This window comes from Cyanistes caeruleus, chromosome 4 (assembly GCF_971803275.1).
Source record: "Cyanistes caeruleus chromosome 4, bCyaCae1.hap1.1, whole genome shotgun sequence".
Lineage (NCBI taxonomy): Eukaryota > Metazoa > Chordata > Aves > Passeriformes > Paridae > Cyanistes > Cyanistes caeruleus.
The window spans coordinates 73322737-73394578 of NC_141704.1; positions in this window are offsets into that span (position 1 = coordinate 73322737).

Genomic DNA, 71842 nt, shown 5'->3' on the forward strand with positions numbered 1-71842 from the left:
CTGTGGAAACTTGTGGAGGTTTTGTGTGATTTTTGTGGGATTTTGTGGGATATTGAGGCGATTTAGGGATCTTGAGGGATTTTTCATGTATTTTGTGGGAATTTGTGGAGATTTGGTGGGATATTTTTCTAGAATTTGGTTGTGTTTTGAGAAGATTTAGGGAATTTTGTGGGATTTTTCCTGGAATTTTGTTGGATACTGGGGAGATTTTGTGGGATGTTTGTGGAACTTTGAGGGACTTTTCTGGAATTTGGTGAGATTCTGTAGAGAACTGACGAATTATCAGGGATTTTTCATGTATTCTGTGGGATTTTGTGGAGATTTGGTGGGATATTTTTCTAGAATTTGGTCGTGTTTTGAGAAGATTTAGGGAATTTTGTGGGATTTTTCCTGGAATTTTGTTTGATACTAGGGAGATTTTGTGGGATGTTTGTGGAACTTTGAGGGACTTTTCTGGAATTTGGTGAGATTCTGTACAGAACTGACGAATTATCAGGGATTTTTCATGTATTCTGTGGGATTTTGTGGAGATTTGGTGGGATATTTTTCTAGAATTTGGTCGTGTTTTGAGAAGATTTAGGGAATTTTGTGTGATTTTTCTGGGATTTTGTTGGGTATTGAGGACATTTTGTGGGATGTTTCTGGAATTTGGTGGGGCTTTTCAAGAATTTTGTGGTATTTTGAAAAGATTTTGGGAATTTTGTGGTGTTTTTTCTTGAATTTTGTGGGAAACTGTGCTGATTTTATGGGGCGTTTCTGGAATTTGGTCGTGTTTTGAGAAGATTTAGGGATTTTTGTGAGATTTTTGTGGGATGTTCTGGGAATTGGTAGAGATTTTGTGGGACATTCCTGTGAATTGGTAGGGTTTTGAAATGATTTAGGGAGTTTTGTGGGACTTCTCTGGAATTTTGTGTGTTTTTTCTGGAATTGTGTGGGATTCTGAGGAGACTTGAAGAATTTTGAGGAATTTGTTTTAGATTTTGTGGGAATTTGTGTAGATTCTGTGGGATTTTACTGGAATTTGGTGGGCCTTTTCAAGGACTTTGTGTGGTTTTGAGGAGACTTGAAGAATTTTGAGGATTTTTTTTTATATTTTGTGGAAACTTGTGGAGGTTTTGTGTGATTTTTGTGTGATTTTGTGGGATATTGAGGCGATTTAGGGATCTTGAGGGATTTTCATGTATTTTGTGGGATTTTGTGGAGATTTGGTGGGATATTTTTCTAGAATTTTGTCGTGTTTTGAGAAGATTTAGGGAATTTTGTGGGATTTTTCCTGGAATTTTGTTGGATACTGGGGAGATTTTGTGGGATGTTTGTGGAACTTTGAGGGACTTTTCTGGAATTTGGTGAGATTCTGTAGAGAACTGAAGAATTATCAGGGATTTTTCATGTATTCTGTGGGAATTTGTGGAGATTTGGTGGGATTTTTGTGGATTTTGGCCATGTTTTGAGAAGATTTAGGGAATTTTGTGGGATTTTTCCTGGAATTTTGTTGGATACTGGGGAGATTTTGTGGGATGTTTGTGGAACTTTGAGGGACTTTTCTGGAATTTGGTGAGATTCTGTAGAGAACTGAAGAATTATCAGGGATTTTTCATGTATTCTGTGGGAATTTGTTGAGATTTGGTGGGATTTTTCTGGAATTTGGTAGAGTTTTGAGAAGATTCAGGGAATTATGTGAGATTTTTCTGGAATTTGGTGGGTCTTTTCAAGGACTTTGTGTGGTTTTGAGGAGACTTGAAGAATTTTGAGGAATTTTTCTTAGATTTTGTACAAACCTGTGGAGGTTTTGTGTGATTTTTGTGGGATTTTGTGGGATATTGAGGCGATTTAGGGATCTTGAGGGATTTTTCATGTATTTTGTGGGATTTTGTGGAGATTTGGTGGGATATTTTTCTAGAATTCGGTCGTGTTTTGAGAAGATTTAGGGAATTTTGTGGGATTTTTCCCGGAATTTTGTTGGATACTGGGGAGATTTTGTGGGATGTTTGTGGAACTTTGAGGGACTTTTCTGGAATTTGGTGAGATTCTGTAGAGAACTGAAGAATTATCAGGGATTTTTCATGTATTCTGTGGGAATTTGTGGAGATTTGGTGGGATTTTTGTGGATTTTGGCCATGTTTTGAGAAGATTTAGGTAATTTTGTGGGATTTTTCCTGGAATTTTGTTGGATACTGGGGAGATTTTGTGGGATGTTTGTGGAACTTTGAGGGACTTTTCTGGAATTTGGTGAGATTCTGTAGAGAACTGAAGAATTATCAGGGATTTTTCATGTATTCTGTGGGAATTTGTGGAGATTTGGTGGGATTTTTCTGGAATTTGGTAGAGTTTTGAGAAGATTCAGGGAATTCTGTAAGATTTTTCTGGAATTTGGTGGGTCTTTTCAAGGACTTTGTGTGGTTTTGAGGAGACTTGAAGAATTTTGAGGAATTTTTCTTAGATTCTGTGGAAACTTGTGGAGGTTTTGTGTGATTTTTGTGGGATTTTGTGGGATATTGAGGCGATTTAGGGATCTTGAGGGATTTTTCATGTATTTTGTGGGATTTTGTGGAGATTTGGTGGGATATTTTTCTAGAATTTGGTCGTGTTTTGAGAAGATTTCGGGAATTTTGTGGGATTTTTCCTGGAATTTTGTTGGATACTGGGGAGATTTTGTGGGATGTTTGTGGAACTTTGAGGGACTTTTCTGGAATTTGGTGAGATTCTGTAGAGAACTGAAGAATTATCAGGGATTTTTCATGTATTCTGTGGGAATTTGTGGAGATTTGGTGGGATTTTTCTGGAATTTGGTAGAGTTTTGAGAAGATTCAGGGAATTCTGTAAGATTTTTCTGGAATTTGGTGGGTCTTTTCAAGGACTTTGTGTGGTTTTGAGGAGACTTGAAGAATTTTGAGGAATTTTTCTTAGATTCTGTGGAAACTTGTGGAGGTTTTGTGTGATTTTTGTGTGATTTTGTGGGATATTGAGGCGATTTAGGGATCTTGAGGGATTTTTCATGTATTTTGTGGGAATTTGTGGAGATTTGGTGGGATATTTTTCTAGAATTTGGTTGTGTTTTGAGAAGATTTAGGGAATTTTGTGGGATTTTTCCTGGAATTTTGTTGGATACTGGGGAGATTTTGTGGGATGTTTGTGGAACTTTGAGGGACTTTTCTGGAATTTGGTGAGATTCTGTAGAGAACTGACGAATTATCAGGGATTTTTCATGTATTCTGTGGGATTTTGTGGAGATTTGGTGGGATATTTTTCTAGAATTTGGTCGTGTTTTGAGAAGATTTAGGGAATTTTGTGGGATTTTTCCTGGAATTTTGTTGGATACTGGGGAGATTTTGTGGGATGTTTGTGGAACTTTGAGGGACTTTTCTGGAATTTGGTGAGATTCTGTACAGAACTGACGAATTATCAGGGATTTTTCATGTATTCTGTGGGATTTTGTGGAGATTTGGTGGGATATTTTTCTAGAATTTGGTCGTGTTTTGAGAAGATTTAGGGAATTTTGTGGGATTTTTCCTGGAATTTTGTTGGATACTGGGGAGATTTTGTGGGATGTTTGTGGAACTTTGAGGGACTTTTCTGGAATTTGGTGAGATTCTGTAGAGAACTGAAGAATTATCAGGGATTTTTCATGTATTCTGTGGGAATTTGTGGAGATTTGGTGGGATTTTTCTGGAATTTGGTAGAGTTTTGAGAAGATTCAGGGAATTCTGTAAGATTTTTCTGGAATTTGGTGGGTCTTTTCAAGGACTTTGTGTGGTTTTGAGGAGACTTGAAGAATTTTGAGGAATTTTTCTTAGATTCTGTGGAAACTTGTGGAGGTTTTGTGTGATTTTTGTGTGATTTTGTGGGATATTGAGGCGATTTAGGGATCTTGAGGGATTTTTCATGTATTTTGTGGGAATTTGTGGAGATTTGGTGGGATATTTTTCTAGAATTTGGTTGTGTTTTGAGAAGATTTAGGGAATTTTGTGGGATTTTTCCTGGAATTTTGTTGGATACTGGGGAGATTTTGTGGGATGTTTGTGGAACTTTGAGGGACTTTTCTGGAATTTGGTGAGATTCTGTACAGAACTGACGAATTATCAGGGATTTTTCATGTATTCTGTGGGATTTTGTGGAGATTTGGTGGGATATTTTTCTAGAATTTGGTCGTGTTTTGAGAAGATTTAGGGAATTTTGTGGGATTTTTCCTGGAATTTTGTTGGATACTGGGGAGATTTTGTGGGATGTTTGTGGAACTTTGAGGGACTTTTCTGGAATTTGGTGAGATTCTGTAGAGAACTGACGAATTATCAGGGATTTTTCATGTATTCTGTGGGAATTTGTGGAGATTTGGTGGGATTTTTGTGGATTTTGGCCATGTTTTGAGAAGATTTAGGGAATTTTGTGGGATTTTTCCTGGAATTTTGTTGGATACTGGGGAGATTTTGTGGGATGTTTGTGGAACTTTGAGGGACTTTTCTGGAATTTGGTGAGATTCTGTAGAGAACTGACGAATTATCAGGGATTTTTCATGTATTCTGTGGGAATTTGTTGAGATTTGGTGGGATTTTTCTGGAATTTGGTAGAGTTTTGAGAAGATTCAGGGAATTATGTGAGATTTTTCTGGAATTTGGTGGGCCTTTTCAAGGACTTTGTGTGGTTTTGAGGAGACTTGAAGAATTTTGAGGAATTTTTCTTAGATTCTGTGGAAACTTGTGGAGGTTTTGTGTGATTTTTGTGGGATTTTGTGGGATATTGAGGCGATTTAGGGATCTTGAGGGATTTTTCATGTATTTTGTGGGATTTTGTGGAGATTTGGTGGGATATTTTTCTAGAATTCGGTCGTGTTTTGAGAAGATTTAGGGAATTTTGTGGGATTTTTCCCGGAATTTTGTTGGATACTGGGGAGATTTTGTGGGATGTTTGTGGAACTTTGAGGGACTTTTCTGGAATTTGGTGAGATTCTGTAGAGAACTGAAGAATTATCAGGGATTTTTCATGTATTCTGTGGGAATTTGTGGAGATTTGGTGGGATTTTTGTGGATTTTGGCCATGTTTTGAGAAGATTTAGGTAATTTTGTGGGATTTTTCCTGGAATTTTGTTGGATACTGGGGAGATTTTGTGGGATGTTTGTGGAACTTTGAGGGACTTTTCTGGAATTTGGTGAGATTCTGTAGAGAACTGAAGAATTATCAGGGATTTTTCATGTATTCTGTGGGAATTTGTGGAGATTTGGTGGGATTTTTCTGGAATTTGGTAGAGTTTTGAGAAGATTCAGGGAATTCTGTAAGATTTTTCTGGAATTTGGTGGGTCTTTTCAAGGACTTTGTGTGGTTTTGAGGAGACTTGAAGAATTTTGAGGAATTTTTCTTAGATTCTGTGGAAACTTGTGGAGGTTTTGTGTGATTTTTGTGGGATTTTGTGGGATATTGAGGCGATTTAGGGATCTTGAGGGATTTTTCATGTATTTTGTGGGATTTTGTGGAGATTTGGTGGGATATTTTTCTAGAATTTGGTCGTGTTTTGAGAAGATTTCGGGAATTTTGTGGGATTTTTCCTGGAATTTTGTTGGATACTGGGGAGATTTTGTGGGATGTTTGTGGAACTTTGAGGGACTTTTCTGGAATTTGGTGAGATTCTGTAGAGAACTGAAGAATTATCAGGGATTTTTCATGTATTCTGTGGGAATTTGTGGAGATTTGGTGGGATTTTTCTGGAATTTGGTAGAGTTTTGAGAAGATTCAGGGAATTCTGTAAGATTTTTCTGGAATTTGGTGGGTCTTTTCAAGGACTTTTTGTGGTTTTGAGGAGACTTGAAGAATTTTGAGGAATTTTTCTTAGATTCTGTGGAAACTTGTGGAGGTTTTGTGTGATTTTTGTGTGATTTTGTGGGATATTGAGGCGATTTAGGGATCTTGAGGGATTTTTCATGTATTTTGTGGGAATTTGTGGAGATTTGGTGGGATATTTTTCTAGAATTTGGTTGTGTTTTGAGAAGATTTAGGGAATTTTGTGGGATTTTTCCTGGAATTTTGTTGGATACTGGGGAGATTTTGTGGGATGTTTGTGGAACTTTGAGGGACTTTTCTGGAATTTGGTGAGATTCTGTAGAGAACTGACGAATTATCAGGGATTTTTCATGTATTCTGTGGGATTTTGTGGAGATTTGGTGGGATATTTTTCTAGAATTTGGTCGTGTTTTGAGAAGATTTAGGGAATTTTGTGGGATTTTTCCTGGAATTTTGTTGGATACTGGGGAGATTTTGTGGGATGTTTGTGGAACTTTGAGGGACTTTTCTGGAATTTGGTGAGATTCTGTACAGAACTGACGAATTATCAGGGATTTTTCATGTATTCTGTGGGATTTTGTGGAGATTTGGTGGGATATTTTTCTAGAATTTGGTCGTGTTTTGAGAAGATTTAGGGAATTTTGTGGGATTTTTCCTGGAATTTTGTTGGATACTGGGGAGATTTTGTGGGATGTTTGTGGAACTTTGAGGGACTTTTCTGGAATTTGGTGAGATTCTGTAGAGAACTGAAGAATTATCAGGGATTTTTCATGTATTCTGTGGGAATTTGTGGAGATTTGGTGGGATTTTTCTGGAATTTGGTAGAGTTTTGAGAAGATTCAGGGAATTCTGTAAGATTTTTCTGGAATTTGGTGGGTCTTTTCAAGGACTTTGTGTGGTTTTGAGGAGACTTGAAGAATTTTGAGGAATTTTTCTTAGATTCTGTGGAAACTTGTGGAGGTTTTGTGTGATTTTTGTGTGATTTTGTGGGATATTGAGGCGATTTAGGGATCTTGAGGTATTTTTCATGTATTTTGTGGGAATTTGTGGAGATTTGGTGGGATATTTTTCTAGAATTTGGTTGTGTTTTGAGAAGATTTAGGGAATTTTGTGGGATTTTTCCTGGAATTTTGTTGGATACTGGGGAGATTTTGTGGGATGTTTGTGGAACTTTGAGGGACTTTTCTGGAATTTGGTGAGATTCTGTACAGAACTGACGAATTATCAGGGATTTTTCATGTATTCTGTGGGATTTTGTGGAGATTTGGTGGGATATTTTTCTAGAATTTGGTCGTGTTTTGAGAAGATTTAGGGAATTTTGTGGGATTTTTCCTGGAATTTTGTTGGATACTGGGGAGATTTTGTGGGATGTTTGTGGAACTTTGAGGGACTTTTCTGGAATTTGGTGAGATTCTGTAGAGAACTGAAGAATTATCAGGGATTTTTCATGTATTCTGTGGGAATTTGTGGAGATTTGGTGGGATTTTTGTGGATTTTGGCCATGTTTTGAGAAGATTTAGGGAATTTTGTGGGATTTTTCCTGGAATTTTGTTGGATACTGGGGAGATTTTGTGGGATGTTTGTGGAACTTTGAGGGACTTTTCTGGAATTTGGTGAGATTCTGTAGAGAACTGAAGAATTATCAGGGATTTTTCATGTATTCTGTGGGAATTTGTGGAGATTTGGTGGGATTTTTCTGGAATTTGGTAGAGTTTTGAGAAGATTCAGGGAATTCTGTAAGATTTTTCTGGAATTTGGTGGGTCTTTTCAAGGACTTTGTGTGGTTTTGAGGAGACTTGAAGAATTTTGAGGAATTTTTCTTAGATTCTGTGGAAACTTGTGGAGGTTTTGTGTGATTTTTGTGGGATTTTGTGGGATATTGAGGCGATTTAGGGATCTTGAGGGATTTTTCATGTATTTTGTGGGATTTTGTGGAGATTTGGTGGGATATTTTTCTAGAATTTGGTCGTGTTTTGAGAAGATTTCGGGAATTTTGTGGGATTTTTCCTGGAATTTTGTTGGATACTGGGGAGATTTTGTGGGATGTTTGTGGAACTTTGAGGGACTTTTCTGGAATTTGGTGAGATTCTGTAGAGAACTGAAGAATTATCAGGGATTTTTCATGTATTCTGTGGGAATTTGTGGAGATTTGGTGGGATTTTTCTGGAATTTGGTAGAGTTTTGAGAAGATTCAGGGAATTCTGTAAGATTTTTCTGGAATTTGGTGGGTCTTTTCAAGGACTTTTTGTGGTTTTGAGGAGACTTGAAGAATTTTGAGGAATTTTTCTTAGATTCTGTGGAAACTTGTGGAGGTTTTGTGTGATTTTTGTGTGATTTTGTGGGATATTGAGGCGATTTAGGGATCTTGAGGGATTTTTCATGTATTTTGTGGGAATTTGTGGAGATTTGGTGGGATATTTTTCTAGAATTTGGTTGTGTTTTGAGAAGATTTAGGGAATTTTGTGGGATTTTTCCTGGAATTTTGTTGGATACTGGGGAGATTTTGTGGGATGTTTGTGGAACTTTGAGGGACTTTTCTGGAATTTGGTGAGATTCTGTACAGACCTGACGAATTATCAGGGATTTTTCATGTATTCTGTGGGATTTTGTGGAGATTTGATGGGATATTTTTCTAGAATTTGGTCGTGTTTTGAGAAGATTTAGGGAATTTTGTGGGATTTTTCCTGGAATTTTGTTGGATACTGGGGAGATTTTGTGGGATGTTTGTGGAACTTTGAGGGACTTTTCTGGAATTTGGTGAGATTCTGTACAGAACTGACGAATTATCAGGGATTTTTCATGTATTCTGTGGGATTTTGTGGAGATTTGGTGGGATATTTTTCTAGAATTTGGTCGTGTTTTGAGAAGATTTAGGGAATTTTGTGGGATTTTTCCTGGAATTTTGTTGGATACTGGGGAGATTTTGTGGGATGTTTGTGGAACTTTGAGGGACTTTTCTGGAATTTGGTGAGATTCTGTAGAGAACTGAAGAATTATCAGGGATTTTTCATGTATTCTGTGGGAATTTGTGGAGATTTGGTGGGATTTTTCTGGAATTTGGTAGAGTTTTGAGAAGATTCAGGGAATTCTGTAAGATTTTTCTGGAATTTGGTGGGTCTTTTCAAGGACTTTGTGTGGTTTTGAGGAGACTTGAAGAATTTTGAGGAATTTTTCTTAGATTCTGTGGAAACTTGTGGAGGTTTTGTGTGATTTTTGTGTGATTTTGTGGGATATTGAGGCGATTTAGGGATCTTGAGGGATTTTTCATGTATTTTGTGGGAATTTGTGGAGATTTGGTGGGATATTTTTCTAGAATTTGGTTGTGTTTTGAGAAGATTTAGGGAATTTTGTGGGATTTTTCCTGGAATTTTGTTGGATACTGGGGAGATTTTGTGGGATGTTTGTGGAACTTTGAGGGACTTTTCTGGAATTTGGTGAGATTCTGTACAGAACTGACGAATTATCAGGGATTTTTCATGTATTCTGTGGGATTTTGTGGAGATTTGGTGGGATATTTTTCTAGAATTTGGTCGTGTTTTGAGAAGATTTAGGGAATTTTGTGGGATTTTTCCTGGAATTTTGTTGGATACTGGGGAGATTTTGTGGGATGTTTGTGGAACTTTGAGGGACTTTTCTGGAATTTGGTGAGATTCTGTAGAGAACTGACGAATTATCAGGGATTTTTCATGTATTCTGTGGGAATTTGTGGAGATTTGGTGGGATTTTTGTGGATTTTGGCCATGTTTTGAGAAGATTTAGGGAATTTTGTGGGATTTTTCCTGGAATTTTGTTGGATACTGGGGAGATTTTGTGGGATGTTTGTGGAACTTTGAGGGACTTTTCTGGAATTTGGTGAGATTCTGTAGAGAACTGACGAATTATCAGGGATTTTTCATGTATTCTGTGGGAATTTGTTGAGATTTGGTGGGATTTTTCTGGAATTTGGTAGAGTTTTGAGAAGATTCAGGGAATTATGTGAGATTTTTCTGGAATTTGGTGGGTCTTTTCAAGGACTTTGTGTGGTTTTGAGGAGACTTGAAGAATTTTGAGGAATTTTTCTTAGATTCTGTGGAAACTTGTGGAGGTTTTGTGTGATTTTTGTGGGATTTTGTGGGATATTGAGGCGATTTAGGGATCTTGAGGGATTTTTCATGTATTTTGTGGGATTTTGTGGAGATTTGGTGGGATATTTTTCTAGAATTCGGTCGTGTTTTGAGAAGATTTAGGGAATTTTGTGGGATTTTTCCCGGAATTTTGTTGGATACTGGGGAGATTTTGTGGGATGTTTGTGGAACTTTGAGGGACTTTTCTGGAATTTGGTGAGATTCTGTAGAGAACTGAAGAATTATCAGGGATTTTTCATGTATTCTGTGGGAATTTGTGGAGATTTGGTGGGATTTTTGTGGATTTTGGCCATGTTTTGAGAAGATTTAGGTAATTTTGTGGGATTTTTCCTGGAATTTTGTTGGATACTGGGGAGATTTTGTGGGATGTTTGTGGAACTTTGAGGGACTTTTCTGGAATTTGGTGAGATTCTGTAGAGAACTGAAGAATTATCAGGGATTTTTCATGTATTCTGTGGGAATTTGTGGAGATTTGGTGGGATTTTTCTGGAATTTGGTAGAGTTTTGAGAAGATTCAGGGAATTCTGTAAGATTTTTCTGGAATTTGGTGGGTCTTTTCAAGGACTTTGTGTGGTTTTGAGGAGACTTGAAGAATTTTGAGGAATTTTTCTTAGATTCTGTGGAAACTTGTGGAGGTTTTGTGTGATTTTTGTGGGATTTTGTGGGATATTGAGGCGATTTAGGGATCTTGAGGGATTTTTCATGTATTTTGTGGGATTTTGTGGAGATTTGGTGGGATATTTTTCTAGAATTTGGTCGTGTTTTGAGAAGATTTCGGGAATTTTGTGGGATTTTTCCTGGAATTTTGTTGGATACTGGGGAGATTTTGTGGGATGTTTGTGGAACTTTGAGGGACTTTTCTGGAATTTGGTGAGATTCTGTAGAGAACTGAAGAATTATCAGGGATTTTTCATGTATTCTGTGGGAATTTGTGGAGATTTGGTGGGATTTTTCTGGAATTTGGTAGAGTTTTGAGAAGATTCAGGGAATTCTGTAAGATTTTTCTGGAATTTGGTGGGTCTTTTCAAGGACTTTGTGTGGTTTTGAGGAGACTTGAAGAATTTTGAGGAATTTTTCTTAGATTCTGTGGAAACTTGTGGAGGTTTTGTGTGATTTTTGTGTGATTTTGTGGGATATTGAGGCGATTTAGGGATCTTGAGGGATTTTTCATGTATTTTGTGGGAATTTGTGGAGATTTGGTGGGATATTTTTCTAGAATTTGGTTGTGTTTTGAGAAGATTTAGGGAATTTTGTGGGATTTTTCCTGGAATTTTGTTGGATACTGGGGAGATTTTGTGGGATGTTTGTGGAACTTTGAGGGACTTTTCTGGAATTTGGTGAGATTCTGTAGAGAACTGAAGAATTATCAGGGATTTTTCATGTATTCTGAGGGATTTTGTGGAGATTTGGTGGGATATTTTTCTAGAATTTGGTCGTGTTTTGAGAAGATTTAGGGAATTTTGTGGGATTTTTCCTGGAATTTTGTTGGATACTGGGGAGATTTTGTGGGATGTTTGTGGAACTTTGAGGGACTTTTCTGGAATTTGGTGAGATTCTGTACAGAACTGACGAATTATCAGGGATTTTTCATGTATTCTGTGGGATTTTGTGGAGATTTGGTGGGATATTTTTCTAGAATTTGGTCGTGTTTTGAGAAGATTTAGGGAATTTTGTGGGATTTTTCCTGGAATTTTGTTGGATACTGGGGAGATTTTGTGGGATGTTTGTGGAACTTTGAGGGACTTTTCTGGAATTTGGTGAGATTCTGTAGAGAACTGAAGAATTATCAGGGATTTTTCATGTATTCTGTGGGAATTTGTGGAGATTTGGTGGGATTTTTCTGGAATTTGGTAGAGTTTTGAGAAGATTCAGGGAATTCTGTAAGATTTTTCTGGAATTTGGTGGGTCTTTTCAAGGACTTTGTGTGGTTTTGAGGAGACTTGAAGAATTTTGAGGAATTTTTCTTAGATTCTGTGGAAACTTGTGGAGGTTTTGTGTGATTTTTGTGTGATTTTGTGGGATATTGAGGCGATTTAGGGATCTTGAGGTATTTTTCATGTATTTTGTGGGAATTTGTGGAGATTTGGTGGGATATTTTTCTAGAATTTGGTTGTGTTTTGAGAAGATTTAGGGAATTTTGTGGGATTTTTCCTGGAATTTTGTTGGATACTGGGGAGATTTTGTGGGATGTTTGTGGAACTTTGAGGGACTTTTCTGGAATTTGGTGAGATTCTGTACAGAACTGACGAATTATCAGGGATTTTTCATGTATTCTGTGGGATTTTGTGGAGATTTGGTGGGATATTTTTCTAGAATTTGGTCGTGTTTTGAGAAGATTTAGGGAATTTTGTGGGATTTTTCCTGGAATTTTGTTGGATACTGGGGAGATTTTGTGGGATGTTTGTGGAACTTTGAGGGACTTTTCTGGAATTTGGTGAGATTCTGTAGAGAACTGAAGAATTATCAGGGATTTTTCATGTATTCTGTGGGAATTTGTGGAGATTTGGTGGGATTTTTGTGGATTTTGGCCATGTTTTGAGAAGATTTAGGGAATTTTGTGGGATTTTTCCTGGAATTTTGTTGGATACTGGGGAGATTTTGTGGGATGTTTGTGGAACTTTGAGGGACTTTTCTGGAATTTGGTGAGATTCTGTAGAGAACTGAAGAATTATCAGGGATTTTTCATGTATTCTGTGGGAATTTGTGGAGATTTGGTGGGATTTTTCTGGAATTTGGTAGAGTTTTGAGAAGATTCAGGGAATTCTGTAAGATTTTTCTGGAATTTGGTGGGTCTTTTCAAGGACTTTGTGTGGTTTTGAGGAGACTTGAAGAATTTTGAGGAATTTTTCTTAGATTCTGTGGAAACTTGTGGAGGTTTTGTGTGATTTTTGTGGGATTTTGTGGGATATTGAGGCGATTTAGGGATCTTGAGGGATTTTTCATGTATTTTGTGGGATTTTGTGGAGATTTGGTGGGATATTTTTCTAGAATTTGGTCGTGTTTTGAGAAGATTTAGGGAATTTTGTGGGATTTTTCCTGGAATTTTGTTGGATACTGGGGAGATTTTGTGGGATGTTTGTGGAACTTTGAGGGACTTTTCTGGAATTTGGTGAGATTCTGTAGAGAACTGAAGAATTATCAGGGATTTTTCATGTATTCTGTGGGAATTTGTGGAGATTTGGTGGGATTTTTCTGGAATTTGGTAGAGTTTTGAGAAGATTCAGGGAATTCTGTAAGATTTTTCTGGAATTTGGTGGGTCTTTTCAAGGACTTTGTGTGGTTTTGAGGAGACTTGAAGAATTTTGAGGAATTTTTCTTAGATTCTGTGGAAACTTGTGGAGGTTTTGTGTGATTTTTGTGGGATTTTGTGGGATATTGAGGCGATTTAGGGATCTTGAGGTATTTTTCATGTATTTTGTGGGAATTTGTGGAGATTTGGTGGGATATTTTTCTAGAATTTGGTTGTGTTTTGAGAAGATTTAGGGAATTTTGTGGGATTTTTCCTGGAATTTTGTTGGATACTGGGGAGATTTTGTGGGATGTTTGTGGAACTTTGAGGGACTTTTCTGGAATTTGGTGAGATTCTGTACAGAACTGACGAATTATCAGGGATTTTTCATGTATTCTGTGGGATTTTGTGGAGATTTGGTGGGATATTTTTCTAGAATTTGGTCGTGTTTTGAGAAGATTTAGGGAATTTTGTGGGATTTTTCCTGGAATTTTGTTGGATACTGGGGAGATTTTGTGGGATGTTTGTGGAACTTTGAGGGACTTTTCTGGAATTTGGTGAGATTCTGTAGAGAACTGAAGAATTATCAGGGATTTTTCATGTATTCTGTGGGAATTTGTGGAGATTTGGTGGGATTTTTGTGGATTTTGGCCATGTTTTGAGAAGATTTAGGGAATTTTGTGGGATTTTTCCTGGAATTTTGTTGGATACTGGGGAGATTTTGTGGGATGTTTGTGGAACTTTGAGGGACTTTTCTGGAATTTGGTGAGATTCTGTAGAGAACTGAAGAATTATCAGGGATTTTTCATGTATTCTGTGGGAATTTGTGGAGATTTGGTGGGATTTTTCTGGAATTTGGTAGAGTTTTGAGAAGATTCAGGGAATTCTGTAAGATTTTTCTGGAATTTGGTGGGTCTTTTCAAGGACTTTGTGTGGTTTTGAGGAGACTTGAAGAATTTTGAGGAATTTTTCTTAGATTCTGTGGAAACTTGTGGAGGTTTTGTGTGATTTTTGTGGGATTTTGTGGGATATTGAGGCGATTTAGGGATCTTGAGGGATTTTTCATGTATTTTGTGGGAATTTGTGGAGATTTGGTGGGATATTTTTCTAGAATTTGGTTGTGTTTTGAGAAGATTTAGGGAATTTTGTGGGATTTTTCCTGGAATTTTGTTGGATACTGGGGAGATTTTGTGGGATGTTTGTGGAACTTTGAGGGACTTTTCTGGAATTTGGTGAGATTCTGTACAGAACTGACGAATTATCAGGGATTTTTCATGTATTCTGTGGGATTTTGTGGAGATTTGGTGGGATATTTTTCTAGAATTTGGTCGTGTTTTGAGAAGATTTAGGGAATTTTGTGGGATTTTTCCTGGAATTTTGTTGGATACTGGGGAGATTTTGTGGGATGTTTGTGGAACTTTGAGGGACTTTTCTGGAATTTGGTGAGATTCTGTAGAGAACTGACGAATTATCAGGGATTTTTCATGTATTCTGTGGGATTTTGTGGAGATTTGGTGGGATATTTTTCTAGAATTTGGTCGTGTTTTGAGAAGATTTAGGTAATTTTGTGGGATTTTTCCTGGAATTTTGTTGGATACTGGGGAGATTTTGTGGGATGTTTGTGGAACTTTGAGGGACTTTTCTGGAATTTGGTGAGATTCTGTAGAGAACTGAAGAATTATCAGGGATTTTTCATGTATTCTGTGGGAATTTGTGGAGATTTGGTGGGATTTTTCTGGAATTTGGTAGAGTTTTGAGAAGATTCAGGGAATTCTGTAAGATTTTTCTGGAATTTGGTGGGTCTTTTCAAGGACTTTGTGTGGTTTTGAGGAGACTTGAAGAATTTTGAGGAATTTTTCTTAGATTCTGTGGAAACTTGTGGAGGTTTTGTGTGATTTTTGTGGGATTTTGTGGGATATTGAGGCGATTTAGGGATCTTGAGGGATTTTTCATGTATTTTGTGGGATTTTGTGGAGATTTGGTAGGATATTTTTCTAGAATTCGGTCGTGTTTTGAGAAGATTTAGGGAATTTTGTGGGATTTTTCCCGGAATTTTGTTGGATACTGGGGAGATTTTGTGGGATGTTTGTGGAACTTTGAGGGACTTTTCTGGAATTTGGTGAGATTCTGTAGAGAACTGAAGAATTATCAGGGATTTTTCATGTATTCTGTGGGAATTTGTGGAGATTTGGTGGGATTTTTGTGGATTTTGGCCATGTTTTGAGAAGATTTAGGTAATTTTGTGGGATTTTTCCTGGAATTTTGTTGGATACTGGGGAGATTTTGTGGGATGTTTGTGGAACTTTGAGGGACTTTTCTGGAATTTGGTGAGATTCTGTAGAGAACTGAAGAATTATCAGGGATTTTTCATGTATTCTGTGGGAATTTGTGGAGATTTGGTGGGATTTTTCTGGAATTTGGTAGAGTTTTGAGAAGATTCAGGGAATTCTGTAAGATTTTTCTGGAATTTGGTGGGTCTTTTCAAGGACTTTGTGTGGTTTTGAGGAGACTTGAAGAATTTTGAGGAATTTTTCTTAGATTCTGTGGAAACTTGTGGAGGTTTTGTGTGATTTTTGTGGGATTTTGTGGGATATTGAGGCGATTTAGGGATCTTGAGGGATTTTTCATGTATTTTGTGGGATTTTGTGGAGATTTGGTGGGATATTTTTCTAGAATTTGGTCGTGTTTTGAGAAGATTTCGGGAATTTTGTGGGATTTTTCCTGGAATTTTGTTGGATACTGGGGAGATTTTGTGGGATGTTTGTGGAACTTTGAGGGACTTTTCTGGAATTTGGTGAGATTCTGTAGAGAACTGAAGAATTATCAGGGATTTTTCATGTATTCTGTGGGAATTTGTGGAGATTTGGTGGGATTTTTCTGGAATTTGGTAGAGTTTTGAGAAGATTCAGGGAATTCTGTAAGATTTTTCTGGAATTTGGTGGGTCTTTTCAAGGACTTTGTGTGGTTTTGAGGAGACTTGAAGAATTTTGAGGAATTTTTCTTAGATTCTGTGGAAACTTGTGGAGGTTTTGTGTGATTTTTGTGTGATTTTGTGGGATATTGAGGCGATTTAGGGATCTTGAGGGATTTTTCATGTATTTTGTGGGAATTTGTGGAGATTTGGTGGGATATTTTTCTAGAATTTGGTTGTGTTTTGAGAAGATTTAGGGAATTTTGTGGGATTTTTCCTGGAATTTTGTTGGATACTGGGGAGATTTTGTGGGATGTTTGTGGAACTTTGAGGGACTTTTCTGGAATTTGGTGAGATTCTGTAGAGAACTGAAGAATTATCAGGGATTTTTCATGTATTCTGAGGGATTTTGTGGAGATTTGGTGGGATATTTTTCTAGAATTTGGTCGTGTTTTGAGAAGATTTAGGGAATTTTGTGGGATTTTTCCTGGAATTTTGTTGGATACTGGGGAGATTTTGTGGGATGTTTGTGGAACTTTGAGGGACTTTTCTGGAATTTGGTGAGATTCTGTACAGAACTGACGAATTATCAGGGATTTTTCATGTATTCTGTGGGATTTTGTGGAGATTTGGTGGGATATTTTTCTAGAATTTGGTCGTGTTTTGAGAAGATTTAGGGAATTTTGTGGGATTTTTCCTGGAATTTTGTTGGATACTGGGGAGATTTTGTGGGATGTTTGTGGAACTTTGAGGGACTTTTCTGGAATTTGGTGAGATTCTGTAGAGAACTGAAGAATTATCAGGGATTTTTCATGTATTCTGTGGGAATTTGTGGAGATTTGGTGGGATTTTTCTGGAATTTGGTAGAGTTTTGAGAAGATTCAGGGAATTCTGTAAGATTTTTCTGGAATTTGGTGGGTCTTTTCAAGGACTTTGTGTGGTTTTGAGGAGACTTGAAGAATTTTGAGGAATTTTTCTTAGATTCTGTGGAAACTTGTGGAGGTTTTGTGTGATTTTTGTGTGATTTTGTGGGATATTGAGGCGATTTAGGGATCTTGAGGTATTTTTCATGTATTTTGTGGGAATTTGTGGAGATTTGGTGGGATATTTTTCTAGAATTTGGTTGTGTTTTGAGAAGATTTAGGGAATTTTGTGGGATTTTTCCTGGAATTTTGTTGGATACTGGGGAGATTTTGTGGGATGTTTGTGGAACTTTGAGGGACTTTTCTGGAATTTGGTGAGATTCTGTACAGAACTGACGAATTATCAGGGATTTTTCATGTATTCTGTGGGATTTTGTGGAGATTTGGTGGGATATTTTTCTAGAATTTGGTCGTGTTTTGAGAAGATTTCGGGAATTTTGTGGGATTTTTCCTGGAATTTTGTTGGATACTGGGGAGATTTTGTGGGATGTTTGTGGAACTTTGAGGGACTTTTCTGGAATTTGGTGAGATTCTGTAGAGAACTGAAGAATTATCAGGGATTTTTCATGTATTCTGTGGGAATTTGTGGAGATTTGGTGGGATTTTTGTGGATTTTGGCCATGTTTTGAGAAGATTTAGGGAATTTTGTGGGATTTTTCCTGGAATTTTGTTGGATACTGGGGAGATTTTGTGGGATGTTTGTGGAACTTTGAGGGACTTTTCTGGAATTTGGTGAGATTCTGTAGAGAACTGAAGAATTATCAGGGATTTTTCATGTATTCTGTGGGAATTTGTGGAGATTTGGTGGGATTTTTCTGGAATTTGGTAGAGTTTTGAGAAGATTCAGGGAATTCTGTAAGATTTTTCTGGAATTTGGTGGGTCTTTTCAAGGACTTTGTGTGGTTTTGAGGAGACTTGAAGAATTTTGAGGAATTTTTCTTAGATTCTGTGGAAACTTGTGGAGGTTTTGTGTGATTTTTGTGGGATTTTGTGGGATATTGAGGCGATTTAGGGATCTTGAGGGATTTTTCATGTATTTTGTGGGATTTTGTGGAGATTTGGTGGGATATTTTTCTAGAATTTGGTCGTGTTTTGAGAAGATTTCGGGAATTTTGTGGGATTTTTCCTGGAATTTTGTTGGATACTGGGGAGATTTTGTGGGATGTTTGTGGAACTTTGAGGGACTTTTCTGGAATTTGGTGAGATTCTGTAGAGAACTGAAGAATTATCAGGGATTTTTCATGTATTCTGTGGGAATTTGTGGAGATTTGGTGGGATTTTTCTGGAATTTGGTAGAGTTTTGAGAAGATTCAGGGAATTCTGTAAGATTTTTCTGGAATTTGGTGTGTCTTTTCAAGGACTTTGTGTGGTTTTGAGGAGACTTGAAGAATTTTGAGGAATTTTTCTTAGATTCTGTGGAAACTTGTGGAGGTTTTGTGTGATTTTTGTGTGATTTTGTGGGATATTGAGGCGATTTAGGGATCTTGAGGTATTTTTCATGTATTTTGTGGGAATTTGTGGAGATTTGGTGGGATATTTTTCTAGAATTTGGTTGTGTTTTGAGAAGATTTAGGGAATTTTGTGGGATTTTTCCTGGAATTTTGTTGGATACTGGGGAGATTTTGTGGGATGTTTGTGGAACTTTGAGGGACTTTTCTGGAATTTGGTGAGATTCTGTACAGAACTGACGAATTATCAGGGATTTTTCATGTATTCTGTGGGATTTTGTGGAGATTTGGTGGGATATTTTTCTAGAATTTGGTCGTGTTTTGAGAAGATTTAGGGAATTTTGTGGGATTTTTCCTGGAATTTTGTTGGATACTGGGGAGATTTTGTGGGATGTTTGTGGAACTTTGAGGGACTTTTCTGGAATTTGGTGAGATTCTGTAGAGAACTGAAGAATTATCAGGGATTTTTCATGTATTCTGTGGGAATTTGTGGAGATTTGGTGGGATTTTTGTGGATTTTGGCCATGTTTTGAGAAGATTTAGGGAATTTTGTGGGATTTTTCCTGGAATTTTGTTGGATACTGGGGAGATTTTGTGGGATGTTTGTGGAACTTTGAGGGACTTTTCTGGAATTTGGTGAGATTCTGTAGAGAACTGAAGAATTATCAGGGATTTTTCATGTATTCTGTGGGAATTTGTGGAGATTTGGTGGGATTTTTCTGGAATTTGGTAGAGTTTTGAGAAGATTCAGGGAATTCTGTAAGATTTTTCTGGAATTTGGTGGGTCTTTTCAAGGACTTTGTGTGGTTTTGAGGAGACTTGAAGAATTTTGAGGAATTTTTCTTAGATTCTGTGGAAACTTGTGGAGGTTTTGTGTGATTTTTGTGGGATTTTGTGGGATATTGAGGCGATTTAGGGATCTTGAGGGATTTTTCATGTATTTTGTGGGATTTTGTGGAGATTTGGTGGGATATTTTTCTAGAATTTGGTCGTGTTTTGAGAAGATTTAGGGAATTTTGTGGGATTTTTCCTGGAATTTTGTTGGATACTGGGGAGATTTTGTGGGATGTTTGTGGAACTTTGAGGGACTTTTCTGGAATTTGGTGAGATTCTGTAGAGAACTGAAGAATTATCAGGGATTTTTCATGTATTCTGTGGGAATTTGTGGAGATTTGGTGGGATTTTTCTGGAATTTGGTAGAGTTTTGAGAAGATTCAGGGAATTCTGTAAGATTTTTCTGGAATTTGGTGGGTCTTTTCAAGGACTTTGTGTGGTTTTGAGGAGACTTGAAGAATTTTGAGGAATTTTTCTTAGATTCTGTGGAAACTTGTGGAGGTTTTGTGTGATTTTTGTGGGATTTTGTGGGATATTGAGGCGATTTAGGGATCTTGAGGTATTTTTCATGTATTTTGTGGGAATTTGTGGAGATTTGGTGGGATATTTTTCTAGAATTTGGTTGTGTTTTGAGAAGATTTAGGGAATTTTGTGGGATTTTTCCTGGAATTTTGTTGGATACTGGGGAGATTTTGTGGGATGTTTGTGGAACTTTGAGGGACTTTTCTGGAATTTGGTGAGATTCTGTACAGAACTGACGAATTATCAGGGATTTTTCATGTATTCTGTGGGATTTTGTGGAGATTTGGTGGGATATTTTTCTAGAATTTGGTCGTGTTTTGAGAAGATTTAGGGAATTTTGTGGGATTTTTCCTGGAATTTTGTTGGATACTGGGGAGATTTTGTGGGATGTTTGTGGAACTTTGAGGGACTTTTCTGGAATTTGGTGAGATTCTGTAGAGAACTGAAGAATTATCAGGGATTTTTCATGTATTCTGTGGGAATTTGTGGAGATTTGGTGGGATTTTTGTGGATTTTGGCCATGTTTTGAGAAGATTTAGGTAATTTTGTGGGATTTTTCCTGGAATTTTGTTGGATACTGGGGAGATTTTGTGGGATGTTTGTGGAACTTTGAGGGACTTTTCTGGAATTTGGTGAGATTCTGTAGAGAACTGAAGAATTATCAGGGATTTTTCATGTATTCTGTGGGAATTTGTGGAGATTTGGTGGGATTTTTCTGGAATTTGGTAGAGTTTTGAGAAGATTCAGGGAATTCTGTAAGATTTTTCTGGAATTTGGTGGGTCTTTTCAAGGACTTTGTGTGGTTTTGAGGAGACTTGAAGAATTTTGAGGAATTTTTCTTAGATTCTGTGGAAACTTGTGGAGGTTTTGTGTGATTTTTGTGTGATTTTGTGGGATATTGAGGCGATTTAGGGATCTTGAGGGATTTTTCATGTATTTTGTGGGAATTTGTGGAGATTTGGTGGGATATTTTTCTAGAATTTGGTTGTGTTTTGAGAAGATTTAGGGAATTTTGTGGGATTTTTCCTGGAATTTTGTTGGATACTGGGGAGATTTTGTGGGATGTTTGTGGAACTTTGAGGGACTTTTCTGGAATTTGGTGAGATTCTGTAGAGAACTGACGAATTATCAGGGATTTTTCATGTATTCTGTGGGATTTTGTGGAGATTTGGTGGGATATTTTTCTAGAATTTGGTCGTGTTTTGAGATGATTTAGGGAATTTTGTGGGATTTTTCCTGGAATTTTGTTGGATACTGGGGAGATTTTGTGGGATGTTTGTGGAACTTTGAGGGACTTTTCTGGAATTTGGTGAGATTCTGTAGAGAACTGACGAATTATCAGGGATTTTTCATGTATTCTGTGGGATTTTGTGGAGATTTGGTGGGATATTTTTCTAGAATTTGGTCGTGTTTTGAGAAGATTTAGGTAATTTTGTGGGATTTTTCCTGGAATTTTGTTGGATACTGGGGAGATTTTGTGGGATGTTTGTGGAACTTTGAGGGACTTTTCTGGAATTTGGTGAGATTCTGTAGAGAACTGAAGAATTATCAGGGATTTTTCATGTATTCTGTGGGAATTTGTGGAGATTTGGTGGGATTTTTCTGGAATTTGGTAGAGTTTTGAGAAGATTCAGGGAATTCTGTAAGATTTTTCTGGAATTTGGTGGGTCTTTTCAAGGACTTTGTGTGGTTTTGAGGAGACTTGAAGAATTTTGAGGAATTTTTCTTAGATTCTGTGGAAACTTGTGGAGGTTTTGTGTGATTTTTGTGGGATTTTGTGGGATATTGAGGCGATTTAGGGATCTTGAGGGATTTTTCATGTATTTTGTGGGATTTTGTGGAGATTTGGTGGGATATTTTTCTAGAATTTGGTCGTGTTTTGAGAAGATTTCGGGAATTTTGTGGGATTTTTCCTGGAATTTTGTTGGATACTGGGGAGATTTTGTGGGATGTTTGTGGAACTTTGAGGGACTTTTCTGGAATTTGGTGAGATTCTGTAGAGAACTGAAGAATTATCAGGGATTTTTCATGTATTCTGTGGGAATTTGTGGAGATTTGGTGGGATTTTTCTGGAATTTGGTAGAGTTTTGAGAAGATTCAGGGAATTCTGTAAGATTTTTCTGGAATTTGGTGTGTCTTTTCAAGGACTTTGTGTGGTTTTGAGGAGACTTGAAGAATTTTGAGGAATTTTTCTTAGATTCTGTGGAAACTTGTGGAGGTTTTGTGTGATTTTTGTGTGATTTTGTGGGATATTGAGGCGATTTAGGGATCTTGAGGGATTTTTCATGTATTTTGTGGGAATTTGTGGAGATTTGGTGGGATATTTTTCTAGAATTTGGTTGTGTTTTGAGAAGATTTAGGGAATTTTGTGGGATTTTTCCTGGAATTTTGTTGGATACTGGGGAGATTTTGTGGGATGTTTGTGGAACTTTGAGGGACTTTTCTGGAATTTTGTGAGATTCTGTAGAGAACTGAAGAATTATCAGGGATTTTTCATGTATTCTGTGGGAATTTGTGGAGATTTGGTGGGATTTTTCTGGAATTTGGTAGAGTTTTGAGAAGATTCAGGGAATTCTGTAAGATTTTTCTGGAATTTGGTGGGTCTTTTCAAGGACTTTGTGTGGTTTTGAGGAGACTTGAAGAATTTTGAGGAATTTTTCTTAGATTCTGTGGAAACTTGTGGAGGTTTTGTGTGATTTTTGTGGGATTTTGTGGGATATTGAGGCGATTTAGGGATCTTGAGGGATTTTTCATGTATTTTGTGGGAATTTGTGAAGATTTGGTGGGATATTTTTCTAGAATTTGGTTGTGTTTTGAGAAGATTTAGGGAATTTTGTGGGATTTTTCCTGGAATTTTGTTGGATACTGGGGAGATTTTGTGGGATGTTTGTGGAACTTTGAGGGACTTTTCTGGAATTTGGTGAGATTCTGTACAGAACTGACGAATTATCAGGGATTTTTCATGTATTCTGTGGGATTTTGTGGAGATTTGGTGGGATATTTTTCTAGAATTTGGTCGTGTTTTGAGAAGATTTAGGGAATTTTGTGGGATTTTTCCCGGAATTTTGTTGGATACTGGGGAGATTTTGTGGGATGTTTGTGGAACTTTGAGGGACTTTTCTGGAATTTGGTGAGATTCTGTAGAGAACTGAAGAATTATCAGGGATTTTTCATGTATTCTGTGGGAATTTGTGGAGATTTGGTGGGATTTTTGTGGATTTTGGCCATGTTTTGAGAAGATTTAGGGAATTTGGTGTGATTTTTCCTGGAATTTTGTTGGATACTGGGGAGATTTTGTGGGATGTTTGTGGAACTTTGAGGGACTTTTCTGGAATTTGGTGAGATTCTGTAGAGAACTGAAGAATTATCAGGGATTTTTCATGTATTCTGTGGGAATTTGTGGAGATTTGGTGGGATTTTTCTGGAATTTGGTAGAGTTTTGAGAAGATTCAGGGAATTCTGTAAGATTTTTCTGGAATTTGGTGGGTCTTTTCAAGGACTTTGTGTGGTTTTGAGGAGACTTGAAGAATTTTGAGGAATTTTTCTTAGATTCTGTGGAAACTTGTGGAGGTTTTGTGTGATTTTTGTGGGATTTTGTGGGATATTGAGGCGATGTAGGGATCTTGAGGGATTTTTCATGTATTTTGTGGGAATTTGTGAAGATTTGGTGGGATATTTTTCTAGAATTTGGTTGTGTTTTGAGAAGATTTAGGGAATTTTGTGGGATTTTTCCTGGAATTTTGTTGGATACTGGGGAGATTTTGTGGGATGTTTGTGGAACTTTGAGGGACTTTTCTGGAATTTGGTGAGATTCTGTAGAGAACTGAAGAATTATCAGGGATTTTTCATGTATTCTGTGGGATTTTGTGGAGATTTGGTGGGATATTTTTCTAGAATTTGGTCGTGTTTTGAGAAGATTTAGGGAATTTTGTGGGATTTTTCCCGGAATTTTGTTGGATACTGGGGAGATTTTGTGGGATGTTTGTGGAACTTTGAGGGACTTTTCTGGAATTTGGTGAGATTCTGTAGAGAACTGAAGAATTATCAGGGATTTTTCATGTATTCTGTGGGAATTTGTGGAGATTTGGTGGGATTTTTGTGGATTTTGGCCATGTTTTGAGAAGATTTAGGGAATTTGGTGTGATTTTTCCTGGAATTTTGTTGGATACTGGGGAGATTTTGTGGGATGTTTGTGGAACTTTGAGGGACTTTTCTGGAATTTGGTGAGATTCTGTAGAGAACTGAAGAATTATCAGGGATTTTTCATGTATTCTGTGGGAATTTGTGGAGATTTGGTGGGATTTTTCTGGAATTTGGTAGAGTTTTGAGAAGATTCAGGGAATTCTGTAAGATTTTTCTGGAATTTGGTGGGTCTTTTCAAGGACTTTGTGTGGTTTTGAGGAGACTTGAAGAATTTTGAGGAATTTTTCTTAGATTCTGTGGAAACTTGTGGAGGTTTTGTGTGATTTTTGTGGGATTTTGTGGGATATTGAGGCGATTTAGGGATCTTGAGGGATTTTTCATGTATTTTGTGGGATTTTGTGGAGATTTGGTGGGATATTTTTCTAGAATTTGGTCGTGTTTTGAGAAGATTTCGGGAATTTTGTGGGATTTTTCCTGGAATTTTGTTGGATACTGGGGAGATTTTGTGGGATGTTTGTGGAACTTTGAGGGACTTTTCTGGAATTTGGTGAGATTCTGTAGAGAACTGAAGAATTATCAGGGATTTTTCATGTATTCTGTGGGAATTTGTGGAGATTTGGTGGGATTTTTCTGGAATTTGGTAGAGTTTTGAGAAGATTCAGGGAATTCTGTAAGATTTTTCTGGAATTTGGTGGGTCTTTTCAAGGACTTTGTGTGGTTTTGAGGAGACTTGAAGAATTTTGAGGAATTTTTCTTAGATTCTGTGGAAACTTGTGGAGGTTTTGTGGGATTTTTGTGGGATTTTGTGGGATATTGAGGCGATTTAGGGATCTTGAGGGATTTTTCATGTATTTTGTGGGAATTTGTGGAGATTTGGTGGGATATTTTTCTAGAATTTGGTTGTGTTTTGAGAAGATTTAGGGAATTTTGTGGGATTTTTCCTGGAATTTTGTTGGATACTGGGGAGATTTTGTGGGATGTTTGTGGAACTTTGAGGGACTTTTCTGGAATTTGGTGAGATTCTGTAGAGAACTGAAGAATTATCAGGGATTTTTCATGTATTCTGTGGGAATTTGTGGAGATTTGGTGGGATTTTTCTGGAATTTGGTAGAGTTTTGAGAAGATTCAGGGAATTCTGTAAGATTTTTCTGGAATTTGGTGGGTCTTTTCAAGGACTTTGTGTGGTTTTGAGGAGACTTGAAGAATTTTGAGGAATTTTTCTTAGATTCTGTGGAAACTTGTGGAGGTTTTGTGTGATTTTTGTGTGATTTTGTGGGATATTGAGGCGATTTAGGGATCTTGAGGGATTTTTCATGTATTTTGTGGGAATTTGTGGAGATTTGGTGGGATATTTTTCTAGAATTTGGTTGTGTTTTGAGAAGATTTAGGGAATTTTGTGGGATTTTTCCTGGAATTTTGTTGGATACTGGGGAGATTTTGTGGGATGTTTGTGGAACTTTGAGGGACTTTTCTGGAATTTGGTGAGATTCTGTACAGAACTGACGAATTATCAGGGATTTTTCATGTATTCTGTGGGATTTTGTGGAGATTTGGTGGGATATTTTTCTAGAATTTGGTCGTGTTTTGAGAAGATTTAGGGAATTTTGTGGGATTTTTCCTGGAATTTTGTTGGATACTGGGGAGATTTTGTGGGATGTTTGTGGAACTTTGAGGGACTTTTCTGGAATTTGGTGAGATTCTGTAGAGAACTGAAGAATTATCAGGGATTTTTCATGTATTCTGTGGGAATTTGTGGAGATTTGGTGGGATTTTTGTGGATTTTGGCCATGTTTTGAGAAGATTTAGGTAATTTTGTGGGATTTTTCCTGGAATTTTGTTGGATACTGGGGAGATTTTGTGGGATGTTTGTGGAACTTTGAGGGACTTTTCTGGAATTTGGTGAGATTCTGTAGAGAACTGAAGAATTATCAGGGATTTTTCATGTATTCTGTGGGAATTTGTGGAGATTTGGTGGGATTTTTCTGGAATTTGGTAGAGTTTTGAGAAGATTCAGGGAATTCTGTAAGATTTTTCTGGAATTTGGTGGGTCTTTTCAAGGACTTTGTGTGGTTTTGAGGAGACTTGAAGAATTTTGAGGAATTTTTCTTAGATTCTGTGGAAACTTGTGGAGGTTTTGTGTGATTTTTGTGTGATTTTGTGGGATATTGAGGCGATTTAGGGATCTTGAGGGATTTTTCATGTATTTTGTGGGAATTTGTGGAGATTTGGTGGGATATTTTTCTAGAATTTGGTTGTGTTTTGAGAAGATTTAGGGAATTTTGTGGGATTTTTCCTGGAATTTTGTTGGATACTGGGGAGATTTTGTGGGATGTTTGTGGAACTTTGAGGGACTTTTCTGGAATTTGGTGAGATTCTGTAGAGAACTGACGAATTATCAGGGATTTTTCATGTATTCTGTGGGATTTTGTGGAGATTTGGTGGGATATTTTTCTAGAATTTGGTCGTGTTTTGAGATGATTTAGGGAATTTTGTGGGATTTTTCCTGGAATTTTGTTGGATACTGGGGAGATTTTGTGGGATGTTTGTGGAACTTTGAGGGACTTTTCTGGAATTTGGTGAGATTCTGTAGAGAACTGACGAATTATCAGGGATTTTTCATGTATTCTGTGGGATTTTGTGGAGATTTGGTGGGATATTTTTCTAGAATTTGGTCGTGTTTTGAGAAGATTTAGGTAATTTTGTGGGATTTTTCCTGGAATTTTGTTGGATACTGGGGAGATTTTGTGGGATGTTTGTGGAACTTTGAGGGACTTTTCTGGAATTTGGTGAGATTCTGTAGAGAACTGAAGAATTATCAGGGATTTTTCATGTATTCTGTGGGAATTTGTGGAGATTTGGTGGGATTTTTCTGGAATTTGGTAGAGTTTTGAGAAGATTCAGGGAATTCTGTAAGATTTTTCTGGAATTTGGTGGGTCTTTTCAAGGACTTTGTGTGGTTTTGAGGAGACTTGAAGAATTTTGAGGAATTTTTCTTAGATTCTGTGGAAACTTGTGGAGGTTTTGTGTGATTTTTGTGGGATTTTGTGGGATATTGAGGCGATTTAGGGATCTTGAGGGATTTTTCATGTATTTTGTGGGATTTTGTGGAGATTTGGTGGGATATTTTTCTAGAATTTGGTCGTGTTTTGAGAAGATTTCGGGAATTTTGTGGGATTTTTCCTGGAATTTTGTTGGATACTGGGGAGATTTTGTGGGATGTTTGTGGAACTTTGAGGGACTTTTCTGGAATTTGGTGAGATTCTGTAGAGAACTGAAGAATTATCAGGGATTTTTCATGTATTCTGTGGGAATTTGTGGAGATTTGGTGGGATTTTTCTGGAATTTGGTAGAGTTTTGAGAAGATTCAGGGAATTCTGTAAGATTTTTCTGGAATTTGGTGTGTCTTTTCAAGGACTTTGTGTGGTTTTGAGGAGACTTGAAGAATTTTGAGGAATTTTTCTTAGATTCTGTGGAAACTTGTGGAGGTTTTGTGTGATTTTTGTGTGATTTTGTGGGATATTGAGGCGATTTAGGGATCTTGAGGGATTTTTCATGTATTTTGTGGGAATTTGTGGAGATTTGGTGGGATATTTTTCTAGAATTTGGTTGTGTTTTGAGAAGATTTAGGGAATTTTGTGGGATTTTTCCTGGAATTTTGTTGGATACTGGGGAGATTTTGTGGGATGTTTGTGGAACTTTGAGGGACTTTTCTGGAATTTTGTGAGATTCTGTAGAGAACTGAAGAATTATCAGGGATTTTTCATGTATTCTGTGGGAATTTGTGGAGATTTGGTGGGATTTTTCTGGAATTTGGTAGAGTTTTGAGAAGATTCAGGGAATTCTGTAAGATTTTTCTGGAATTTGGTGGGTCTTTTCAAGGACTTTGTGTGGTTTTGAGGAGACTTGAAGAATTTTGAGGAATTTTTCTTAGATTCTGTGGAAACTTGTGGAGGTTTTGTGTGATTTTTGTGGGATTTTGTGGGATATTGAGGCGATTTAGGGATCTTGAGGGATTTTTCATGTATTTTGTGGGAATTTGTGAAGATTTGGTGGGATATTTTTCTAGAATTTGGTTGTGTTTTGAGAAGATTTAGGGAATTTTGTGGGATTTTTCCTGGAATTTTGTTGGATACTGGGGAGATTTTGTGGGATGTTTGTGGAACTTTGAGGGACTTTTCTGGAATTTGGTGAGATTCTGTACAGAACTGACGAATTATCAGGGATTTTTCATGTATTCTGTGGGATTTTGTGGAGATTTGGTGGGATATTTTTCTAGAATTTGGTCGTGTTTTGAGAAGATTTAGGGAATTTTGTGGGATTTTTCCCGGAATTTTGTTGGATACTGGGGAGATTTTGTGGGATGTTTGTGGAACTTTGAGGGACTTTTCTGGAATTTGGTGAGATTCTGTAGAGAACTGAAGAATTATCAGGGATTTTTCATGTATTCTGTGGGAATTTGTGGAGATTTGGTGGGATTTTTGTGGATTTTGGCCATGTTTTGAGAAGATTTAGGGAATTTGGTGTGATTTTTCCTGGAATTTTGTTGGATACTGGGGAGATTTTGTGGGATGTTTGTGGAACTTTGAGGGACTTTTCTGGAATTTGGTGAGATTCTGTAGAGAACTGAAGAATTATCAGGGATTTTTCATGTATTCTGTGGGAATTTGTGGAGATTTGGTGGGATTTTTCTGGAATTTGGTAGAGTTTTGAGAAGATTCAGGGAATTCTGTAAGATTTTTCTGGAATTTGGTGGGTCTTTTCAAGGACTTTGTGTGGTTTTGAGGAGACTTGAAGAATTTTGAGGAATTTTTCTTAGATTCTGTGGAAACTTGTGGAGGTTTTGTGTGATTTTTGTGGGATTTTGTGGGATATTGAGGCGATGTAGGGATCTTGAGGGATTTTTCATGTATTTTGTGGGAATTTGTGAAGATTTGGTGGGATATTTTTCTAGAATTTGGTTGTGTTTTGAGAAGATTTAGGGAATTTTGTGGGATTTTTCCTGGAATTTTGTTGGATACTGGGGAGATTTTGTGGGATGTTTGTGGAACTTTGAGGGACTTTTCTGGAATTTGGTGAGATTCTGTAGAGAACTGAAGAATTATCAGGGATTTTTCATGTATTCTGTGGGATTTTGTGGAGATTTGGTGGGATATTTTTCTAGAATTTGGTCGTGTTTTGAGAAGATTTAGGGAATTTTGTGGGATTTTTCCCGGAATTTTGTTGGATACTGGGGAGATTTTGTGGGATGTTTGTGGAACTTTGAGGGACTTTTCTGGAATTTGGTGAGATTCTGTAGAGAACTGAAGAATTATCAGGGATTTTTCATGTATTCTGTGGGAATTTGTGGAGATTTGGTGGGATTTTTGTGGATTTTGGCCATGTTTTGAGAAGATTTAGGGAATTTGGTGTGATTTTTCCTGGAATTTTGTTGGATACTGGGGAGATTTTGTGGGATGTTTGTGGAACTTTGAGGGACTTTTCTGGAATTTGGTGAGATTCTGTAGAGAACTGAAGAATTATCAGGGATTTTTCATGTATTCTGTGGGAATTTGTGGAGATTTGGTGGGATTTTTCTGGAATTTGGTAGAGTTTTGAGAAGATTCAGGGAATTCTGTAAGATTTTTCTGGAATTTGGTGGGTCTTTTCAAGGACTTTGTGTGGTTTTGAGGAGACTTGAAGAATTTTGAGGAATTTTTCTTAGATTCTGTGGAAACTTGTGGAGGTTTTGTGTGATTTTTGTGGGATTTTGTGGGATATTGAGGCGATTTAGGGATCTTGAGGGATTTTTCATGTATTTTGTGGGATTTTGTGGAGATTTGGTGGGATATTTTTCTAGAATTTGGTCGTGTTTTGAGAAGATTTCGGGAATTTTGTGGGATTTTTCCTGGAATTTTGTTGGATACTGGGGAGATTTTGTGGGATGTTTGTGGAACTTTGAGGGACTTTTCTGGAATTTGGTGAGATTCTGTAGAGAACTGAAGAATTATCAGGGATTTTTCATGTATTCTGTGGGAATTTGTGGAGATTTGGTGGGATTTTTCTGGAATTTGGTAGAGTTTTGAGAAGATTCAGGGAATTCTGTAAGATTTTTCTGGAATTTGGTGGGTCTTTTCAAGGACTTTGTGTGGTTTTGAGGAGACTTGAAGAATTTTGAGGAATTTTTCTTAGATTCTGTGGAAACTTGTGGAGGTTTTGTGGGATTTTTGTGGGATTTTGTGGGATATTGAGGCGATTTAGGGATCTTGAGGGATTTTTCATGTATTTTGTGGGAATTTGTGGAGATTTGGTGGGATATTTTTCTAGAATTTGGTTGTGTTTTGAGAAGATTTAGGGAATTTTGTGGGATTTTTCCTGGAATTTTGTTGGATACTGGGGAGATTTTGTGGGATGTTTGTGGAACTTTGAGGGACTTTTCTGGAATTTGGTGAGATTCTGTAGAGAACTGAAGAATTATCAGGGATTTTTCATGTATTCTGTGGGAATTTGTGGAGATTTGGTGGGATTTTTCTGGAATTTGGTAGAGTTTTGAGAAGATTCAGGGAATTCTGTAAGATTTTTCTGGAATTTGGTGGGTCTTTTCAAGGACTTTGTGTGGTTTTGAGGAGACTTGAAGAATTTTGAGGAATTTTTCTTAGATTCTGTGGAAACTTGTGGAGGTTTTGTGTGATTTTTGTGTGATTTTGTGGGATATTGAGGCGATTTAGGGATCTTGAGGGATTTTTCATGTATTTTGTGGGAATTTGTGGAGATTTGGTGGGATATTTTTCTAGAATTTGGTTGTGTTTTGAGAAGATTTAGGGAATTTTGTGGGATTTTTCCTGGAATTTTGTTGGATACTGGGGAGATTTTGTGGGATGTTTGTGGAACTTTGAGGGACTTTTCTGGAATTTGGTGAGATTCTGTACAGAACTGACGAATTATCAGGGATTTTTCATGTATTCTGTGGGATTTTGTGGAGATTTGGTGGGATATTTTTCTAGAATTTGGTCGTGTTTTGAGAAGATTTAGGGAATTTTGTGGGATTTTTCCTGGAATTTTGTTGGATACTGGGGAGATTTTGTGGGATGTTTGTGGAACTTTGAGGGACTTTTCTGGAATTTGGTGAGATTCTGTAGAGAACTGAAGAATTATCAGGGATTTTTCATGTATTCTGTGGGAATTTGTGGAGATTTGGTGGGATATTTTTCTAGAATTTGGTCGTGTTTTGAGAAGATTTAGGGAATTTTGTGGGATTTTTCCTGGAATTTTGTTGGATACTGGGGAGATTTTGTGGGATGTTTGTGGAACTTTGAGGGACTTTTCTGGAATTTGGTGAGATTCTGTAGAGAACTGAAGAATTATCAGGGATTTTTCATGTATTCTGTGGGAATTTGTGGAGATTTGGTGGGATTTTTCTGGAATTTGGTAGAGTTTTGAGAAGATTCAGGGAATCTGTAAGATTTTTCTGGAATTTGGTGGGTCTTTTCAAGGACTTTGTGTGGTTTTGAGGAGACTTGAAGAATTTTGAGGAATTTTTCTTAGATTCTGTGGAAACTTTTGGAGGTTTTGTGTGATTTTTGTGTGATTTTGTGGGATATTGAGGCGATTTAGGGATCTTGAGGGATTTTTCATGTATTTTGTGGGAATTTGTGGAGATTTGGTGGGATATTTTTCTAGAATTTGGTTGTGTTTTGAGAAGATTTAGGGAATTTTGTGGGATTTTTCCTGGAATTTTGTTGGATACTGGGGAGATTTTGTGGGATGTTTGTGGAACTTTGAGGGACTTTTCTGGAATTTGGTGAGATTCTGTACAGAACTGACGAATTATCAGGGATTTTTCATGTATTCTGTGGGATTTTGTGGAGATTTGGTGGGATATTTTTCTAGAATTTGGTCGTGTTTTGAGAAGATTTAGGGAATTTTGTGGGATTTTTCCTGGAATTTTGTTGGATACTGGGGAGATTTTGTGGGATGTTTGTGGAACTTTGAGGGACTTTTCTGGAATTTGGTGAGATTCTGTAGAGAACTGAAGAATTATCAGGGATTTTTCATGTATTCTGTGGGAATTTGTGGAGATTTGGTGGGATTTTTGTGGATTTTGGCCGTGTTTTGAGAAGATTTAGGGAATTTGGTGTGATTTTTCTGGGATTTTGTTGGGTATTGAGGACATTTTGTGGGATGTTTCTGGAATTTGGTGGGGCTTTTCAAGAATTTTGTGGTATTTTGAAAAGATTTTGGGAATTTTGTGGTGTTTTTTCTTGAATTTTGTGGGAAACTGTGCTGATTTTATGGGGCGTTTCTGGAATTTGGTCGAGTTTTCAGAAGATTTAGGGATTTTTGTGAGATTTTTGTGGGATGTTCTGGGAATTGGTGGAGATTTTGTGGGACTTTCCTGTGAATTGGTAGGGTTTTGAAAAGATTTAGGGAGTTTTGTGGGACTTCTCTGGAATTTTGTGTGTTTTTTCTGGAATTGTGTGGGATTCTGAGGAGACTTGAAGAATTTTGAGGAATTTGTTTTAGATTTTGTGGGAATTTGTGTAGATTCTGTGGGATTTTACTGGAATTTGGTGGGCCTTTTCAAGGACTTTGTGTGGTTTTGAGGAGACTTGAAGAATTTTGAGGATTTTTTCTTAGATTTTGTACAAACCTGTGGAGGTTTTGTGTGATTTTTGTGGGATTTGGTGGGATATTGAGGCGATTTAGGGATCTTGAGGGATTTTCATGTATTTTGTGGGATTTTGTGGAGATTTGGTGGGATATTTTTCTAGAATTTGGTCGTGTTTTGAGAAGATTTAGGGAATTTTGTGGGATTTTTCCTGGAATTTTGTTGGATACTGGGGAGATTTTGTGGGATGTTTGTGGAACTTTGAGGGACTTTTCTGGAATTTGGTGAGATTCTGTAGAGAACTGAAGAATTATCAGGGATTTTTCATGTATTCTGTGGGAATTTGTGGAGATTTGGTGGGATTTTTCTGGAATTTGGTAGAGTTTTGAGAAGATTCAGGGAATTATGTGAGATTTTTCTGGAATTTGGTGGGTCTTTTCAAGGACTTTGTGTGGTTTTGAGGAGACTTGAAGAATTTTGAGGAATTTTTCTTAGATTTTGTACAAACCTTTGGAGGTTTTGTGTGATTTTTGTGGGATTTTGTGGGATATTGAGGCGATTTAGGGATCTTGAGGGATTTTTCATGTATTTTGTGGGAATTTGTGGAGATTTGGTGGGATATTTTTCTAGAATTTGGTTGTGTTTTGAGAAGATTTAGGGAATTTTGTGGGATTTTTCCTGGAATTTTGTTGGATACTGGGGAGATTTTGTGGGATGTTTGTGGAACTTTGAGGGACTTTTCTGGAATTTGGTGAGATTCTGTACAGAACTGACGAATTATCAGGGATTTTTCATGTATTCTGTGGGATTTTGTGGAGATTTGGTGGGATATTTTTCTAGAATTTGGTCGTGTTTTGAGAAGATTTAGGGAATTTTGTGGGATTTTTCCTGGAATTTTGTTGGATACTGGGGAGATTTTGTAGGATGTTTGTGGAACTTTGAGGGACTTTTCTGGAATTTGGTGAGATTCTGTAGAGAACTGACGAATTATCAGGGATTTTTCATGTATTCTGTGGGAATTTGTGGAGATTTGGTGGGATTTTTGTGGATTTTGGCCGTGTTTTGAGAAGATTTAGGGAATTTGGTGTGATTTTTCTGGGATTTTGTTGGGTATTGAGGACATTTTGTGGGATGTTTCTGGAATTTGGTGGGGCTTTTCAAGAATTTTGTGGTATTTTGAAAAGATTTTGGGAATTTTGTGGTGTTTTTTCTTGAATTTTGTGGGAAACTGTGCTGATTTTATGGGGCGTTTCTGGAATTTGGTCGAGTTTTCAGAAGATTTAGGGATTTTTGTGAGATTTTTGTGGGATGTTCTGGGAATTGGTGGAGATTTTGTGGGACATTCCTGTGAATTGGTAGGGTTTTGAAATGATTTAGGGAGTTTTGTGGGACTTCTCTGGAATTTTGTGTGTTTTTTCTGGAATTGTGTGGGATTCTGAGGAGACTTGAAGAATTTTGAGGAATTTGTTTTAGATTTTGTGGGAATTTGTGTAGATTCTGTGGGATTTTACTGGAATTTGGTGGGCCTTTTCAAGGACTTTGTGTGGTTTTGAGGAGACTTGAAGAATTTTGAGGATTTTTTCTTAGATTTTGTACAAACCTGTGGAGGTTTTGTGTGATTTTTGTGGGATTTTGTGGGATATTGAGGCGATTTAGGGATCTTGAGGGATTTTCATGTATTTTGTGGGATTTTGTGGAGATTTGGTGGGATATTTTTCTAGAATTTGGTTGTGTTTTGAGAAGATTTAGGGAATTTTGTGGGATTTTTCCTGGAATTTTGTTGGATACTGGGGAGATTTTGTGGGATGTTTGTGGAACTTTGAGGGACTTTTCTGGAATTTGGTGAGATTCTGTAGAGAACTGAAGAATTATCAGGGATTTTTCATGTATTCTGTGGGAATTTGTGGAGATTTGGTGGGATTTTTCTGGAATTTGGTAGAGTTTTGAGAAGATTCAGGGAATTCTGTAAGATTTTTCTGGAATTTGGTGGGTCTTTTCAAGGACTTTGTGTGGTTTTGAGGAGACTTGAAGAATTTTGAGGAATTTTTCTTAGATTCTGTGGAAACTTGTGGAGGTTTTGTGTGATTTTTGTGGGATTTTGTGGGATATTGAGGCGATTTAGGGATCTTGAGGGATTTTTCATGTATTTTGTGGGAATTTGTGGAGATTTGGTGGGATATTTTTCTAGAATTTGGTTGTGTTTTGAGAAGATTTAGGGAATTTTGTGGGATTTTCCCTTGAATTTTGTTGGATACTGGGGAGATTTTGTGGGATGTTTGTGGAACTTTGAGGGACTTTTCTGGAATTTGGTGAGATTCTGTAGAGAACTGAAGAATTATCAGGGATTTTTCATGTATTCTGTGGGAATCTGTGGAGATTTGGTGGGATTTTTCTGGAATTTTGGCCATGTTTTGAGAAGATTTAGGGAATTTTGTGTGATTTTTCCTGGAATTTTGTTGGATACTGGGGAGATTTTGTGGGATGTTTGTGGAACTTTGAGGGACTTTTCTGGAATTTGGTGAGATTCAGTAGAGAACTGAAGAATTATCAGGGATTTTTCATGTATTCTGTGGGAATTTGTGGAGATTTGGTGGGATTTTTCTGGAATTTGGTAGAGTTTTGAGAAGATTCAGGGAATTCTGTAAGATTTTTCTGGAATTTGGTGGGTCTTTTCAAGGACTTTGTGTGGTTTTGAGGAGACTTGAAGAATTTTGAGGAATTTTTCTTAGATTCTGTGGAAACTTGTGGAGGTTTTGTGTGATTTTTGTGTGATTTTGTGGGATATTGAGGCGATTTAGGGATCTTGAGGGATTTTTCATGTATTTTGTGGGAATTTGTGGAGATTTGGTGGGATATTTTTCTAGAATTTGGTTGTGTTTTGAGAAGATTTAGGGAATTTTGTGGGATTTTTCCTGGAATTTTGTTGGATACTGGGGAGATTTTGTGGGATGTTTGTGGAACTTTGAGGGACTTTTCTGGAATTTGGTGAGATTCTGTACAGAACTGACGAATTATCAGGGATTTTTCATGTATTCTGTGGGATTTTGTGGAGATTTGGTGGGATTTTTGTGGATTTTGGCCGTGTTTTGAGAAGATTTAGGGAATTTTGTGTGATTTTTCTGGGATTTTGTTGGGTATTGAGGACATTTTGTGGGATGTTTGTGGAATTTGGTGGGGCTTTTCAAGAATTTTGTGGTATTTTGAAAAGATTTAGGGAATTTTGTGGTGTTTTTTCTTGAATTTTGTGGGAAACTGTGCTGATTTTATGGGGCGTTTCTGGAATTTGGTCGAGTTTTCAGAAGATTTAGGGATTTTTGTGAGATTTTTGTGGGATGTTCTGGGAATTGGTGGAGATTTTGTGGGACATTCCTGTGAATTGGTAGGGTTTTGAAATGATTTAGGGAGTTTTGTGGGACTTCTCTGGAATTTTGTGTGTTTTTTCTGGAATTGTGTGGGATTCTGAGGAGACTTGAAGAATTTTGAGGAATTTGTTTTAGATTTTGTGGGAATTTGTGTAGATTCTGTGGGATTTTACTGGAATTTGGTGGGCCTTTTCAAGGACTTTGTGTGGTTTTGAGGAGACTTGAAGAATTTTGAGGATTTTTTCTTAGATTTTGTACAAACCTGTGGAGGTTTTGTGTGATTTTTGTGGGATTTTGTGGGATATTGAGGCGATTTAGGGATCTTGAGGGATTTTCATGTATTTTGTGGGATTTTGTGGAGATTTGGTGGGATATTTTTCTAGAATTTGGTTGTGTTTTGAGAAGATTTAGGGAATTTTGTGGGATTTTTCCTGGAATATTGTTGGATACTGGGGAGATTTTGTGGGATGTTTGTGGAAACTTGAGGGACTTTTCTGGAATTTGGTGAGATTCTGTACAGAACTGACGAATTATCAGGGATTTTTCATGTATTCTGTGGGATTTTGTGGAGATTTGGTGGGATATTTTTCTAGAATTTGGTCGTGTTTTGAGAAGATTTAGGGAATTTTGTGGGATTTTTCCTGGAATTTTGTTGGATACTGGGGAGATTTTGTGGGATGTTTGTGGAACTTTGAGGGACTTTTCTGGAATTTGGTGAGATTCAGTAGAGAACTGAAGAATTATCAGGGATTTTTCATGTATTCTGTGGGAATTCGTGGAGATTTGGTGGGATTTTTGTGGATTTTGGCCATGTTTTGATAAGATTTAGGGAGTTTTGTGTGATTTTTCCTGGAAATTTGTTGGATACTGGGGAGATTTTGTGGGATGTTTGTGGAACTTTGAGGGACTTTTCTGGAATTTGGTGAGATTCAGTAGAGAACTGAAGAATTATCAGGGATTTTTCATGTATTCTGTGGGAATTTGTGGAGATTTGGTGGGATTTTTCTGGAATTTGGTAGAGTTTTGAGAAGATTTAGGGAATTCTGTAAGATTTTCCTGGAATTTGGTGGGCCTTTTTGAAGGACTTTGTGTGGTTTTGAGGAGACTTGAAGAATTTTGAGGAATTTTTCTTAGATTTTGTGGAAACTTGTGGAGGTTTTGTGGGATTTTTGTGGAATTTTGTGGGATATTGAGGCAATTTAGGGATCTTGAGGGATTTTTCATGTATTTTGTGGGAATTTGTGGAGATTTGGTGGGATATTTTTCTAGAATTTGGTCGTGTTTTGGGAAGATTTCGGGAATTTTGTGGGATTTTTCCTGGAATTTTGTTGGATACTGGGGAGATTTTGTGGGATGTTTGTGGAACTTTGAGGGACTTTTCTGGAATTTGGTGAGATTCTGTAGAGAACTGAAGAATTATCAGGGATTTTTCATGTATTCTGTGGGAATTTGTGGAGATTTGGTGGGATTTTTCTGGAATTTGGTAGAGTTTTGAGAAGATTCAGGGAATTCTGTAAGATTTTTCTGGAATTTGGTGGGTCTTTTCAAGGACTTTGTGTGGTTTTGAGGAGACTTGAAGAATTTTGAGGATTTTTTCTTAGATTTTGTGCAAACCTGTGGAGGTTTTGTGTGATTTTTGTGGGATTTTGTGGGATATTGAGGTGATTTAGGGATCTGGAGGGATTTTTCATGTATTTTGTGGGAATTTGTGGAGATTTGGTGGGATATTTTTCTAGAATTTGGTTGTGTTTTGAGAAGATTTAGGGAATTTTGTGGGATTTTTCCTGGAATTTTGTTGGATACTGGGGAGATTTTGTGGGATGTTTGTGGAACTTGGAGGGACTTTTCTGGAATTTGGTGAGATTCTGTAGAGAACTGAAGAATTATCAGGGATTTTTCATGTATTCTGTGGGAATCTGTGGAGATTTGGTGGGATTTTTCTGGAATTTTGGCCATGTTTTGAGAAGATTTAGGGAATTTTGTGTGATTTTTCCTGGAATTTTGTTGGATACTGGGGAGATTTTGTGGGATGTTTGTGGAACTTTGAGGGACTTTTCTGGAATTTGGTGAGATTCAGTAGAGAACTGAAGAATTATCAGGGATTTTTCATGTATTCTGTGGGAATTTGTGGAGATTTGGTGGGATTTTTCTGGAATTTGGTAGAGTTTTGAGAAGATTCAGGGAATTCTGTAAGATTTTTCTGGAATTTGGTGGGTCTTTTCAAGGACTTTGTGTGGTTTTGAGGAGACTTGAAGAATTTTGAGGAATTTTTCTTAGATTTTGTACAAACCTTTGGAGGTTTTGTGTGATTTTTGTGGGATTTTGTGGGATATTGAGGCGATTTAGGGATCTTGAGGGATTTTTCATGTATTTTGTGGGAATTTGTGGAGATTTGGTGGGATATTTTTCTAGAATTTGGTTGTGTTTTGAGAAGATTTAGGGAATTTTGTGGGATTTTTCCTGGAATTTTGTTGGATACTGGGGAGATTTTGTGGGATGTTTGTGGAACTTTGAGGGACTTTTCTGGAATTTGGTGAGATTCTGTAGAGAACTGAAGAATTATCAGGGATTTTTCATGTATTCTGTGGGAATTTGTGGAGATTTGGTGGGATTTTTGTGGATTTTGGCCGTGTTTTGAGAAGATTTAGGGAATTTTGTGGGATTTTTCCTGGAATTTTGTTGGATACTGGGGAGATTTTGTAGGATGTTTGTGGAACTTTGAGGGACTTTTCTGGAATTTGGTGAGATTCTGTAGAGAACTGACGAATTATCAGGGATTTTTCATGTATTCTGTGGGAATTTGTGGAGATTTGGTGGGATTTTTGTGGATTTTGGCCGTGTTTTGAGAAGATTTAGGGAATTTTGTGTGATTTTTCTGGGATTTTGTTGGGTATTGAGGACATTTTGTGGGATGTTTCTGGAATTTGGTGGGGCTTTTCAAGAATTTTGTGGTATTTTGAAAAGATTTTGGGAATTTTGTGGTGTTTTTTCTTGAATTTTGTGGGAAACTGTGCTGATTTTATGGGGCGTTTCTGGAATTTGGTCGAGTTTTCAGAAGATTTAGGGATTTTTGTGAGATTTTTGTGGGATGTTCTGGGAATTGGTGGAGATGTTGTGGGACATTCCTGTGAATTGGTAGGGTTTTGAAATGATTTAGGGAGTTTTGTGGGACTTCTCTGGAATTTTGTGTGTTTTTTCTGGAATTGTGTGGGATTCTGAGGAGACTTGAAGAATTTTGAGGAATTTGTTTTAGATTTTGTGGGAATTTGTGTAGATTCTGTGGGATTTTTCTGGAATTTGGTGGGCCTTTTCAAGGACTTGGTGTGGTTTTGAGGAGACTTGAAGAATTTTGAGGATTTTTTCTTAGATTTTGTACAAACCTGTGGAGGTTTTGTGTGATTTTTGTGGGATTTTGTGGGATATTGAGGTGATTTAGGGATCTGGAGGGATTTTTCATGTATTTTGTGGGATTTTGTGGAGATTTGGTGGGATATTTTTCTAGAATTTGGTCGTGTTTTGAGAAGATTTAGGGAATTTTGTGGGATTTTTCCTGGAATTTTGTTGGATACTGGGGAGATTTTGTGGGATGTTTGTGGAACTTTGAGGGACTTTTCTGGAATTTGGTGAGATTCTGTAGAGAACTGAAGAATTATCAGGGATTTTTCATGTATTCTGTGGGAATTTGTGAAGATTTGGTGGGATTTTTCTGGAATTTGGTAGAGTTTTGAGAAGATTCAGGGAATTCTGTAAGATTTTTCTGGAATTTGGTGGGTCTTTTCAAGGACTTTGTGTGGTTTTGAGGAGACTTGAAGAATTTTGAGGAATTTTTCTTAGATTCTGTGGAAACTTGTGGAGGTTTTGTGTGATTTTTGTGTGATTTTGTGGGATATTGAGGCGATTTAGGGATCTTGAGGGATTTTTCATGTATTTTGTGGGAATTTGTGGAGATTTGGTGGGATATTTTTCTAGAATTTAGTGGTGTTTTGAGAAGATTTCGGGAATTTTGTGGGATTTTTCCTGGAATTTTGTTGGATACTGGGGAGATTTTGTGGGATGTTTGTGGAACTTTGAGGGACTTTTCTGGAATTTGGTGAGATTCTGTAGAGAACTGACGAATTATCAGGTATTTTTCATGTATTCTGTGGGATTTTGTGGAGATTTGGTGGGATATTTTTCTAGAATTTGGTCGTGTTTTGAGAAGATTTAGGGAATTTTGTGGGATTTTTCCTGGAATTTTGTTGGATACTGGGGAGATTTTGTGGGATGTTTGTGGAACTTTGAGGGACTTTTCTGGAATTTTGTGAGATTCTGTAGAGAACTGACGAATTATCAGGGATTTTTCATGTATTCTGTGGGAATTTGTGGAGATTTGGTGGGATTTTTGTGGATTTTGGCCGTGTTTTGAGAAGATTTAGGGAATTTGGTGTGATTTTTCTGGGATTTTGTTGGGTATTGAGGACATTTTGTGGGATGTTTCTGGAATTTGGTGGGGCTTTTCAAGAATTTTGTGGTATTTTGAAAAGATTTTGGGAATTTTGTGGTGTTTTTTCTTGAATTTTGTGGGAAACTGTGCTGATTTTATGGGGCGTTTCTGGAATTTGGTCGAGTTTTCAGAAGATTTAGGGATTTTTGTGAGATTTTTGTGGGATGTTCTGGGAATTGGTGGAGATTTTGTGGGACATTCCTGTGAATTGGTAGGGTTTTGAAATGATTTAGGGAGTTTTGTGGGACTTCTCTGGAATTTTGTGTGTTTTTTCTGGAATTGTGTGGGATTCTGAGGAGACTTGAAGAATTTTGAGGAATTTGTTTTAGATTTTGTGGGAATTTGTGTAGATTCTGTGGGATTTTACTGGAATTTGGTGGGCCTTTTCAAGGACTTGGTGTGGTTTTGAGGAGACTTGAAGAATTTTGAGGATTTTTTCTTAGATTTTGTACAAACCTGTGGAGGTTTTGTGTGATTTTTGTGGGATTTTGTGGGATATTGAGGCGATTTAGGGATCTTGAGGGATTTTCATGTATTTTGTGGGATTTTGTGGAGATTTGGTGGGATATTTTTCTAGAATTTGGTTGTGTTTTGAGAAGATTTAGGGAATTTTGTGGGATTTTTCCTGGAATTTTGTTGGATACTGGGGAGATTTTGTGGGATGTTTGTGGAACTTTGAGGGACTTTTCTGGAATTTGGTGAGATTCTGTAGAGAACTGAAGAATTATCAGGGATTTTTCATGTATTCTGTGGGAATTTGTGGAGATTTGGTGGGATTTTTCTGGAATTTGGTAGAGTTTTGAGAAGATTCAGGGAATTCTGTAAGATTTTTCTGGAATTTGGTGGGTCTTTTCAAGGACTTTGTGTGGTTTTGAGGAGACTTGAAGAATTTTGAGGAATTTTTCTTAGATTCTGTGGAAACTTGTGGAGGTTTTGTGTGATTTTTGTGGGATTTTGTGGGATATTGAGGCGATGTAGGGATCTTGAGGGATTTTTCATGTATTTTGTGGGAATTTGTGGAGATTTGGTGGGATATTTTTCTAGAATTTGGTTGTGTTTTGAGAAGATTTAGGGAATTTTGTGGGATTTTTCCTGGAATTTTGTTGGATACTGGGGAGATTTTGTGGGATGTTTGTGGAACTTTGAGGGACTTTTCTGGAATTTGGTGAGATTCTGTAGAGAACTGACGAATTATCAGGGATTTTTCATGTATTCTGTGGGAATCTGTGGAGATTTGGTGGGATTTTTCTGGAATTTTGGCCATGTTTTGAGAAGATTTAGGGAATTTTGTGTGATTTTTCCTGGAATTTTGTTGGATACTGGGGAGATTTTGTGGGATGTTTGTGGAACTTTGAGGGACTTTTCTGGAATTTGGTGAGATTCAGTAGAGAACTGAAGAATTATCAGGGATTTTTCATGTATTCTGTGGGAATTTGTGGAGATTTGGTGGGATTTTTCTGGAATTTGGTAGAGTTTTGAGAAGATTCAGGGAATTCTGTAAGATTTTTCTGGAATTTGGTGGGTCTTTTCAAGGACTTTGTGTGGTTTTGAGGAGACTTGAAGAATTTTGAGGAATTTTTCTTAGATTTTGTGGAAACTTGTGGAGGTTTTGTGGGATTTTTGTGGAATTTTGTGGGATATTGAGGCAATTTAGGGATCTTGAGGGATTTTTCATGTATTTTGTGGGAATTTGTGGAGATTTGGTGGGATATTTTTCTAGAATTTGGTCGTGTTTTGGGAAGATTTAGGGAATTTTGTGGGATTTTTCCTGGAATTTTGTTGGATACTGGGGAGATTTTGTGGGATGTTTGTGGAACTTTGAGGGACTTTTCTGGAATTTGGTGAGATTCTGTAGAGAACTGAAGAATTATCAGGGATTTTTCATGTATTCTGTGGGAATCTGTGGAGATTTGGTGGGATTTTTCTGGAATTTGGTAGAGTTTTGAGAAGATTCAGGGAATTCTGTAAGATTTTTCTGGAATTTGGTGGGTCTTTTCAAGGACTTTGTGTGGTTTAGAGGAGACTTGAAGAATTTTGAGGAATTTTTCTTAGATTCTGTGGAAACTTGTGGAGGTTTTGTGTGATTTTTGTGTGATTTTGTGGGATATTGAGGCGATTTAGGGATCTTGAGGGATTTTTCATGTATTTTGTGGGAATTTGTGGAGATTTGGTGGGATATTTTTCTAGAATTTAGTTGTGTTTTGAGAAGATTTCGGGAATTTTGTGGGATTTTTCCTGGAATTTTGTTGGATACTGGGGAGATTTTGTGGGATGTTTGTGGAACTTTGAGGGACTTTTCTGGAATTTGGTGAGATTCTGTAGAGAACTGACGAATTATCAGGGATTTTTCATGTATTCTGTGGGATTTTGTGGAGATTTGGTGGGATTTTTGTGGATTTTGGCCGTGTTTTGAGAAGATTTAGGGAATTTGGTGTGATTTTTCTGGGATTTTGTTGGGTATTGAGGACATTTTGTGGGATGTTTCTGGAATTTGGTGGGGCTTTTCAAGAATTTTGTGGTATTTTGAAAAGATTTTGGGAATTTTTTGGTGTTTTTTCTTGAATTTTGTGGGAAACTGTGCTGATTTTATGGGGCGTTTCTGGAATTTGGTCGAGTTTTCAGAAGATTTAGGGATTTTTGTGAGATTTTTGTGGGATGTTCTGGGAATTGGTGGAGATTTTGTGGGACATTCCTGTGAATTGGTAGGGTTTTGAAATGATTTAGGGAGTTTTGTGGGACTTCTCTGGAATTTTGTGTGTTTTTTCTGGAATTGTGTGGGATTCTGAGGAGACTTGAAGAATTTTGAGGAATTTGTTTTAGATTTTGTGGGAATTTGTGTAGATTCTGTGGGATTTTACTGGAATTTGGTGGGCCTTTTCAAGGACTTTGTGTGGTTTTGAGGAGACTTGAAGAATTTTGAGGATTTTTTCTTAGATTTTGTACAAACCTGTGGAGGTTTTGTGTGATTTTTGTGGGATTTTGTGGGATATTGAGGCGATTTAGGGATCTTGAGGGATTTTCATGTATTTTGTGGGATTTTGTGGAGATTTGGTGGGATATTTTTCTAGAATTTGGTTGTGTTTTGAGAAGATTTAGGGAATTTTGTGGGATTTTTCCTGGAATTTTGTTGGATACTGGGGAGATTTTGTGGGATGTTTGTGGAACTTTGAGGGACTTTTCTGGAATTTGGTGAGATTCTGTAGAGAACTGAAGAATTATCAGGGATTTTTCATGTATTCTGTGGGAATTTGTGGAGATTTGGTGGGATTTTTCTGGAATTTGGTAGAGTTTTGAGAAGATTCAGGGAATTCTGTAAGATTTTTCTGGAATTTGGTGGGTCTTTTCAAGGACTTTGTGTGGTTTTGAGGAGACTTGAAGAATTTTGAGGAATTTTTCTTAGATTCTGTGGAAACTTGTGGAGGTTTTGTGTGATTTTTGTGGGATTTTGTGGGATATTGAGGCGATTTAGGGATCTTGAGGGATTTTTCATGTATTTTGTGGGAATTTGTGGAGATTTGGTGGGATATTTTTCTAGAATTTGGTTGTGTTTTGAGAAGATTTAGGGAATTTTGTGGGATTTTCCCTTGAATTTTGTTGGATACTGGGGAGATTTTGTGGGATGTTTGTGGAACTTTGAGGGACTTTTCTGGAATTTGGTGAGATTCTGTAGAGAACTGAAGAATTATCAGGGATTTTTCATGTATTCTGTGGGAATCTGTGGAGATTTGGTGGGATTTTTCTGGAATTTTGGCCATGTTTTGAGAAGATTTAGGGAATTTTGTGTGATTTTTCCTGGAATTTTGTTGGATACTGGGGAGATTTTGTGGGATGTTTGTGGAACTTTGAGGGACTTTTCTGGAATTTGGTGAGATTCAGTAGAGAACTGAAGAATTATCAGGGATTTTTCATGTATTCTGTGGGAATTTGTGGAGATTTGGTGGGATTTTTCTGGAATTTGGTAGAGTTTTGAGAAGATTCAGGGAATTCTGTAAGATTTTTCTGGAATTTGGTGGGTCTTTTCAAGGACTTTGTGTGGTTTTGAGGAGACTTGAAGAATTTTGAGGAATTTTTCTTAGATTCTGTGGAAACTTGTGGAGGTTTTGTGTGATTTTTGTGTGATTTTGTGGGATATTGAGGCGATTTAGGGATCTTGAGGGATTTTTCATGTATTTTGTGGGAATTTGTGGAGATTTGGTGGGATATTTTTCTAGAATTTGGTTGTGTTTTGAGAAGATTTAGGGAATTTTGTGGGATTTTTCCTGGAATTTTGTTGGATACTGGGGAGATTTTGTGGGATGTTTGTGGAACTTTGAGGGACTTTTCTGGAATTTGGTGAGATTCTGTACAGAACTGACGAATTATCAGGGATTTTTCATGTATTCTGTGGGAATTTGTGGAGATTTGGTGGGATTTTTGTGGATTTTGGCCGTGTTTTGAGAAGATTTAGGGAATTTTGTGTGATTTTTCTGGGATTTTGTTGGGTATTGAGGACATTTTGTGGGATGTTTGTGGAATTTGGTGGGGCTTTTCAAGAATTTTGTGGTATTTTGAAAAGATTTAGGGAATTTTGTGGTGTTTTTTCTTGAATTTTGTGGGAAACTGTGCTGATTTTATGGGGCGTTTCTGGAATTTGGTCGAGTTTTCAGAAGATTTAGGGATTTTTGTGAGATTTTTGTGGGATGTTCTGGGAATTGGTGGAGATTTTGTGGGACATTCCTGTGAATTGGTAGGGTTTTGAAATGATTTAGGGAGTTTTGTGGGACTTCTCTGGAATTTTGTGTGTTTTTTCTGGAATTGTGTGGGATTCTGAGGAGACTTGAAGAATTTTGAGGAATTTGTTTTAGATTTTGTGGGAATTTGTGTAGATTCTGTGGGATTTTACTGGAATTTGGTGGGCCTTTTCAAGGACTTTGTGTGGTTTTGAGGAGACTTGAAGAATTTTGAGGATTTTTTCTTAGATTTTGTACAAACCTGTGGAGGTTTTGTGTGATTTTTGTGGGATTTTGTGGGATATTGAGGCGATTTAGGGATCTTGAGGGATTTTCATGTATTTTGTGGGATTTTGTGGAGATTTGGTGGGATATTTTTCTAGAATTTGGTTGTGTTTTGAGAAGATTTAGGGAATTTTGTGGGATTTTTCCTGGAATATTGTTGGATACTGGGGAGATTTTGTGGGATGTTTGTGGAAACTTGAGGGACTTTTCTGGAATTTGGTGAGATTCTGTACAGAACTGACGAATTATCAGGGATTTTTCATGTATTCTGTGGGATTTTGTGGAGATTTGGTGGGATATTTTTCTAGAATTTGGTCGTGTTTTGAGAAGATTTAGGGAATTTTGTGGGATTTTTCCTGGAATTTTGTTGGATACTGGGGAGATTTTGTGGGATGTTTGTGGAACTTTGAGGGACTTTTCTGGAATTTGGTGAGATTCAGTAGAGAACTGAAGAATTATCAGGGATTTTTCATGTATTCTGTGGGAATTCGTGGAGATTTGGTGGGATTTTTGTGGATTTTGGCCATGTTTTGATAAGATTTAGGGAGTTTTGTGTGATTTTTCCTGGAAATTTGTTGGATACTGGGGAGATTTTGTGGGATGTTTGTGGAACTTTGAGGGACTTTTCTGGAATTTGGTGAGATTCAGTAGAGAACTGAAGAATTATCAGGGATTTTTCATGTATTCTGTGGGAATTTGTGGAGATTTGGTGGGATTTTTCTGGAATTTGGTAGAGTTTTGAGAAGATTTAGGGAATTCTGTAAGATTTTCCTGGAATTTGGTGGGCCTTTTTGAAGGACTTTGTGTGGTTTTGAGGAGACTTGAAGAATTTTGAGGAATTTTTCTTAGATTTTGTGGAAACTTGTGGAGGTTTTGTGGGATTTTTGTGGAATTTTGTGGGATATTGAGGCAATTTAGGGATCTTGAGGGATTTTTCATGTATTTTGTGGGAATTTGTGGAGATTTGGTGGGATATTTTTCTAGAATTTGGTCGTGTTTTGGGAAGATTTAGGGAATTTTGTGGGATTTTTCCTGGAATTTTGTTGGATACTGGGGAGATTTTGTGGGATGTTTGTGGAACTTTGAGGGACTTTTCTGGAATTTGGTGAGATTCTGTAGAGAACTGAAGAATTATCAGGGATTTTTCATGTATTCTGTGGGAATTTGTGGAGATTTGGTGGGATTTTTCTGGAATTTGGTAGAGTTTTGAGAAGATTCAGGGAATTCTGTAAGATTTTTCTGGAATTTGGTGGGTCTTTTCAAGGACTTTGTGTGGTTTTGAGGAGACTTGAAGAATTTTGAGGATTTTTTCTTAGATTTTGTGCAAACCTGTGGAGGTTTTGTGTGATTTTTGTGGGATTTTGTGGGATATTGAGGTGATTTAGGGATCTGGAGGGATTTTTCATGTATTTTGTGGGAATTTGTGGAGATTTGGTGGGATATTTTTCTAGAATTTGGTTGTGTTTTGAGAAGATTTAGGGAATTTTGTGGGATTTTTCCTGGAATTTTGTTGGATACTGGGGAGATTTTGTGGGATGTTTGTGGAACTTGGAGGGACTTTTCTGGAATTTGGTGAGATTCTGTAGAGAACTGAAGAATTATCAGGGATTTTTCATGTATTCTGTGGGAATCTGTGGAGATTTGGTGGGATTTTTCTGGAATTTTGGCCATGTTTTGAGAAGATTTAGGGAATTTTGTGTGATTTTTCCTGGAATTTTGTTGGATACTGGGGAGATTTTGTAGGATGTTTGTGGAACTTTGAGGGACTTTTCTGGAATTTGGTGAGATTCTGTAGAGAACTGACGAATTATCAGGGATTTTTCATGTATTCTGTGGGAATTTGTGGAGATTTGGTGGGATTTTTGTGGATTTTGGCCGTGTTTTGAGAAGATTTAGGGAATTTTGTGTGATTTTTCTGGGATTTTGTTGGGTATTGAGGACATTTTGTGGGATGTTTGTGGAATTTGGTGGGGCTTTTCAAGAATTTTGTGGTATTTTGAAAAGATTTAGGGAATTTTGTGGTGTTTTTTCTTGAATTTTGTGGGAAACTGTGCTGATTTTATGGGGCGTTTCTGGAATTTGGTCGAGTTTTCAGAAGATTTAGGGATTTTTGTGAGATTTTTGTGGGATGTTCTGGGAATTGGTGGAGATTTTGTGGGACATTCCTGTGAATTGGTAGGGTTTTGAAATGATTTAGGGAGTTTTGTGGGACTTCTCTGGAATTTTGTGTGTTTTTTCTGGAATTGTGTGGGATTCTGAGGAGACTTGAAGAATTTTGAGGAATTTGTTTTAGATTTTGTGGGAATTTGTGTAGATTCTGTGGGATTTTACTGGAATTTGGTGGGCCTTTTCAAGGACTTTGTGTGGTTTTGAGGAGACTTGAAGAATTTTGAGGATTTTTTCTTAGATTTTGTACAAACCTGTGGAGGTTTTGTGTGATTTTTGTGGGATTTTGTGGGATATTGAGGCGATTTAGGGATCTTGAGGGATTTTCATGTATTTTGTGGGATTTTGTGGAGATTTGGTGGGATATTTTTCTAGAATTTGGTTGTGTTTTGAGAAGATTTAGGGAATTTTGTGGGATTTTTCCTGGAATTTTGTTGGATACTGGGGAGATTTTGTGGGATGTTTGTGGAACTTTGAGGGACTTTTCTGGAATTTGGTGAGATTCTGTAGAGAACTGAAGAATTATCAGGGATTTTTCATGTATTCTGTGGGATTTTGTGGAGATTTGGTGGGATTTTTCTGGAATTTGGTAGAGTTTTGAGAAGATTCAGGGAATTCTGTAAGATTTTTCTGGAATTTGGTGGGTCTTTTCAAGGACTTTGTGTGGTTTTGAGGAGACTTGAAGAATTTTGAGGAATTTTTCTTAGATTCTGTGGAAACTTGTGGAGGTTTTGTGTGATTTTTGTGGGATTTTGTGGGATATTGAGGCGATGTAGGGATCTTGAGGGATTTTTCATGTATTTTGTGGGAATTTGTGGAGATTTGGTGGGATATTTTTCTAGAATTTGGTTGTGTTTTGAGAAGATTTAGGGAATTTTGTGGGATTTTTCCTGGAATTTTGTTGGATACTGGGGAGATTTTGTGGGATGTTTGTGGAACTTTGAGGGACTTTTCTGGAATTTGGTGAGATTCTGTAGAGAACTGACGAATTATCAGGGATTTTTCATGTATTCTGTGGGAATCTGTGGAGATTTGGTGGGATTTTTCTGGAATTTTGGCCATGTTTTGAGAAGATTTAGGGAATTTTGTGTGATTTTTCCTGGAATTTTGTTGGATACTGGGGAGATTTTGTGGGATGTTTGTGGAACTTTGAGGGACTTTTCTGGAATTTGGTGAGATTCAGTAGAGAACTGAAGAATTATCAGGGATTTTTCATGTATTCTGTGGGAATTTGTGGAGATTTGGTGGGATTTTTCTGGAATTTGGTAGAGTTTTGAGAAGATTCAGGGAATTCTGTAAGATTTTTCTGGAATTTGGTGGGTCTTTTCAAGGACTTTGTGTGGTTTTGAGGAGACTTGAAGAATTTTGAGGAATTTTTCTTAGATTCTGTGGAAACTTGTGGAGGTTTTGTGTGATTTTTGTGTGATTTTGTGGGATATTGAGGCGATTTAGGGATCTTGAGGGATTTTTCATGTATTTTGTGGGAATTTGTGGAGATTTGGTGGGATATTTTTCTAGAATTTGGTTGTGTTTTGAGAAGATTTAGGGAATTTTGTGGGATTTTTCCTGGAATTTTGTTGGATACTGGGGAGATTTTGTGGGATGTTTGTGGAACTTTGAGGGACTTTTCTGGAATTTGGTGAGATTCTGTACAGAACTGACGAATTATCAGGGATTTTTCATGTATTCTGTGGGAATTTGTGGAGATTTGGTGGGATTTTTGTGGATTTTGGCCGTGTTTTGAGAAGATTTAGGGAATTTTGTGTGATTTTTCTGGGATTTTGTTGGGTATTGAGGACATTTTGTGGGATGTTTCTGGAATTTGGTGGGGCTTTTCAAGAATTTTGTGGTATTTTGAAAAGATTTTGGGAATTTTGTGGTGTTTTTTCTTGAATTTTGTGGGAAACTGTGCTGATTTTATGGGGCGTTTCTGAAATTTGGTCGAGTTTTCAGAAGATTTAGGGATTTTTGTGAGATTTTTGTGGGATGTTCTGGGAATTGGTGGAGATTTTGTGGGACATTCCTGTGAATTGGTAGGGTTTTGAAATGATTTAGGGAGTTTTGTGGGACTTCTCTGGAATTTTGTGTGTTTTTTCTGGAATTGTGTGGGATTCTGAGGAGACTTGAAGAATTTTGAGGAATTTGTTTTAGATTTTGTGGGAATTTGTGTAGATTCTGTGGGATTTTACTGGAATTTGGTGGGCCTTTTCAAGGACTTTGTGTGGTTTTGAGGAGACTTGAAGAATTTTGAGGATTTTTTCTTAGATTTTGTACAAACCTGTGGAGGTTTTGTGTGATTTTTGTGGGATTTTGTGGGATATTGAGGCGATTTAGGGATCTTGAGGGATTTTTCATGTATTTTGTGGGAATTTGTGGAGATTTGGTGGGATATTTTTCTAGAATTTGGTCGTGTTTTGAGAAGATTTCGGGAATTTTGTGGGATTTTTCCTGGAATTTTGTTGGATACTGGGGAGATTTTGTGGGATGTTTGTGGAACTTTGAGGGACTTTTCTGGAATTTGGTGAGATTCTGTAGAGAACTGAAGAATTATCAGGGATTTTTCATGTATTCTGTGGGAATCTGTGGAGATTTGGTGGGATTTTTCTGGAATTTTGGCCATGTTTTGAGAAGATTTAGGGAATTTTGTGTGATTTTTCCTGGAATTTTGTTGGATACTGGGGAGATTTTGTGGGATGTTTGTGGAACTTTGAGGGACTTTTCTGGAATTTGGTGAGATTCTGTAGAGAACTGAAGAATTATCAGGGATTTTTCATGTATTCTGTGGGAATTTGTGGAGATTTGGTGGGATTTTTCTGGAATTTGGTAGAGTTTTGAGAAGATTCAGGGAATTCTGTAAGATTTTTCTGGAATTTGGTGGGTCTTTTCAAGGACTTTGTGTGGTTTTGAGGAGACTTGAGGAATTTTGAGGAATTTTTCTTAGATTTTGTACAAACCTTTGGAGGTTTTGTGTGATTTTTGTGGGATTTTGTGGGATATTGAGGCGATTTAGGGATCTTGAGGGATTTTTCATGTATTTTGTGGGAATTTGTGGAGATTTGGTGGGATATTTTTCTAGAATTTGGTTGTGTTTTGAGAAGATTTAGGGAATTTTGTGGGATTTTTCCTGGAATTTTGTTGGATACTGGGGAGATTTTGTGGGATGTTTGTGGAACTTTGAGGGACTTTTCTGGAATTTGGTGAGATTCTGTACAGAACTGACGAATTATCAGGGATTTTTCATGTATTCTGTGGGATTTTGTGGAGATTTGGTGGGATATTTTTCTAGAATTTGGTTGTGTTTTGAGAAGATTTAGGGAATTTTGTGGGATTTTTCCTGGAATTTTGTTGGATACTGGGGAGATTTTGTAGGATGTTTGTGGAACTTTGAGGGACTTTTCTGGAATTTGGTGAGATTCTGTAGAGAACTGACGAATTATCAGGGATTTTTCATGTATTCTGTGGGAATTTGTGGAGATTTGGTGGGATTTTTGTGGATTTTGGCCGTGTTTTGAGAAGATTTAGGGAATTTTGTGTGATTTTTCTGGGATTTTGTTGGGTATTGAGGACATTTTGTGGGATGTTTCTGGAATTTGGTGGGGCTTTTCAAGAATTTTGTGGTATTTTGAAAAGATTTTGGGAATTTTGTGGTGTTTTTTCTTGAATTTTGTGGGAAACTGTGCTGATTTTATGGGGCGTTTCTGGAATTTGGTCGAGTTTTCAGAAGATTTAGGGATTTTTGTGAGATTTTTGTGGGATGTTCTGGGAATTGGTGGAGATGTTGTGGGACATTCCTGTGAATTGGTAGGGTTTTGAAATGATTTAGGGAGTTTTGTGGGACTTCTCTGGAATTTTGTGTGTTTTTTCTGGAATTGTGTGGGATTCTGAGGAGACTTGAAGAATTTTGAGGAATTTGTTTTAGATTTTGTGGGAATTTGTGTAGATTCTGTGGGATTTTACTGGAATTTGGTGGGCCTTTTCAAGGACTTGGTGTGGTTTTGAGGAGACTTGAAGAATTTTGAGGATTTTTTCTTAGATTTTGTACAAACCTGTGGAGGTTTTGTGTGATTTTTGTGGGATTTTGTGGGATATTGAGGTGATTTAGGGATCTGGAGGGATTTTTCATGTATTTTGTGGGATTTTGTGGAGATTTGGTGGGATATTTTTCTAGAATTTGGTTGTGTTTTGAGAAGATTTAGGGAATTTTGTGGGATTTTTCCTGGAATTTTGTTGGATACTGGGGAGATTTTGTGGGATGTTTGTGGAACTTTGAGGGACTTTTCTGGAATTTGGTGAGATTCTGTAGAGAACTGAAGAATTATCAGGGATTTTTCATGTATTCTGTGGGAATTTGTGAAGATTTGGTGGGATTTTTCTGGAATTTGGTAGAGTTTTGAGAAGATTCAGGGAATTCTGTAAGATTTTTCTGGAATTTGGTGGGTCTTTTCAAGGACTTTGTGTGGTTTTGAGGAGACTTGAAGAATTTTGAGGAATTTTTCTTAGATTCTGTGGAAACTTGTGGAGGTTTTGTGTGATTTTTGTGTGATTTTGTGGGATATTGAGGCGATTTAGGGATCTTGAGGGATTTTTCATGTATTTTGTGGGAATTTGTGGAGATTTGGTGGGATATTTTTCTAGAATTTAGTGGTGTTTTGAGAAGATTTCGGGAATTTTGTGGGATTTTTCCTGGAATTTTGTTGGATACTGGGGAGATTTTGTGGGATGTTTGTGGAACTTTGAGGGACTTTTCTGGAATTTGGTGAGATTCTGTAGAGAACTGACGAATTATCAGGGATTTTTCATGTATTCTGTGGGATTTTGTGGAGATTTGGTGGGATATTTTTCTAGAATTTGGTCGTGTTTTGAGAAGATTTAGGGAATTTTGTGGGATTTTTCCTGGAATTTTGTTGGATACTGGGGAGATTTTGTGGGATGTTTGTGGAACTTTGAGGGACTTTTCTGGAATTTTGTGAGATTCTGTAGAGAACTGACGAATTATCAGGGATTTTTCATGTATTCTGTGGGAATTTGTGGAGATTTGGTGGGATTTTTGTGGATTTTGGCCGTGTTTTGAGAAGATTTAGGGAATTTGGTGTGATTTTTCTGGGATTTTGTTGGGTATTGAGGACATTTTGTGGGATGTTTCTGGAATTTGGTGGGGCTTTTCAAGAATTTTGTGGTATTTTGAAAAGATTTTGGGAATTTTGTGGTGTTTTTTCTTGAATTTTGTGGGAAACTGTGCTGATTTTATGGGGCGTTTCTGGAATTTGGTCGAGTTTTCAGAAGATTTAGGGATTTTTGTGAGATTTTTGTGGGATGTTCTGGGAATTGGTGGAGATTTTGTGGGACATTCCTGTGAATTGGTAGGGTTTTGAAATGATTTAGGGAGTTTTGTGGGACTTCTCTGGAATTTTGTGTGTTTTTTCTGGAATTGTGTGGGATTCTGAGGAGACTTGAAGAATTTTGAGGAATTTGTTTTAGATTTTGTGGGAATTTGTGTAGATTCTGTGGGATTTTACTGGAATTTGGTGGGCCTTTTCAAGGACTTGGTGTGGTTTTGAGGAGACTTGAAGAATTTTGAGGATTTTTTCTTAGATTTTGTACAAACCTGTGGAGGTTTTGTGTGATTTTTGTGGGATTTTGTGGGATATTGAGGCGATTTAGGGATCTTGAGGGATTTTCATGTATTTTGTGGGATTTTGTGGAGATTTGGTGGGATATTTTTCTAGAATTTGGTTGTGTTTTGAGAAGATTTAGGGAATTTTGTGGGATTTTTCCTGGAATTTTGTTGGATACTGGGGAGATTTTGTGGGATGTTTGTGGAACTTTGAGGGACTTTTCTGGAATTTGGTGAGATTCTGTAGAGAACTGAAGAATTATCAGGGATTTTTCATGTATTCTGTGGGAATTTGTGGAGATTTGGTGGGATTTTTCTGGAATTTGGTAGAGTTTTGAGAAGATTCAGGGAATTCTGTAAGATTTTTCTGGAATTTGGTGGGTCTTTTCAAGGACTTTGTGTGGTTTTGAGGAGACTTGAAGAATTTTGAGGAATTTTTCTTAGATTCTGTGGAAACTTGTGGAGGTTTTGTGTGATTTTTGTGGGATTTTGTGGGATATTGAGGCGATGTAGGGATCTTGAGGGATTTTTCATGTATTTTGTGGGAATTTGTGGAGATTTGGTGGGATATTTTTCTAGAATTTGGTTGTGTTTTGAGAAGATTTAGGGAATTTTGTGGGATTTTTCCTGGAATTTTGTTGGATACTGGGGAGATTTTGTGGGATGTTTGTGGAACTTTGAGGGACTTTTCTGGAATTTGGTGAGATTCTGTAGAGAACTGACGAATTATCAGGGATTTTTCATGTATTCTGTGGGAATCTGTGGAGATTTGGTGGGATTTTTCTGGAATTTTGGCCATGTTTTGAGAAGATTTAGGGAATTTTGTGTGATTTTTCCTGGAATTTTGTTGGATACTGGGGAGATTTTGTGGGATGTTTGTGGAACTTTGAGGGACTTTTCTGGAATTTGGTGAGATTCAGTAGAGAACTGAAGAATTATCAGGGATTTTTCATGTATTCTGTGGGAATTTGTGGAGATTTGGTGGGATTTTTCTGGAATTTGGTAGAGTTTTGAGAAGATTCAGGGAATTCTGTAAGATTTTTCTGGAATTTGGTGGGTCTTTTCAAGGACTTTGTGTGGTTTTGAGGAGACTTGAAGAATTTTGAGGAATTTTTCTTAGATTCTGTGGAAACTTGTGGAGGTTTTGTGTGATTTTTGTGTGATTTTGTGGGATATTGAGGCGATTTAGGGATCTTGAGGGATTTTTCATGTATTTTGTGGGAATTTGTGGAGATTTGGTGGGATATTTTTCTAGAATTTGGTTGTGTTTTGAGAAGATTTAGGGAATTTTGTGGGATTTTTCCTGGAATTTTGTTGGATACTGGGGAGATTTTGTGGGATGTTTGTGGAACTTTGAGGGACTTTTCTGGAATTTGGTGAGATTCTGTACAGAACTGACGAATTATCAGGGATTTTTCATGTATTCTGTGGGAATTTGTGGAGATTTGGTGGGATTTTTGTGGATTTTGGCCGTGTTTTGAGAAGATTTAGGGAATTTTGTGTGATTTTTCTGGGATTTTGTTGGGTATTGAGGACATTTTGTGGGATGTTTCTGGAATTTGGTGGGGCTTTTCAAGAATTTTGTGGTATTTTGAAAAGATTTAGGGAATTTTGTGGTGTTTTTTCTTGAATTTTGTGGGAAACTGTGCTGATTTTATGGGGCGTTTCTGGAATTTGGTCGAGTTTTCAGAAGATTTAGGGATTTTTGTGAGATTTTTGTGGGATGTTCTGGGAATTGGTGGAGATTTTGTGGGACATTCCTGTGAATTGGTAGGGTTTTGAAATGATTTAGGGAGTTTTGTGGGACTTCTCTGGAATTTTGTGTGTTTTTTCTGGAATTGTGTGGGATTCTGAGGAGACTTGAAGAATTTTGAGGAATTTGTTTTAGATTTTGTGGGAATTTGTGTAGATTCTGTGGGATTTTACTGGAATTTGGTGGGCCTTTTCAAGGACTTTGTGTGGTTTTGAGGAGACTTGAAGAATTTTGAGGATTTTTTCTTAGATTTTGTACAAACCTGTGGAGGTTTTGTGTGATTTTTGTGTGATTTTGTGGGATATTGAGGCGATTTAGGGATCTTGAGGGATTTTTCATGTATTTTGTGGGAATTTGTGGAGATTTGGTGGGATATTTTTCTAGAATTTGGTCGTGTTTTGAGAAGATTTAGGGAATTTTGTGGGATTTTTCCTGGAATTTTGTTGGATACTGGGGAGATTTTGTGGGATGTTTGTGGAACTTTGAGGGACTTTTCTGGAATTTGGTGAGATTCTGTAGAGAACTGAAGAATTATCAGGGATTTTTCATGTATTCTGTGGGAATCTGTGGAGATTTGGTGGGATTTTTCTGGAATTTTGGCCATGTTTTGAGAAGATTTAGGGAATTTTGTGTGATTTTTCCTGGAATTTTGTTGGATACTGGGGAGATTTTGTGGGATGTTTGTGGAACTTTGAGGGACTTTTCTGGAATTTGGTGAGATTCTGTAGAGAACTGAAGAATTATCAGGGATTTTTCATGTATTCTGTGGGAATTTGTGGAGATTTGGTGGGATTTTTCTGGAATTTGGTAGAGTTTTGAGAAGATTCAGGGAATTCTGTAAGATTTTTCTGGAATTTGGTGGGTCTTTTCAAGGACTTTGTGTGGTTTTGAGGAGACTTGAGGAATTTTGAGGAATTTTTCTTAGATTTTGTACAAACCTTTGGAGGTTTTGTGTGATTTTTGTGGGATTTTGTGGGATATTGAGGCGATTTAGGGATCTTGAGGGATTTTTCATGTATTTTGTGGGAATTTGTGGAGATTTGGTGGGATATTTTTCTAGAATTTGGTTGTGTTTTGAGAAGATTTAGGGAATTTTGTGGGATTTTTCCTGGAATTTTGTTGGATACTGGGGAGATTTTGTGGGATGTTTGTGGAACTTTGAGGGACTTTTCTGGAATTTGGTGAGATTCTGTACAGAACTGACGAATTATCAGGGATTTTTCATGTATTCTGTGGGATTTTGTGGAGATTTGGTGGGATATTTTTCTAGAATTTGGTTGTGTTTTGAGAAGATTTAGGGAATTTTGTGGGATTTTTCCTGGAATTTTGTTGGATACTGGGGAGATTTTGTAGGATGTTTGTGGAACTTTGAGGGACTTTTCTGGAATTTGGTGAGATTCTGTAGAGAACTGACGAATTATCAGGGATTTTTCATGTATTCTGTGGGAATTTGTGGAGATTTGGTGGGATTTTTGTGGATTTTGGCCGTGTTTTGAGAAGATTTAGGGAATTTGGTGTGATTTTTCTGGGATTTTGTTGGGTATTGAGGACATTTTGTGGGATGTTTCTGGAATTTGGTGGGGCTTTTCAAGAATTTTGTGGTATTTTGAAAAGATTTTGGGAATTTTGTGGTGTTTTTTCTTGAATTTTGTGGGAAACTGTGCTGATTTTATGGGGCGTTTCTGGAATTTGGTCGAGTTTTCAGAAGATTTAGGGATTTTTGTGAGATTTTTGTGGGATGTTCTGGGAATTGGTGGAGATGTTGTGGGACATTCCTGTGAATTGGTAGGGTTTTGAAATGATTTAGGGAGTTTTGTGGGACTTCTCTGGAATTTTGTGTGTTTTTTCTGGAATTGTGTGGGATTCTGAGGAGACTTGAAGAATTTTGAGGAATTTGTTTTAGATTTTGTGGGAATTTGTGTAGATTCTGTGGGATTTTACTGGAATTTGGTGGGCCTTTTCAAGGACTTGGTGTGGTTTTGAGGAGACTTGAAGAATTTTGAGGATTTTTTCTTAGATTTTGTACAAACCTGTGGAGGTTTTGTGTGATTTTTGTGGGATTTTGTGGGATATTGAGGTGATTTAGGGATCTGGAGGGATTTTTCATGTATTTTGTGGGATTTTGTGGAGATTTGGTGGGATATTTTTCTAGAATTTGGTTGTGTTTTGAGAAGATTTAGGGAATTTTGTGGGATTTTTCCTGGAATTTTGTTGGATACTGGGGAGATTTTGTGGGATGTTTGTGGAACTTTGAGGGACTTTTCTGGAATTTGGTGAGATTCTGTAGAGAACTGAAGAATTATCAGGGATTTTTCATGTATTCTGTGGGAATTTGTGAAGATTTGGTGGGATTTTTCTGGAATTTGGTAGGGTTTTGAAATGATTCAGGGAATTCTGTAAGATTTTTCTGGAATTTGGTGGGTCTTTTCAAGGACTTTGTGTGGTTTTGAGGAGACTTGAAGAATTTTGAGGAATTTTTCTTAGATTCTGTGGAAACTTGTGGAGGTTTTGTGTGATTTTTGTGTGATTTTGTGGGATATTGAGGCGATTTAGGGATCTTGAGGGATTTTTCATGTATTTTGTGGGAATTTGTGGAGATTTGGTGGGATATTTTTCTAGAATTTAGTTGTGTTTTGAGAAGATTTCGGGAATTTTGTGGGATTTTTCCTGGAATTTTGTTGGATACTGGGGAGATTTTGTGGGATGTTTGTGGAACTTTGAGGGACTTTTCTGGAATTTGGTGAGATTCTGTAGAGAACTGACGAATTATCAGGGATTTTTCATGTATTCTGTGGGATTTTGTGGAGATTTGGTGGGATATTTTTCTAGAATTTGGTCGTGTTTTGAGAAGATTTAGGGAATTTTGTGGGATTTTTCCTGGAATTTTGTTGGATACTGGGGAGATTTTGTGGGATGTTTGTGGAACTTTGAGGGACTTTTCTGGAATTTTGTGAGATTCTGTAGAGAACTGACGAATTATCAGGGATTTTTCATGTATTCTGTGGGAATTTGTGGAGATTTGGTGGGATTTTTGTGGATTTTGGCCGTGTTTTGAGAAGATTTAGGGAATTTTGTGTGATTGTTCTGGGATTTTGTTGGGTATTGAGGACATTTTGTGGGATGTTTCTGGAATTTGGTGGGGCTTTTCAAGAATTTTGTGGTATTTTGAAAAGATTTAGGGAATTTTGTGGTGTTTTTTCTTGAATTTTGTGGGAAACTGTGCTGATTTTATGGGGCGTTTCTGGAATTTGGTCGAGTTTTCAGAAGATTTAGGGATTTTTGTGAGATTTTTGTGGGATGTTCTGGGAATTGGTGGAGATTTTGTGGGACATTCCTGTGAATTGGTAGGGTTTTGAAATGATTTAGGGAGTTTTGTGGGACTTCTCTGGAATTTTGTGTGTTTTTTCTGGAATTGTGTGGGATTCTGAGGAGACTTGAAGAATTTTGAGGAATTTGTTTTAGATTTTGTGGGAATTTGTGTAGATTCTGTGGGATTTTACTGGAATTTGGTGGGCCTTTTCAAGGACTTTGTGTGGTTTTGAGGAGACTTGAAGAATTTTGAGGATTTTTTCTTAGATTTTGTACAAACCTGTGGAGGTTTTGTGTGATTTTTGTGTGATTTTGTGGGATATTGAGGCGATTTAGGGATCTTGAGGGATTTTTCATGTATTTTGTGGGAATTTGTGGAGATTTGGTGGGATATTTTTCTAGAATTTGGTCGTGTTTTGAGAAGATTTCGGGAATTTTGTGGGATTTTTCCTGGAATTTTGTTGGATACTGGGGAGATTTTGTGGGATGTTTGTGGAACTTTGAGGGACTTTTCTGGAATTTGGTGAGATTCTGTAGAGAACTGAAGAATTATCAGGGATTTTTCATGTATTCTGTGGGAATCTGTGGAGATTTGGTGGGATTTTTCTGGAATTTTGGCCATGTTTTGAGAAGATTTAGGGAATTTTGTGTGATTTTTCCTGGAATTTTGTTGGATACTGGGGAGATTTTGTGGGATGTTTGTGGAACTTTGAGGGACTTTTCTGGAATTTGGTGAGATTCTGTAGAGAACTGAAGAATTATCAGGGATTTTTCATGTATTCTGTGGGAATTTGTGGAGATTTGGTGGGATTTTTCTGGAATTTGGTAGAGTTTTGAGAAGATTCAGGGAATTCTGTAAGATTTTTCTGGAATTTGGTGGGTCTTTTCAAGGACTTTGTGTGGTTTTGAGGAGACTTGAGGAATTTTGAGGAATTTTTCTTAGATTTTGTACAAACCTTTGGAGGTTTTGTGTGATTTTTGTGGGATTTTGTGGGATATTGAGGCGATTTAGGGATCTTGAGGGATTTTTCATGTATTTTGTGGGAATTTGTGGAGATTTGGTGGGATATTTTTCTAGAATTTGGTTGTGTTTTGAGAAGATTTAGGGAATTTTGTGGGATTTTTCCTGGAATTTTGTTGGATACTGGGGAGATTTTGTGGGATGTTTGTGGAACTTTGAGGGACTTTTCTGGAATTTGGTGAGATTCTGTACAGAACTGACGAATTATCAGGGATTTTTCATGTATTCTGTGGGATTTTGTGGAGATTTGGTGGGATATTTTTCTAGAATTTGGTTGTGTTTTGAGAAGATTTAGGGAATTTTGTGGGATTTTTCCTGGAATTTTGTTGGATACTGGGGAGATTTTGTAGGATGTTTGTGGAACTTTGAGGGACTTTTCTGGAATTTGGTGAGATTCTGTAGAGAACTGACGAATTATCAGGGATTTTTCATGTATTCTGTGGGAATTTGTGGAGATTTGGTGGGATTTTTGTGGATTTTGGCCGTGTTTTGAGAAGATTTAGGGAATTTTGTGTGATTTTTCTGGGATTTTGTTGGGTATTGAGGACATTTTGTGGGATGTTTCTGGAATTTGGTGGGGCTTTTCAAGAATTTTGTGGTATTTTGAAAAGATTTTGGGAATTTTGTGGTGTTTTTTCTTGAATTTTGTGGGAAACTGTGCTGATTTTATGGGGCGTTTCTGGAATTTGGTCGAGTTTTCAGAAGATTTAGGGATTTTTGTGAGATTTTTGTGGGATGTTCTGGGAATTGGTGGAGATGTTGTGGGACATTCCTGTGAATTGGTAGGGTTTTGAAATGATTTAGGGAGTTTTGTGGGACTTCTCTGGAATTTTGTGTGTTTTTTCTGGAATTGTGTGGGATTCTGAGGAGACTTGAAGAATTTTGAGGAATTTGTTTTAGATTTTGTGGGAATTTGTGTAGATTCTGTGGGATTTTACTGGAATTTGGTGGGCCTTTTCAAGGACTTGGTGTGGTTTTGAGGAGACTTGAAGAATTTTGAGGAATTTTTCTTAGATTTTGTACAAACCTGTGGAGGTTTTGTGTGATTTTTGTGGGATTTTGTGGGATATTGAGGTGATTTAGGGATCTGGAGGGATTTTTCATGTATTTTGTGGGATTTTGTGGAGATTTGGTGGGATATTTTTCTAGAATTTGGTTGTGTTTTGAGAAGATTTAGGGAATTTTGTGGGATTTTTCCTGGAATTTTGTTGGATACTGGGGAGATTTTGTGGGATGTTTGTGGAACTTTGAGGGACTTTTCTGGAATTTGGTGAGATTCTGTAGAGAACTGAAGAATTATCAGGGATTTTTCATGTATTCTGTGGGAATTTGTGAAGATTTGGTGGGATTTTTCTGGAATTTGGTAGAGTTTTGAGAAGATTCAGGGAATTCTGTAAGATTTTTCTGGAATTTGGTGGGTCTTTTCAAGGACTTTGTGTGGTTTTGAGGAGACTTGAAGAATTTTGAGGAATTTTTCTTAGATTCTGTGGAAACTTGTGGAGGTTTTGTGTGATTTTTGTGTGATTTTGTGGGATATTGAGGCGATTTAGGGATCTTGAGGGATTTTTCATGTATTTTGTGGGAATTTGTGGAGATTTGGTGGGATATTTTTCTAGAATTTAGTGGTGTTTTGAGAAGATTTCGGGAATTTTGTGGGATTTTTCCTGGAATTTTGTTGGATACTGGGGAGATTTTGTGGGATGTTTGTGGAACTTTGAGGGACTTTTCTGGAATTTGGTGAGATTCTGTAGAGAACTGACGAATTATCAGGGATTTTTCATGTATTCTGTGGGATTTTGTGGAGATTTGGTGGGATATTTTTCTAGAATTTGGTCGTGTTTTGAGAAGATTTAGGGAATTTTGTGGGATTTTTCCTGGAATTTTGTTGGATACTGGGGAGATTTTGTGGGATGTTTGTGGAACTTTGAGGGACTTTTCTGGAATTTTGTGAGATTCTGTAGAGAACTGACGAATTATCAGGGATTTTTCATGTATTCTGTGGGAATTTGTGGAGATTTGGTGGGATTTTTGTGGATTTTGGCCGTGTTTTGAGAAGATTTAGGGAATTTGGTGTGATTTTTCTGGGATTTTGTTGGGTATTGAGGACATTTTGTGGGATGTTTCTGGAATTTGGTGGGGCTTTTCAAGAATTTTGTGGTATTTTGAAAAGATTTTGGGAATTTTGTGGTGTTTTTTCTTGAATTTTGTGGGAAACTGTGCTGATTTTATGGGGCGTTTCTGGAATTTGGTCGAGTTTTCAGAAGATTTAGGGATTTTTGTGAGATTTTTGTGGGATGTTCTGGGAATTGGTGGAGATTTTGTGGGACATTCCTGTGAATTGGTAGGGTTTTGAAATGATTTAGGGAGTTTTGTGGGACTTCTCTGGAATTTTGTGTGTTTTTTCTGGAATTGTGTGGGATTCTGAGGAGACTTGAAGAATTTTGAGGAATTTGTTTTAGATTTTGTGGGAATTTGTGTAGATTCTGTGGGATTTTACTGGAATTTGGTGGGCCTTTTCAAGGACTTGGTGTGGTTTTGAGGAGACTTGAAGAATTTTGAGGATTTTTTCTTAGATTTTGTACAAACCTGTGGAGGTTTTGTGTGATTTTTGTGGGATTTTGTGGGATATTGAGGCGATTTAGGGATCTTGAGGGATTTTCATGTATTTTGTGGGATTTTGTGGAGATTTGGTGGGATATTTTTCTAGAATTTGGTTGTGTTTTGAGAAGATTTAGGGAATTTTGTGGGATTTTTCCTGGAATTTTGTTGGATACTGGGGAGATTTTGTGGGATGTTTGTGGAACTTTGAGGGACTTTTCTGGAATTTGGTGAGATTCTGTAGAGAACTGAAGAATTATCAGGGATTTTTCATGTATTCTGTGGGAATTTGTGGAGATTTGGTGGGATTTTTCTGGAATTTGGTAGAGTTTTGAGAAGATTCAGGGAATTCTGTAAGATTTTTCTGGAATTTGGTGGGTCTTTTCAAGGACTTTGTGTGGTTTTGAGGAGACTTGAAGAATTTTGAGGAATTTTTCTTAGATTCTGTGGAAACTTGTGGAGGTTTTGTGTGATTTTTGTGGGATTTTGTGGGATATTGAGGCGATGTAGGGATCTTGAGGGATTTTTCATGTATTTTGTGGGAATTTGTGGAGATTTGGTGGGATATTTTTCTAGAATTTGGTTGTGTTTTGAGAAGATTTAGGGAATTTTGTGGGATTTTTCCTGGAATTTTGTTGGATACTGGGGAGATTTTGTGGGATGTTTGTGGAACTTTGAGGGACTTTTCTGGAATTTGGTGAGATTCTGTAGAGAACTGACGAATTATCAGGGATTTTTCATGTATTCTGTGGGAATCTGTGGAGATTTGGTGGGATTTTTCTGGAATTTTGGCCATGTTTTGAGAAGATTTAGGGAATTTTGTGTGATTTTTCCTGGAATTTTGTTGGATACTGGGGAGATTTTGTGGGATGTTTGTGGAACTTTGAGGGACTTTTCTGGAATTTGGTGAGATTCAGTAGAGAACTGAAGAATTATCAGGGATTTTTCATGTATTCTGTGGGAATCTGTGGAGATTTGGTGGGATTTTTCTGGAATTTGGTAGAGTTTTGAGAAGATTCAGGGAATTCTGTAAGATTTTTCTGGAATTTGGTGGGTCTTTTCAAGGACTTTGTGTGGTTTTGAGGAGACTTGAAGAATTTTGAGGAATTTTTCTTAGATTCTGTGGAAACTTGTGGAGGTTTTGTGTGATTTTTGTGTGATTTTGTGGGATATTGAGGCGATTTAGGGATCTTGAGGGATTTTTCATGTATTTTGTGGGAATTTGTGGAGATTTGGTGGGATATTTTTCTAGAATTTGGTTGTGTTTTGAGAAGATTTAGGGAATTTTGTGGGATTTTTCCTGGAATTTTGTTGGATACTGGGGAGATTTTGTGGGATGTTTGTGGAACTTTGAGGGACTTTTCTGGAATTTGGTGAGATTCTGTACAGAACTGACGAATTATCAGGGATTTTTCATGTATTCTGTGGGAATTTGTGGAGATTTGGTGGGATTTTTGTGGATTTTGGCCGTGTTTTGAGAAGATTTAGGGAATTTGGTGTGATTTTTCTGGGATTTTGTTGGGTATTGAGGACATTTTGTGGGATGTTTCTGGAATTTGGTGGGGCTTTTCAAGAATTTTGTGGTATTTTGAAAAGATTTAGGGAATTTTGTGGTGTTTTTTCTTGAATTTTGTGGGAAACTGTGCTGATTTTATGGGGCGTTTCTGGAATTTGGTCGAGTTTTCAGAAGATTTAGGGATTTTTGTGAGATTTTTGTGGGATGTTCTGGGAATTGGTGGAGATTTTGTGGGACATTCCTGTGAATTGGTAGGGTTTTGAAATGATTTAGGGAGTTTTGTGGGACTTCTCTGGAATTTTGTGTGTTTTTTCTGGAATTGTGTGGGATTCTGAGGAGACTTGAAGAATTTTGAGGAATTTGTTTTAGATTTTGTGGGAATTTGTGTAGATTCTGTGGGATTTTACTGGAATTTGGTGGGCCTTTTCAAGGACTTTGTGTGGTTTTGAGGAGACTTGAAGAATTTTGAGGATTTTTTCTTAGATTTTGTACAAACCTGTGGAGGTTTTGTGTGATTTTTGTGTGATTTTGTGGGATATTGAGGCGATTTAGGGATCTTGAGGGATTTTTCATGTATTTTGTGGGAATTTGTGGAGATTTGGTGGGATATTTTTCTAGAATTTGGTCGTGTTTTGAGAAGATTTCGGGAATTTTGTGGGATTTTTCCTGGAATTTTGTTGGATACTGGGGAGATTTTGTGGGATGTTTGTGGAACTTTGAGGGACTTTTCTGGAATTTGGTGAGATTCTGTAGAGAACTGAAGAATTATCAGGGATTTTTCATGTATTCTGTGGGAATCTGTGGAGATTTGGTGGGATTTTTCTGGAATTTTGGCCATGTTTTGAGAAGATTTAGGGAATTTTGTGTGATTTTTCCTGGAATTTTGTTGGATACTGGGGAGATTTTGTGGGATGTTTGTGGAACTTTGAGGGACTTTTCTGGAATTTGGTGAGATTCTGTAGAGAACTGAAGAATTATCAGGGATTTTTCATGTATTCTGTGGGAATTTGTGGAGATTTGGTGGGATTTTTCTGGAATTTGGTAGAGTTTTGAGAAGATTCAGGGAATTCTGTAAGATTTTTCTGGAATTTGGTGGGTCTTTTCAAGGACTTTGTGTGGTTTTGAGGAGACTTGAGGAATTTTGAGGAATTTTTCTTAGATTTTGTACAAACCTTTGGAGGTTTTGTGTGATTTTTGTGGGATTTTGTGGGATATTGAGGCGATTTAGGGATCTTGAGGGATTTTTCATGTATTTTGTGGGAATTTGTGGAGATTTGGTGGGATATTTTTCTAGAATTTGGTTGTGTTTTGAGAAGATTTAGGGAATTTTGTGGGATTTTTCCTGGAATTTTGTTGGATACTGGGGAGATTTTGTGGGATGTTTGTGGAACTTTGAGGGACTTTTCTGGAATTTGGTGAGATTCTGTACAGAACTGACGAATTATCAGGGATTTTTCATGTATTCTGTGGGATTTTGTGGAGATTTGGTGGGATATTTTTCTAGAATTTGGTTGTGTTTTGAGAAGATTTAGGGAATTTTGTGGGATTTTTCCTGGAATTTTGTTGGATACTGGGGAGATTTTGTAGGATGTTTGTGGAACTTTGAGGGACTTTTCTGGAATTTGGTGAGATTCTGTAGAGAACTGACGAATTATCAGGGATTTTTCATGTATTCTGTGGGAATTTGTGGAGATTTGGTGGGATTTTTGTGGATTTTGGCCGTGTTTTGAGAAGATTTAGGGAATTTTGTGTGATTTTTCTGGGATTTTGTTGGGTATTGAGGACATTTTGTGGGATGTTTCTGGAATTTGGTGGGGCTTTTCAAGAATTTTGTGGTATTTTGAAAAGATTTTGGGAATTTTGTGGTGTTTTTTCTTGAATTTTGTGGGAAACTGTGCTGATTTTATGGGGCGTTTCTGGAATTTGGTCGAGTTTTCAGAAGATTTAGGGATTTTTGTGAGATTTTTGTGGGATGTTCTGGGAATTGGTGGAGATGTTGTGGGACATTCCTGTGAATTGGTAGGGTTTTGAAATGATTTAGGGAGTTTTGTGGGACTTCTCTGGAATTTTGTGTGTTTTTTCTGGAATTGTGTGGGATTCTGAGGAGACTTGAAGAATTTTGAGGAATTTGTTTTAGATTTTGTGGGAATTTGTGTAGATTCTGTGGGATTTTACTGGAATTTGGTGGGCCTTTTCAAGGACTTGGTGTGGTTTTGAGGAGACTTGAAGAATTTTGAGGATTTTTTCTTAGATTTTGTACAAACCTGTGGAGGTTTTGTGTGATTTTTGTGGGATTTTGTGGGATATTGAGGTGATTTAGGGATCTGGAGGGATTTTTCATGTATTTTGTGGGATTTTGTGGAGATTTGGTGGGATATTTTTCTAGAATTTGGTTGTGTTTTGAGAAGATTTAGGGAATTTTGTGGGATTTTTCCTGGAATTTTGTTGGATACTGGGGAGATTTTGTGGGATGTTTGTGGAACTTTGAGGGACTTTTCTGGAATTTGGTGAGATTCTGTAGAGAACTGAAGAATTATCAGGGATTTTTCATGTATTCTGTGGGAATTTGTGAAGATTTGGTGGGATTTTTCTGGAATTTGGTAGGGTTTTGAAATGATTCAGGGAATTCTGTAAGATTTTTCTGGAATTTGGTGGGTCTTTTCAAGGACTTTGTGTGGTTTTGAGGAGACTTGAAGAATTTTGAGGAATTTTTCTTAGATTCTGTGGAAACTTGTGGAGGTTTTGTGTGATTTTTGTGTGATTTTGTGGGATATTGAGGCGATTTAGGGATCTTGAGGGATTTTTCATGTATTTTGTGGGAATTTGTGGAGATTTGGTGGGATATTTTTCTAGAATTTAGTTGTGTTTTGAGAAGATTTCGGGAATTTTGTGGGATTTTTCCTGGAATTTTGTTGGATACTGGGGAGATTTTGTGGGATGTTTGTGGAACTTTGAGGGACTTTTCTGGAATTTGGTGAGATTCTGTAGAGAACTGACGAATTATCAGGGATTTTTCATGTATTCTGTGGGATTTTGTGGAGATTTGGTGGGATATTTTTCTAGAATTTGGTCGTGTTTTGAGAAGATTTAGGGAATTTTGTGGGATTTTTCCTGGAATTTTGTTGGATACTGGGGAGATTTTGTGGGATGTTTGTGGAACTTTGAGGGACTTTTCTGGAATTTTGTGAGATTCTGTAGAGAACTGACGAATTATCAGGGATTTTTCATGTATTCTGTGGGAATTTGTGGAGATTTGGTGGGATTTTTGTGGATTTTGGCCGTGTTTTGAGAAGATTTAGGGAATTTTGTGTGATTGTTCTGGGATTTTGTTGGGTATTGAGGACATTTTGTGGGATGTTTCTGGAATTTGGTGGGGCTTTTCAAGAATTTTGTGGTATTTTGAAAAGATTTAGGGAATTTTGTGGTGTTTTTTCTTGAATTTTGTGGGAAACTGTGCTGATTTTATGGGGCGTTTCTGGAATTTGGTCGAGTTTTCAGAAGATTTAGGGATTTTTGTGAGATTTTTGTGGGATGTTCTGGGAATTGGTGGAGATTTTGTGGGACATTCCTGTGAATTGGTAGGGTTTTGAAATGATTTAGGGAGTTTTGTGGGACTTCTCTGGAATTTTGTGTGTTTTTTCTGGAATTGTGTGGGATTCTGAGGAGACTTGAAGAATTTTGAGGAATTTGTTTTAGATTTTGTGGGAATTTGTGTAGATTCTGTGGGATTTTACTGGAATTTGGTGGGCCTTTTCAAGGACTTTGTGTGGTTTTGAGGAGACTTGAAGAATTTTGAGGATTTTTTCTTAGATTTTGTACAAACCTGTGGAGGTTTTGTGTGATTTTTGTGGGATTTTGTGGGATATTGAGGCGATTTAGGGATCTTGAGGGATTTTCATGTATTTTGTGGGATTTTGTGGAGATTTGGTGGGATATTTTTCTAGAATTTGGTTGTGTTTTGAGAAGATTTAGGGAATTTTGTGGGATTTTTCCTGGAATTTTGTTGGATACTGGGGAGATTTTGTGGGATGTTTGTGGAACTTTGAGGGACTTTTCTGGAATTTGGTGAGATTCTGTAGAGAACTGAAGAATTATCAGGGATTTTTCATGTATTCTGTGGGAATTTGTGGAGATTTGGTGGGATTTTTCTGGAATTTGGTAGAGTTTTGAGAAGATTCAGGGAATTCTGTAAGATTTTTCTGGAATTTGGTGGGTCTTTTCAAGGACTTTGTGTGGTTTTGAGGAGACTTGAAGAATTTTGAGGAATTTTTCTTAGATTCTGTGGAAACTTGTGGAGGTTTTGTGTGATTTTTGTGGGATTTTGTGGGATATTGAGGCGATTTAGGGATCTTGAGGGATTTTTCATGTATTTTGTGGGAATTTGTGGAGATTTGGTGGGATATTTTTCTAGAATTTGGTTGTGTTTTGAGAAGATTTAGGGAATTTTGTGGGATTTTCCCTTGAATTTTGATGGATACTGGGGAGATTTTGTGGGATGTTTGTGGAACTTTGAGGGACTTTTCTGGAATTTGGTGAGATTCTGTAGAGAACTGAAGAATTATCAGGGATTTTTCATGTATTCTGTGGGAATCTGTGGAGATTTGGTGGGATTTTTCTGGAATTTTGGCCATGTTTTGAGAAGATTTAGGGAATTTTGTGTGATTTTTCCTGGAATTTTGTTGGATACTGGGGAGATTTTGTGGGATGTTTGTGGAACTTTGAGGGACTTTTCTGGAATTTGGTGAGATTCTGTAGAGAACTGAAGAATTATCAGGGATTTTTCATGTATTCTGTGGGAATTTGTGGAGATTTGGTGGGATTTTTCTGGAATTTGGTAGAGTTTTGAGAAGATTCAGGGAATTCTGTAAGATTTTTCTGGAATTTGGTGGGTCTTTTCAAGGACTTTGTGTGGTTTTGAGGAGACTTGAGGAATTTTGAGGAATTTTTCTTAGATTTTGTACAAACCTTTGGAGGTTTTGTGTGATTTTTGTGGGATTTTGTGGGATATTGAGGCGATTTAGGGATCTTGAGGGATTTTTCATGTATTTTGTGGGAATTTGTGGAGATTTGGTGGGATATTTTTCTAGAATTTGGTTGTGTTTTGAGAAGATTTAGGGAATTTTGTGGGATTTTTCCTGGAATTTTGTTGGATACTGGGGAGATTTTGTGGGATGTTTGTGGAACTTTGAGGGACTTTTCTGGAATTTGGTGAGATTCTGTACAGAACTGACGAATTATCAGGGATTTTTCATGTATTCTGTGGGATTTTGTGGAGATTTGGTGGGATATTTTTCTAGAATTTGGTTGTGTTTTGAGAAGATTTAGGGAATTTTGTGGGATTTTTCCTGGAATTTTGTTGGATACTGGGGAGATTTTGTAGGATGTTTGTGGAACTTTGAGGGACTTTTCTGGAATTTGGTGAGATTCTGTAGAGAACTGACGAATTATCAGGGATTTTTCATGTATTCTGTGGGAATTTGTGGAGATTTGGTGGGATTTTTGTGGATTTTGGCCGTGTTTTGAGAAGATTTAGGGAATTTTGTGTGATTTTTCTGGGATTTTGTTGGGTATTGAGGACATTTTGTGGGATGTTTCTGGAATTTGGTGGGGCTTTTCAAGAATTTTGTGGTATTTTGAAAAGATTTTGGGAATTTTGTGGTGTTTTTTCTTGAATTTTGTGGGAAACTGTGCTGATTTTATGGGGCGTTTCTGGAATTTGGTCGAGTTTTCAGAAGATTTAGGGATTTTTGTGAGATTTTTGTGGGATGTTCTGGGAATTGGTGGAGATGTTGTGGGACATTCCTGTGAATTGGTAGGGTTTTGAAATGATTTAGGGAGTTTTGTGGGACTTCTCTGGAATTTTGTGTGTTTTTTCTGGAATTGTGTGGGATTCTGAGGAGACTTGAAGAATTTTGAGGAATTTGTTTTAGATTTTGTGGGAATTTGTGTAGATTCTGTGGGATTTTACTGGAATTTGGTGGGCCTTTTCAAGGACTTGGTGTGGTTTTGAGGAGACTTGAAGAATTTTGAGGATTTTTTCTTAGATTTTGTACAAACCTGTGGAGGTTTTGTGTGATTTTTGTGGGATTTTGTGGGATATTGAGGTGATTTAGGGATCTGGAGGGATTTTTCATGTATTTTGTGGGATTTTGTGGAGATTTGGTGGGATATTTTTCTAGAATTTGGTTGTGTTTTGAGAAGATTTAGGGAATTTTGTGGGATTTTTCCTGGAATTTTGTTGGATACTGGGGAGATTTTGTGGGATGTTTGTGGAACTTTGAGGGACTTTTCTGGAATTTGGTGAGATTCTGTAGAGAACTGAAGAATTATCAGGGATTTTTCATGTATTCTGTGGGAATTTGTGAAGATTTGGTGGGATTTTTCTGGAATTTGGTAGGGTTTTGAAATGATTCAGGGAATTCTGTAAGATTTTTCTGGAATTTGGTGGGTCTTTTCAAGGACTTTGTGTGGTTTTGAGGAGACTTGAAGAATTTTGAGGAATTTTTCTTAGATTCTGTGGAAACTTGTGGAGGTTTTGTGTGATTTTTGTGTGATTTTGTGGGATATTGAGGCGATTTAGGGATCTTGAGGGATTTTTCATGTATTTTGTGGGAATTTGTGGAGATTTGGTGGGATATTTTTCTAGAATTTAGTTGTGTTTTGAGAAGATTTCGGGAATTTTGTGGGATTTTTCCTGGAATTTTGTTGGATACTGGGGAGATTTTGTGGGATGTTTGTGGAACTTTGAGGGACTTTTCTGGAATTTGGTGAGATTCTGTAGAGAACTGACGAATTATCAGGGATTTTTCATGTATTCTGTGGGATTTTGTGGAGATTTGGTGGGATATTTTTCTAGAATTTGGTCGTGTTTTGAGAAGATTTAGGGAATTTTGTGGGATTTTTCCTGGAATTTTGTTGGATACTGGGGAGATTTTGTGGGATGTTTGTGGAACTTTGAGGGACTTTTCTGGAATTTTGTGAGATTCTGTAGAGAACTGACGAATTATCAGGGATTTTTCATGTATTCTGTGGGAATTTGTGGAGATTTGGAGGGATTTTTGTGGATTTTGGCCGTGTTTTGAGAAGATTTAGGGAATTTTGTGTGATTGTTCTGGGATTTTGTTGGGTATTGAGGACATTTTGTGGGATGTTTCTGGAATTTGGCGGGGCTTTTCAAGAATTTTGTGGTATTTTGAAAAGATTTAGGGAATTTTGTGGTGTTTTTTCTTGAATTTTGTGGGAAACTGTGCTGATTTTATGGGGCGTTTCTGGAATTTGGTCGAGTTTTCAGAAGATTTAGGGATTTTTGTGAGATTTTTGTGGGATGTTCTGGGAATTGGTGGAGATTTTGTGGGACATTCCTGTGAATTGGTAGGGTTTTGAAATGATTTAGGGAGTTTTGTGGGACTTCTCTGGAATTTTGTGTGTTTTTTCTGGAATTGTGTGGGATTCTGAGGAGACTTGAAGAATTTTGAGGAATTTGTTTTAGATTTTGTGGGAATTTGTGTAGATTCTGTGGGATTTTACTGGAATTTGGTGGGCCTTTTCAAGGACTTTGTGTGGTTTTGAGGAGACTTGAAGAATTTTGAGGATTTTTTCTTAGATTTTGTGGAAACTTGTGGAGGTTTTGTGGGATTTTTGTGGAATTTTGTGGGATATTGAGGCAATTTAGGGATCTTGAGGGATTTTTCATGTATTTTGTGGGAATTTGTGGAGATTTGGTGGGATATTTTTCTAGAATTTGGTCGTGTTTTGGGAAGATTTAGGGAATTTTGTGGGATTTTTCCTGGAATTTTGTTGGATACTGGGGAGATTTTGTGGGATGTTTGTGGAACTTTGAGGGACTTTTCTGGAATTTGGTGAGATTCTGTAGAGAACTGAAGAATTATCAGGGATTTTTCATGTATTCTGTGGGAATTTGTGGAGATTTGGTGGGATTTTTCTGGAATTTGGTAGAGTTTTGAGAAGATTCAGGGAATTCTGTAAGATTTTTCTGGAATTTGGTGGGTCTTTTCAAGGACTTTGTGTGGTTTTGAGGAGACTTGAAGAATTTTGAGGATTTTTTCTTAGATTTTGTGCAAACCTGTGGAGGTTTTGTGTGATTTTTGTGGGATTTTGTGGGATATTGAGGTGATTTAGGGATCTGGAGGGATTTTTCATGTATTTTGTGGGAATTTGTGGAGATTTGGTGGGATATTTTTCTAGAATTTGGTTGTGTTTTGAGAAGATTTAGGGAATTTTGTGGGATTTTTCCTGGAATTTTGTTGGATACTGGGGAGATTTTGTGGGATGTTTGTGGAACTTGGAGGCACTTTTCTGGAATTTGGTGAGATTCTGTAGAGAACTGAAGAATTATCAGGGATTTTTCATGTATTCTGTGGGAATCTGTGGAGATTTGGTGGGATTTTTCTGGAATTTTGGCCATGTTTTGAGAAGATTTAGGGAATTTTGTGTGATTTTTCCTGGAATTTTGTTGGATACTGGGGAGATTTTGTAGGATGTTTGTGGAACTTTGAGGGACTTTTCTGGAATTTGGTGA